This window comes from Schistocerca cancellata, chromosome 4, assembly GCF_023864275.1.
Source record: "Schistocerca cancellata isolate TAMUIC-IGC-003103 chromosome 4, iqSchCanc2.1, whole genome shotgun sequence".
Lineage (NCBI taxonomy): Eukaryota > Metazoa > Arthropoda > Insecta > Orthoptera > Acrididae > Schistocerca > Schistocerca cancellata.
Genome location: NC_064629.1, coordinates 64475538 through 64547626, shown reverse-complemented (window position 1 = coordinate 64547626; position 72089 = coordinate 64475538). Strand labels below are relative to the sequence as shown.

Below are 72089 nucleotides of genomic sequence, written 5' to 3'. Positions count from 1 at the left end.
TAACTTCGCAATGCATTCTTTACCTATTCTCCATAGTCAGTTCCTTATATAGTCTACCCCTCTTAAGCTAACTTAAATCTACTGAGCTCAGATGCTAAACTAAGGGACGAGGCAATGCAGCAGCACAAAACAATTAACACAAACATCAATGACAAAAAAATTGAAAATTGCAAAGCAAGCTACAGTAAATCTAAATTACCAAGCAATGCAACATTGCAACTAATATGAGCCAATGTGCCGCAACAAGAAAAATAAATCAGTAGTAAAACTAGCTTAACAGAGTAACACAAAGTCAAATTCAGTAACACTATGCCTGGCAAACAGCAGTAACTTATACCTAAACATGACATAGCTCAAGCAGAAAAAATAGTACACTAAAGACAACAATGCAGATAAGGGAAATGTCTATTCACATCTTAATGTCTATGTAATTAAAGTGGTGCACCACAAAAACTAATTCTACAAAAAATTACCAAGTACTTGAAAAGAAAATTATATATGCAGTTACGGTTATTCGTCCCTTCTTATTGTTCTCTCCATTCCAAGAGCTCCTTTTTCGAAGAATGTGGATCAGAAAATAATTATTTAATAAATCTGTTGACAGAAAGTGTTCACATTAGCAGATGCATTTAAGTTTATTTTATAAAACCAATGCTGCAACACAGCTGGAAAACAGGTATATCAAATGAAATAAGCAATTACGCAAACCAAAGCATAAAAACATCATTCAATAGCTATGTGGCATTTCATAAGTCAGTAGCTCTCAACTCTCGTAGAAAGACACTTGTCATAATCAGGTGTGCAGATGTACGAATATTTCCCATCAATTCATAAGCATTTCAGTAATTAGCACAAAGTACGAGTAATCATATGTTTTCAAGTAATGAGCATGTCATATTTGCGATGCTTTCTACAAAGGAATGTCAATAGCGAGGTTAATGGTCTCTTTTTTTTCTCCACCTCTGCCTCTGAAAGGCGCACACACTAATGGCTTTCTTTTGTCAGACGACTACCTCTCAGCTGGGTGCCCAAAACGCATTACGTCAAGGTCACTTACCTTTCTTACTGAAATATTTGACAGCAGTTTCCGCTACAGTGGCAGTCTCATATAAAAAAATTTCACCGGTCGAGAATTTACGTTGCAAATGTGTAGAAACAAAATCCTATGAATATAACAGTGTTCAAAACGTTTTCGTCGGCATTGTGATGCATTTACGCATATACACACATTTCATAACTCTTAAAGTACGATTCTTGGTTTCCAACAACCTTATTCACAAACCAGAGTCCCTAACCACTACTCATTATTCCTTACCTTATTACATATATACATATTCGTCGACACTTCTTCAATATTTCATCATAACAGATATGTAGCATAATCAAATAACTCATATAGCATCAGCTTATTAATCATAAACATACCTCAGCAGCATAATACACATCGTCAGCGTAATAATAACGTCATAACACCTCAGTCAAATCTCAAAAACGTCGTAGCTTTATGCAATAATGTCAAAACCTAAATAAAAAACCTCTGCTCATTTCAACAGTGTCATCTACCTCCAACATACTTTAAAAATCATGATCCCATACCAAATATATCATTCAAAGCTCTCATAATATCACAATGGGTCCAAAAAAATATGAACAGTTCACAAAGCACAGACAAAATACAATTTCGTAAGTGTGAAGTTACCCAACTGTGTAATTGCGTAAACATGTGTCACTGCCGTAGTAAAAAAGTTTGTCTCTCTCAGTTAAATGATCAGATAGCTGTGTAATTTATGTATTAGAGAAATATGGTACCGATGTGTAAAGTTGTATAAGCAAATACCAAATTAGCTAGGGCTCCTTGTGCTTGCCAAACACATGGTACACAAAGTAAGCGTGTACCCCCCTGAGGATTAATGTAATTATAACCTCAGGTGTTACAGATTACAAGAATGGAATGAAATGTATTACGGAAAACCTTTGTATCATTGTACTTCAAATATCTTTAAAAATAAATGTTTTAAGTACAAAATTAATCACTGAAATGCGTGTCCTGTAGCGCTAAATGCGCATCTTGTTGTAAGATAATCTCTGTGGAAGTGTCGTAGTTATTTTCCTCCGAAAGCTAAGTTCTGCAGAAGCCAATGTACTTACCTCATGATAAACAAAAGTGAAATACTTTGCGTAGAGATATCTTAGTTATTACACTTATTGTTGTGATGATGAAAGTACTGTGCTGTAACGTATTGTTGTGCTACGGAAAAGGCTGTCTCCTTATAGCTATACCACAAAAGTTACTACTAAAACATGTTTTACTTTCCAGAATAATTCAGAAAACTGTGCAGATATAAAACAGATACACCGCAAAATCAACATTGTAAATTGTCACTCATTAGTAGCGTCTAGATAAAATCGTGTAGCTGTCACATAAACTAACCACTGTGTCATCTGGTATCTCTCAGAAAGTACTTTAATTCAAAATGTATTTTCAAGTAAACCAAAATGTTGCATTTGCTAAAAGCTGTTTCACTAATTACTGAAATGGGACTGCCAGAGTCAAGTACTGCCGTAAATTTTACAGCATTTACAGTAATGTGAATCACAGGATACGCAATGTTGTTATGTTTTACGTCGTGTTCCTGGAGTAAGATGTCCCTAATGTCTTCAATTTTTACGTAATTACTAGCTACGGCAGCTGCGTCGTTAGTTTCATAAGTACGTTTTGTGGCTGCCAGCGGTATGAGTCATTGCCTATTGTCTCTCTGTTGGTGCGCGTCGTTATTGGGATTCTACAAATTCACCGTGTCGAGAGGGCTCTGCTCTGTTTGAATCCCGCCAGTTCTGATGCAATTCAGGTCTGTCATTACGATCATATCGTCTGTCATCATGTCGGTAGATTCCATAGTTTCTTTCTTGTCGGTCACGTGGTGGAGAATTTCTCCCTGAATCGTAACTGCGCGCTGGACCGTTGCGTCTAAAGTTATTCTGTCTCCCATGATAATAATTGTTCTGGTTGTCAAATTGTCTGTTTCTATGGTTGTCTCTGTCACATTCATTACTACGAAAATGCGAACTTTCTCTGTAACTATTACTCTGCCAGTGGTTGTCATACGGGTGGTGTCTCTTTTGGTCACGATTTACGTTGTAAGAATAGAATTGTCGTGTCCAGTTATTGTTTCTGTCGTCACGGAATTGTGACGTATGTGACCTGTAGTGATTGTTTTCCTGTTTTCGCATCCCGCGACTGTGTGTGTCAATTTCTAATTCTTGTAAGAGTCCCTGAAAAGCTTCAATGTCGTCTTTGCAACGTCCTGCCAAAATAATATTCTTAAATGTTCAGGCAATTTGAGTAAGCAAATACGGATGAGTTCTGAGGGGCTGTATGGGTTTGATAGGTACTGATTCTTGTGCAACATGTCTTCAAAATATTTCACAAGACTGGAAAATTCAGATTGTTCGAAATGTTTCATCATTATGATGCTATGTTTTACTCGGTCTTGTGTGGCTTGAGACCAATATGCTGAGAGGAAGGCATGATAAAATTCTCCTTCATTGTGACAATCGTGAATGACCGATCGCATTCTTACAGCTGGTTCATTCTCCAAGTAGCCACACATAAATTCTAACCTGTGCTCCAATGACCAGTTGGGAGGAAAACAATGAGAAAATTGATGAAGCCATGCTTGTGGGTGAATGTCGTTGCCAGAATTCTTAAATGTTTTGAATTTACGTGTAGTAATGAACAGCTTATAGTCGAAATCATCGTGTCGGCGAGTCGCACATCGCTCATTGTTACTTCGTTTCGGCGGTTCCATCTCAAAATCCAATGCGCCTTGCCAATTTCTTTCATAATTTCCGAAGTGTCCTGTGTTATTATTTTGTGGTTGTTCCGTATTTCTATGTCCCTCTTCCCGTACTGGAGCGCGAGTGTCCTCTAAAATATGTAATTCTTGTATTACCTGCGTCAACTGATCTTGTACTTCCCGGATTTCTCTTTTGAACTGTGTATTGATTTGATTTTGATTTTGTTTGAATTTTCTAATTTGTTCATACTCTTCTGTGTCAGTGAAGGCTACAGGTCTTGTGTCATTCAGATCATCATCTACCTTTGTAGATAAGTTAGTGACCTGATCCGAAAGTTCGGCTACTTTCTCCGATAGTGAACACATTTCCTCAGTGTGTTTTTCTGAACCAAGTTTCAGAGTGTCCATTTGTGTTGAAATCGAATCTACTGTGTCCTTTAAGTTTTCCTGAGTTTTTGCAAGTTGCGTAACCGAATCGGTAGATGCAACTGAGTCAATTTTAGCCCACAAGGTCTCATGATTTTCATGAACAATGGTTTGCAGTTCTTTTATGGCTGCTTCGTGATTCTGTAATGCATTTTCGTGCCGCAAAAAAATAGGTTGAAAATGCTCACAAATTTGTGTTTTTACGTCATTACAGACTTTTTGACATTTCGATTCAATGTTATGTAACTCAGTAGTTAAATCTTCACGTGTTTGTTCAAGCTTATGTTCCACTGAGTCTAACTTTTGAAGCTTTTGTTCCATTGTGTCTAACTGTTGCTGTGTTTGCCTCTGGTGTTGTTCCATTATGTCTAAATTTTGAAGATTTTGTTACATTGTGTCTAACTTTTGAAGATTTTGTCCCATTTATTGCATTAATTGTAATAACAATGCATTAGTGTATGGAATCTGTTCCTCTACGCTTTTCGGCAGTGCATTTGCACCAGCAACATTCACATTTTGACAAGCAGAAAATGTATCTTGACTTATTTGAGAAAACGGTGAGGACGCAAAACTTGAATCTACAGTATTTGCAAAATTGTGTCCTATCATTTCGGATTCCTGAGGCGAGCTGTTGCCGACCGATCGATCGATAATGCTTCCCTGTTCACAAATTTTTTCACTGTCTACACCATTGTTTGCCGCCCGCTCCATTTCCGTATGCACAATTACCAAATTACTAAGTTGAACATTAGTTAATTCAGTACACGGTGGCGCTAACACACTGCTTTCGTCTTCACTGTCATTTCTCAGTTTACTTTGGAGCCTAGTATTACGTTTTTCACACGCCGTAATTGTCACAATATTTCACACGACAACACAGAAAAGCACAATTTGAAGAGCAAAAATAAGAGAACACATTAACATAGCACTGAAAATAATATCTAGTTAATTGCAAGCGCAGCTGCGAAATACTTGGTGCAAATCTACATGCATGCCACAACTGTTTTACTGTACAACAATGAAAGACTGCAACTACAAAGGAGATTCTCTCTACAATTACGCAATAGCAATAAACAAAATCTACACTAGTTACACAAACTACAAGAACAAATCAGAAGATTCCAGTGAGATATCCTCGGCTAAGGGTCGACATATGAAACATCCCCTTTTGAAGAATTGTATACGAGACTGTGCTTAAACTGACACACAATATTTTTTAGCGCAACGCAATCTGACTTTCAGAAATCCCTACAAAGGAATGGCCCTGACTAACATTAACCTATACCTTTCACAAATCACTTACTTCACAAAAATCTTCGTTACTCGAACTACTGCAATACAGCGAGCGCCACTACTGCCAGCTAAATAAAAGATTCAAACTACTGAAGGCACTAACTACTGATAGGCATAATCTGCAAATGAAAGATTTTAATAGAGAACAAACAATGAATTTACATTAATGGTCATAATATATATATCAGTTCATGACATCCATTCTGTACTCAAAAATCCGCCATTTCTCTCCCCACATCCACCACTGCTGGCGGCTCACCGCCAACTGCGCAACGCTACGCGCTGTTCACATCCAGCTGCCGCTGCCCAACACTACGATGGCAGACAACAATGCAAACTAGCCACAGACTGCACACAGCACAGCCAGTGATTTTCATATAGAGCGCTTCGTGGCGGCGGCGTTACCAATATAAGAACCTAAACAGCCTACTTACAACTGTAGCGCCCAGAACCGCTCGCAGTGGGGTTAGCTCGGGGGACAAGGTCAACAATAACATAGGTTTGTAGATTGCTGGCACACCTGTAACGCTGCAGGTAGTGTAGACCAATAGGATAAACGAAGTTGCACTCTAATAATAATAGTTGTAGAGGAAGTTAAAATCAACTAGCACTTAGATACATGTATAAATTGAATAACAGTAGGCTAGAGATCCCTGTAGTGGTGAAGGAATAATAGTATTATACCTGTAGTGTTAGAAATTAAGCTGCAGTAATGTTAAATAATATGAAATTAGAACCCACTAACGTATTTTGGTAGTGGATTGTTATGTATAATAATATTAATTGAATAAAGAATTTTTTTAAAATCTTAGAGCAATATGATTCGGGTGCCATAGCGGCCGATAAGTTAGACCAGGCCCCGATTTGTCGGGTCTAGTCCCCCTTGTTCACTGCCGCCCCAAGCAGCCACAACAACGAGAGCACACACAGCGCGGTCAGCCACGTAGACATGCCCTAGATGCTTTGCTCGCCATAAAAGACAGGATTTCCCATTACGTAACGCAACGTATTACACTTGTGGAACAAAAGGCCATATCCAAGCAGTTTGTTCGCAACGGCACAAAAATGCCATTTTTTTTCGCTCCCAGAAAAAACAGACTCGTGCACATGCAGTGACTGCTGTGTTTTCAAAACCTACAACAGGTTCTGCCAAATGTAAGATTGAGGTTGTGCCTCCTTCTCGCCCTAGTGCTGTGCAACTACGTTCTAACAAACTGTTTGTCTTATTACGAATTGCTGGCCGTCGTGTGAACTTTCATTTAGACACAGGTGACTCAGTAACTTTGTTTAACCGTGCCACATTCGAACAATTAGGCTCACCACGCCGCACTAGATCTAGCAAACACCTCACTGCTTACAACGGACAGAAAATTCCAGTGTTTGGACAGTGTAGTTTACCTGCCACTTACAAATCTCACACTAGAACAGTGAATTTTACTATATTTAAATCAAGAAACAGTGAGAACATATTCGGTTTAGATTCCTTTGATTTTTTTGGACTTAGCATCCAAGACAATGTACTTCCCATGTCAGCTTTTGCTAGCTTGCTTAAAGAATTTCCTGCTCTATTTTCGGAAGGAATGGGACAAGCTAACAACTTTGTAGCGTTTGTTACATTGAAACGCAATGCACAGCCTAAATTTTTCCAGGCCTACCCGGTTAAAATTGCTTTAAGAGACAAAATAGCCAATTAATTGAAAGAACTGCAAGATAATGGTGTAATTGCTACCACTCAAGCTAGTCAATGGGCAAGTCCTCTCATTTTGTTGCCTAAGCCCCCTGGTCGCATCGGCATTTGTATTGCCTTCAGGTCTGCACTCAATCCACAGACAGTACTTGACACTTATCTGTTACTTCGCCCTGAGGAACTCGTGGACAGGCTTGATGCAGGACGATACTTTTCTAAGATAGATTTGTGTGATGCCTACTTGCAAATTCCATTGGATGAAGAATCACAGAAAATGTTTGTTGTAAATACACTCTTACGACTGTTCAAGTATTTGCGTTTGTCCTTCGGCAGTGCTTCCGCACCCACCATTTTTCAACGTTACTTGGAACAGCTGACTACAAACGTGCCGTTTTGTTCAAACTACCTTGACGATATTGTCGTCTCAGGTCGAACACCAGAGGAACACATTGCTAATTTGTGTACTCTTTCTCGAGTGTTGTCAGAAGCAGGAGTCAAGTGCCGTCTCGAAAAGTGTGACTTTCTTGAAACGGTACTTAGGACATGTGATAAACAGTCAGGGTGTGCAACCCCTCCAGTGCCACAACGCATCTCTTGCGTCGCAAAAATGTACTTTTTGTGTGGACTAAAGACTGTCAAGACGCATTTCAGAAACTCAAAAACGCCTTGCCCAGTGACAGCTGTTTGGTGCATTTTGACCCTACCAACCCAGTAGTTTTACAAGTCGACGCTTCTTCTTACGGAATCGGTGCTGTGCTTCCTGACAGAATTAGTGCACAAGACAGACCTATTGTTTTTGCCTCAAAGTTGTTAACTCAAACTCAGTGCAATTATTCTCAAATGGAAAAAGAGTCTCTCGATATTGTGTATGGTGTGACCAAATTCCATCACTATTTGTATGGCCGCAACTTCTTTTTAGTAACAGATTACAATCCTTTGCAGTCCTTGTTCCATCCGTCACAGCCGGTTCTTACACGCCCTGCTGAAAACTTGCACCGTGGGCTTTGTTGCTTTCGCAGTTTGAGTATGAAATTTTGTACAGACCTTCGGCAAAGCATGGTAATGCAGACGCCTTATCTCGCCTTCCGACTGGCGGAGACTCTGATTTCGATGCATCTGCCGCATCTTGTTGCCATATCGATGCACAGGACTCTGAATTGCTGGAATCTTTTCCCTTGCACTACAGAAAAATTGCACAGACCACGGAAGCAGACCCAGATATCAAGATTTTGTTGCATTGCATTCGCACGTCTTGGCCTCGTTCATTGAACAGTAGCCAGATCTCAGTTGTGCGCCGATATTTTGCACGTCGGCATAACCTTTCAGTTCAGTAAGGTGCGATTCCAGTTCAAAATGACAGTGGACAATCGCGTGTGCTTATTCCCAAAGTGTTGCAAAATGACGTGTTGCGGTTGCTTAACCAGTGACATTGGGGAACTGTTCGGACTAAACAGTTAGCGCGACGGCACTGTACTTGGCAGGGCATGGACGCCCACATTGAACAGATGACGTCACAGTGTCGCACATGCGCGGAAAATCAATCCGCCCGCCACAGACATTCGGAGCTTGGCCTAAGACTTAATCGCCATGCCAACGAGTGCACATTGACTTTCCAGGCCCATTTTGGAACACTCGTTGGCTCGTAGTGGTAGACTGTTTTAGCAAGTTTCCATTTGCGGTGCCTATGGCTTTTACCACATCACGAAGCACCATTCCAGCATTGTCCTCCATATTTTGCACGAAAGATTTGCCAGAAGTGCTTGTGTCGGACAATGGACCGCAGTTCACTTCGTGTGATTTTGAAGAGTTTTGTGAACGAAATGGCATTCGTCATCTAACAAGTGCTCCTCTTTACCCCTAGCCCAATAGAGAACCAGAACGCTTCATACGCACTTTTAAACAACAGATGGCCAAGCTTCGCACCACCCACAGACAGGAACAGGCGCTGCACCACTTTCTCGCCTCCTGTCGCGACGGACCATCACCGGCGGAACTTCTGCACGGCCGCCGCCATCGGACGCTGCTACTACACTCGCCACATGCACTGCAGCATCCGGCGCCGCCAATGGTCCGCGAGTATCGCTTTGCGCCGCGTGATCTTGCTCTCTCCACGCTGGGAAAGAGGTGTGATCCAGGAACGCATTGGCTCTTTTATGTACTTAATTGTAGGTCCCGACGGTTTGCAGCGCCGCCACCAGAAACAAATTCGCACGTGCCATTTGCCCTGTGATTCTCGTGCTTTTCTTCCTCCAGATTCACGGCCTCACCAGCTGCCCGCTGGTACCACCAGAGAAGCGAGTGGACGCTGCTCCCTCGCCCCCTCCGTCACCGCTCACCGACCCAGTGGACCTGGACCCGCCATCGCCCCAGGACACGCCCTCAGGTTTGGACGTGTGCCCAGGCAGCGGTTTTCTGCCATCCTCCACAGTCACGGCTCCCAGCTCATCTCTACATCCAGCGTCCTGCCTCCCCCCTCGCCCCCCCCCCTCTCAGTGTTGCCGTTAGCATCTTCCCTACACGACATCGGTGTGGCATTTCGGGGGGAAGAAATGTACTGGTGTGAGCTGTCACCAGCACACCAGTTGGCAAATACACTCCTGGAAATGGAAAAAAGAACACATTGACACCGGTGTGTCAGACCCACCATACTTGCTCCGGACACTGCGAGAGGGCTGTACAAGCAATGATCACACGCACGGCACAGCGGACACACCAGAAACCGCGGTGTTGGCCGTCGAATGGCGCTAGCTGCGCAGCATTTGTGCACCGCTGCCGTCAGTGTCAGCCAGTTTGCCGTGGCATACGGAGCTCCATCGCAGTCTTTAACACTGGTAGCATGCCGCGACAGCGTGGACGTGAACCGTATGTGCAGTTGACGGACTTTGAGCGAGGGCGTATAGTGGGCATGCGGGAGGCCGGGTGGACGTACCGCCGAATTGCTCAACACGTGGGGCGTGAGGTCTCCACAGTACATCGATGTTGTCGCCAGTGGTCGGCGGAAGGTGCACGTGCCCGTCGACCTGGGACCGGACCGCAGCGACGCACGGATGCACGCCAAGACCGTAGGATCCTACGCAGTGCCGTAGGGGACCGCACCGCCACTTCCCAGCAAATTAGGGACACTGTTGCTCCTGGGGTATCGGCGAGGACCATTCGCAACCGTCTCCATGAAGCTGGGCTACGGTCCCGCACACCGTTAGGCCGTCTTCCGCTCACGCCCCAACATCGTGCAGCCCGCCTCCAGTGGTGTCGCGACAGGCGTGAATGGAGGGACGAATGGAGACGTGTCGTCTTCAGCGATGAGAGTCGCTTCTGCCTTGGTGCCAATGATGGTCGTATGCGTGTTTGGCGCCGTGCAGGTGAGCGCCACAATCAGGACTGCATACGACCGAGGCACACAGGGCCAACACCCGACTTCATGGTGTGGGGAGCGATCTCCTACACTGGCCGTACACCACTGGTGATCGTCGAGGGGACACTGAATAGTGCACGGTACATCCAAACCGTCATCGAACCCATCGTTCTACCATTCCTAGACCGGCAAGGGAACTTGCTGTTCCAACACGACAATGCACGTCCGCATGTATCCCGTGCCACCCAACGTGCTCTAGAAGGTGTAAGTCAACTACCCTGGCCAGCAAGATCTCCGGATCTGTCCCCCATTGAGCATGTTTGGGACTGGATGAAGCGTCGTCTCACGCGGTCTGCACGTCCAGCACGAACGCTGGTCCAACTGAGGCGCCAGGTGGAAATGGCGTGGCAAGCCGTTCCACAGGACTACATCCAGCATCTCTACGATCGTCTCCATGGGAGAATAGCAGCCTGCATTGCTGCGAAAGGTGGATATACACTGTACTAGTGCCGACATTGTGCATGCTCTGTTGCCTGTGTCTATGTGCCTGTGGTTCTGTCAGTGTGATCATGTGATGTATCTGACCCCAGGAATGTGACAATAAAGTTTCCCCTTCCTGGGACAATGAATTCACGGTGTTCTTATTTCAATTTCCAGGAGTGTATGAAGCGCGAAGATCGATCAGTACGCGCAGGATCATAGCGCCCCTGTCACAAGACAGACCAGAGACACACTGACAGGCAAAACGCCATCAACGCCCTCTCGACAGCACGTATTTAGGCCGCCGACGGTAACCGGAGGGGGGGTCACTGTCTCACTCTTCCAGTTTGGCGTCGGTCAGTATATTTGCAGAGCGTGTCGCAGGCTACGACAGTAGTCCAGATTAGTGACTAGCAGTGAGACTAAAGTTTGTTACAGCAATATTACCGATATTGTCTGCAAGAGTACTGTTACTGATGAACTTTTACAACAGAACATGGACTCTATTCCAGTTAAGTAAATGTTTCCATTTATGTAAATAAAGAACCATGTTAATCCACGTGTGCATTTGCATTGCAGAGAGAGGATACCAGCCACTCCTCTCCCTTGCTTTCTCGTAGTACAAGACTCTACACAACTGTTCCTCCCATCCTAGTATACCGACAGGCTTCTGGTGTGACAATTTTTTAAGTCGTGGACTCGCAGTCCAATGAACAAACCTTTATTTTTCGCACGCGTGAAACAGCACAGACCACAGCACCTATGTGACCTGGAAAAAATGCCATAGCGTTCCCGGCCACCCTGTCTCTGGCCACCAGCAGTGTTCCCGAGAAATGTTTTTGCCACCAGGCAGATACCTGTCTTAGGGGAAACAGGAGACAGTATGAGGCACCCTGTAAAACGGGGACTGCACCTCACTTTGCGCAGGAACAACTGCTACCCTCACATTCCTATGCAATTTCTGCGAAAGAAATTGCGCATTTCTCGTCTGGCTACAGGGACAATACAGCTGAGCTCCTGCTGCTGTCTTTCCACTTCTGTGGTGACCAGTGACTCCCTGTACTTCGGATTGCATTCTCTTGTGATGGCCACTGCCATGTCAAATCACTGGCCGGCTGCCCTTCTCATACTGTGGTTTATTCCTCTCAGAACTCGCACTATTCAGCCTCACCTGCCACAACAGTGTTTTACCGCTGGAAAATTATCACCCAACTCCTCCGCCTCAAGTGGCTGCATTCATTTAGCCTCGACTGAATTCAGCATTACAACCAATGTCAACCCTCTCTAATAATCTCAGTTACCCTTAGAACATTAGAAAATAAAGTGGAAGGATGCAGGTTGAAAGGACCTGCCGTCTTCAAAGCGCTATCACACTTTTGTTACAATGTATGGATAGAAGATTAAATGTATTTGCGATTTTTTCAGAACAATTTACTAACACACTTGTACACGATGCCAACTTGTTCTTCTCTCTACGCCTTCCAATGTTCAAATGTAATAAAAATCCCATTAATTGTAATTAACAACACGAAGTGCAGTCCATTCACTTACTACTCCCTTTTAGCTCCATATATAAAACAGTCGAGCATATGGAAATGACTCAATACACGAAGCTGCTTCTTTTGGGCAGTTACTACACTAATTATGAAGTGTTTTCTAAAGCTGAGTTTTGTTGTCACACTGAGCAAAATACCGTCCATCATTACATTGCATTGTTTAGGCCAGTCACAATGGACGTCATTGGAACGAAAGTAAACGCCATCGTCAAATTCTGGTATGTTAACGCCAGAGGGAATGTCATCATAATGTACTTCGATTAGCACAGACTGACCAAGGTACCAGTGGCGTAGTAGTTACCACACTGGACTTTCATTCGAGAGGACTATGGCTCAAATCCCATGCAGCCAGTGCCACTTAGATTTTCTGTGATTTTCCTAAATCGCCTAAGGTAAATCCCTGGATAATTCCTTGAAAGAGCACAGTTAATTTCCTTCCCCATCCTTCCATAACCCGAACTTGTGCTGAATCTATAATAGCCTCATAGTCGATGGGAATTTAGACAGTGATCTTTCTTCCTGTCCTTAGCTAAGTGCCAAACGACGATAGTGAGGCTATGAGGTCATCCGAGATACAAAAAGCCGGATGTTCTTGACAAAGTTTGTATGGTAGACTACTGAGAAGTGAAATAATAAAAAAGCATCATCAAAACATTTTAAAACTTTGAAATTTGTGTGCTAGAATAAACATATAGGCCCATTCACACAAATCCACCAAATAATATTAACAAGTCAATACACTGAGCCTTCAGTGTTTATCCACTGTGTTTTCTTTTCCTTTCTGGGCACCAACTAACGTGAAAACAGACTGTATTTTAATCCTTCAATAGAGGTGACTTGTTCATGCTGGTACCTAATAAAAGTCTATTTCATGAAAATTAGTTCATCAATTCACGTTCTTATTTATGCACAGTTAAGATCGGTCCACACTCAACGAACTTTCTGCTCAGATATCTGCGTAACATTCTGTGCCTGGAATAAATCGCCGAAAATTTCATGTGCTTATACGACACAACAATATACTGCCAGTCCGAAATCTACAGGTATGGGAAAGAACGTTCAGCAGCAAGCAGCTACAATCTCATTTCCGTTCATGCCACTAAATGATAATTCCGGAAATTCTGCTGTGGCCTGCGTCCACAACTAGCCTCAAAAATGTTAATAAAGTGTCAGAGGCAAAAAGCACACTCTTAATCGTGAAGACAATACCTCCTTCAGTGACGGCAGTTTTCGCACATTAGTTTACTTTGTGAGTTGCACAACGAACCCGACAAATGGGAAAATTATTTGTAAATGGACATGGAAGTGTTAATTACCAATAGAATAATAAACAACTAGTAAACGAAAAGGTAGAGAAAGAACTCTGAAGATCTTTGGGTAGTGCCTAATTTTCATGGTGAGGTGTTTCGGCTGTGAGATGAGAGTTCGATTGGCAGTCTCAGAAGATAGACATGTTGTCTGCCACTGTCGGTACTAGTTAAGAACTTAGTTGGCAATCTCTGAAAACTAGTTTGATAGTAATTACACAAACACGCAGTTCATTATTTGGTTTATTTTCTGTGCAAGTGTGAAGAATGGAAATTATTTATGATTCATAAAGTGGACTATAATTGTGCAGTTCCTCCTACTACGCTAATAAAAATCAAGTGACATCCCATTTAAATAAACCAATTAAAATTTTAGATTTTTATACAATACCAGTTCCTTGCTAAAAATTTATTACAGCCCTGAGATAACTGATTCACAACCAACGTGCTGTTTTCTGCACAGGGTACAACAACTATAGAAGACTGCAGGTTGGTGAAACATTATCCAGAACTTTTTTGCATTCCACTCAGGAGGGTGGAAGCAACTAGGCACCTCACATGTACTACAATCTTAGTACAAATGTGATCAGTGAGATGCCATATGTAGTAACACAGAGGAGGTATGAAGGAAGCAAATTTTCGAGGTAAGGGATTTATCATACACACATAAATACCTCTCGCTATATTTCTTTTTCTCTCTTTCACATGCCATACATGGCATCCCTGGTGGGGGTATCGTTGAAGTCAAAATGCTTTGGAATTATGAGGCTACATTTTATTAGAGGGAACTGTGAATTGCAACCGATCAGCGAACTGTGTAACTACCGTGATATGTGTAAACTGTAAATGACCAGAGAACTGCATAAGAACGGTGATAAACAGGCTCCAGAGTGTATGTGAACTGTTTTTGAGGTATAATAATTGATGGCAAAAAATCAAATTTTTTGTTACCGAGAAAGTAGTATCAGTATAAACCAAGAATAGGAAGTGCTGAAGTGTTATGAGAATAAAGGTTAATGTTGTGTGCATGGTCCATGGAATTATATTAAAAATCATCACTTCAAGATTCCTCATGCTACAAGATGGCGCAGCATGCAGAGCAGCATGAGGGAACCACAGACAAGTGCGGCAGCAGCAAGCAGAGGTGCCAGGTTCAGCACATCACAACAGCCAGCGAAGCAGCCCACAGCTGCAAAATCAGCAGTAGTACGTTGAGGAAGAAAAATAGCTTACAGGAATTGCTTGTATATAGCAGTCTAAGATTTGTAATTGGAATGGTGTAGGCAGGGTATATGTAAGAATTGTATTCCATAGGGTCTCTCATAAAATTTGTTTAAATTTTGTTAATATTAGTAAAATATCTGGGAAAAAGTAAGTGAGATACGCCTTCAGAAGTAGAGAAGGAGTTCAGTTTCGAGCAGTAGTGGCAATCCAGTGGATCAGATACAAATAAATGCAAGCAACGTCAGATATGGGTTTAACGACATGTCAAATTTAGTCAAAAATAATTCAAGGGGAAGCATAGATTCAAACTTTGGTGATGAGTCTGAAACAGTAAACTGAAATACCTATGATCCCATTAAGAATTCTGAAGTAGCCATGAATGATTTCCCTGGGAATGTAGAGTAAGCTAGCAATGATGACAGTGAAACCATAGATTTAGTGGCAAGCAATGGTAATCTAAACCCAGAATATGAAGTACCTACTCAAAATGAAGTGATGCACTGGAATGATGATGCCAGAGAAAATGACTCTGATTTCTACATTAACAATGAGCTAACAGATGAATTACATACATTAAATCATGGTACAGAATCAGCTGACACTTTGCAAACTCAAGATGGTGATCAGGATATAACATCTATGCTAAAATTAATTTTCCAGAGGAAAATGTAGTAAAAAAAGTTAATGTAGGAATAGCTCACCTTACTGCTAAGTTCAGTACTTTGGGACAAAAGGGTTATAAATCTCAGAGCTAAAACTAAGGGATGTTGCAAGAAAATATATTATGAAACAAAAGAATAGGGACACATATTGTGTTCGAGTATAATGACTTTTCTGGAGACTAGAAATCTACTCTGTAGGAATCAGCATGGGTTTCGAAAAAGACGGTCATGTGAAACCCAGCTCGCGCTATTCGTCCACGAGACTCAGAGGGCCATAGACACGGGTTCACAGGTAGATGCCGTGTTTCTTGACTTCCGCAAGGCGTTCGATACAGTTCCCCACAGTCGTTTAATGAACAAAGTAAGAGCATATGGACTATCAGACCAATTGTGTGATTGGATTGAGGAGTTCCTAGATAACAGGACGCAGCATGTAATTCTCAATGGAGAGAAGTCTTCCGAAGTAAGAGTAATTTCAGGTGTGCCGCAGGGGAGTGTCATAGGACCGTTGCTATTCACAATATACATAAATGACCTGGTGGATGACATCGGAAGTTCACTGAGGATTTTTGCAGATGATGCTGTGGTGTATCGAGAGGTTGTAACAATGGAAAATTGTACTGAAATGCAGGAGGATCTGCAGCGAATTGACGCATGGTGCAGGGAATGGCAACTGAATCTCAATGTAGACAAGTGTAATGTGCTGCGAATACACAGAAAGATAGATCCTTTATCATTTAGCTACAAAATAGCAGGTCAGCAACTGGAAGCAGTTAATACCATAAATTATCTGGGAGTACGCATTAGGAGTGATTTAAAATGGAATGATCATATAATGTTGATTGTCGGTAAAGCAGATGCCAGACTGAGATTCATTGGAAGAATCCTAAGGAAATGCAATCCGAAAACAAAGGAAGTAGGTTACAGTACGCTTGTTCGCCCACTGCTTGAATACTGCTCAGCAGTGTGGGATCCGTACCAGATAGGGTTGATACAAGACATAGAGAAGATCCAACGGAGAGCAGCGCGCTTCGTTACAGGATCATTTAGTAATCGCGAAAGCGTTACGGAGATGATAGATAAACTCCAGTGGAAGACTCTGCAGGAGAGACGCTCAGTAGCTCGGTACGGGCTTTTGTCAAAGTTTCGAGAACATACCTTCACCGAAGAGTCAAGCAGTATATTGCTCCCTCCTACGTATATCTCGCGAGGAGACCATGAGGATAAAATCAGAGAGATTAGAGCCCACACAGAGGCATACCGACAATCCTTCTTTCCACGAACAATACGAGACTGGAATAGAAGGGAGAACCGATAGAGGTACTGAAGGTACCCTCCGCCACACACCGTCAGGTGGCTTGCGGAGTATGGATGTAGATGTAGATGTAGAATAGGGCAAAAATCAGAACTTTATAAACCAAAAGGTTAAATCAAAAGGTTGACCATGAAATCAATAAGTTAAATAAGAATTTGTGGGATCAAACTTGGGTAATACAAATAACAATTAATGACATTTGTTATGTAAGATAAGCATAAAGAAAATCTATCAAAGAATGTAATGATAAACATAAGATACAATGGAGTAATTTACAGAGTGTCAAAAATGACCATGAAGTACATAGTCTTAATATTTCACATGTAGAATTCCCTTGTAAATGCTACACAAGTGTGATTCAGAATAAAGTGAGAGAAACAGAGCAAGAAGTACTTCCTGAAGTACAAGACAAAGTAGAAAGTGAAATTAAACAAAAAGTCGAAATTTGCTGTGAACAAGAACGAAAGAAAATTATTGTTCATATAAATGACATAGAAACACATGCTAATGCGTATAAATTCCGTGATTTCTCTAGTAAGGGAACTATACACTCATTAGCCTACATTAGACAGTTTGAGGGCATCATTCCTGAAAACATTATACAACAACAAAACATCAAATTTGTAGTCAAAAGGTTAGAAGGAAAAACAATATCATGGGAGACAAGGGCCAGTAATACATGCAAAATACAGAAAGAATTTATTCAAGCATTTTTGAATCAATACTGGTGTTGCAGCACACAAAACAGAGTGAGAGGTGAAGCATTCATAGACAGAAGGTTTGATAGTGAAAAAGTTATTACACCATAAATGGATAGGAGAGCACTGGAAGGACCCATACATACGTTCAGTGACGTGAAATATCAATAAACCTAGACTTGACAGCCAGCTTCTGTCAGAGGCCACTAGCAAAAAGTGGGTAAGGTATACTGTATTCGTCTACTCTATGGGAAACAGAGCCACCAGTTCAGTTCTGAGAAGGGCCATATGGGGATAGATTACATGCTGAATTTGAGAAAGTTGTGTATAAAGTGCCTCATTCTACCACCAAAATACTGCCACAACAATTATTAGCTGAAATGTAAATCAATGGTATGAAAAAATATTATGCCTACTGAACATCATGGGGCAATAACATTCTTTGTATTGCTAGGTAATTGACAATTACCAGGTGCCTGGGTTAACCAACTGCATACTTCATTTTCTTTTCCTGCTGTTAGTTCTTGTATCAATGCACAAAACAGAAAACTTATTATAGAATATGTAGTGGAACAGTTTTTAAATATTTACAACAATGATAAACAAGTCTTTATATATGAGTATATTTTGAGAACAGGATAGCAAGATGATAGCTATTGTGTATAACACAGATGAAATAACTCATAAAAATTAGCTGAAAGCTGCAGAAGAAGAAGATGATGCTACACCAAGTAAGTGAATACAATGATGTACAATAGAAGAAATACTAGTGGCAACAATAATGAAAATAACTAAATGATGTTTTGAGATGATGTACAGATTGCGTCAAAATAAACATATCATTACTTACTCTTTAGTATTAATTGAAATGGCGAAGTGGTTTCCACTTAATGAATTATGATACTCTGATAGGCCAGGAATAGTCCTGCCAAAGAGGTTTATGGTAAATGGAGAGTTATGGTTATTAGGCGACAGAAAAGTTGGCCAATTATATACGAAGAGACAAAAGAGATAAGTGGCGAGTTGCAGATTAGGCAACAGAAAAGTTGGTTAATTATTTGCATAGAGAGAGAATGGAGAAGTATGGTTATTAGGCGACAGGAAAGTCATCCAATCATTTATGAAGAGTGAGGGAGGAAAGGCAAAAGATGAAATGTAAGTCCGCCATACAGTAGTATTTATGGGCGAAGTGGTTTTCGCCAACTCTTTTATGTATTGCAAGGAAATAGCCATATTGTTGACATATGACACAACACTGACGTGGAAATTCATAAAAGACATACATGTAGTAAGTAAGGTTTAAATAGAAGGCCACATAATATGTAGCATTGTTCATATTGTGACACACACTAGTTTTACATATGAAAAGAATGTGGAATAAAGGTCTAGCTAAGACTAACATAATTAGTCCCTATGCTTTTACATGAATGGCCATAGAGAAAACAAAAGTCATTACATGAATTACAGTTCCACCAGTACAGCCTGTAACAACACTGGCACTCAAACATATAAGGAATACTACCTCATACTGTGGAATGAAGCAATGATTTGATAAATGAATGTTTACGCATTATACTTGAACCAATATTCTGAAAGATTCTCGCAATGTGGCTATGACTTAACTTGTAAGTCTCTGTGTGTAAGATTTAACCCTTCCAAACCCCTTGTCTATTCCAATGAATGCTTCTTTCCAAGCATAATATTTCGTATATAAGAAGGCTGATGTCTTTAAAACTGCTAGTACATCTCAATAGAAGTCTTTTGGTGCATCCTGATAGAGAGCCTATACAGAGGGAGAAGTGGCCAATGGTGATAGCATCGCTGATTGGCTGAGAGCAGAGGACACCATGTTTTTACCAAACTGACACTGACTTGGTACAAGTATAAATAGATACTGTGTGTGATTCTGTACTGCTGCTTCTCTTCAACACTTCGAACACCAATTCCATTGTACAGTTATGTACAGGTTGTAATACGGTAGGTATTGAAGGACTTTTGTATGTTCTCTGTCGGTTCTATTTATGTAAATTATTTTACAGTCACTCTGTTGGTCGGATCTATCAACTCACTGGTTGTCACTGTTACAAAGCTCGGTTGGTTTCTCTGTGTATCGAACAATCAATTTCTTTCTATGTGATATAATGCCTACAAAACAAAACAAAATTACAGAATAACCTTTTTACTGATACATCCCCTCCATGAAAAAAAAAGTATATGAACATCACACTGTCACTACTGTGGTCTTGTAGCATGGGGGTAGAGTTTTAATGTCGTAAACCGAAGGTCGTGAGTTCGAATCCTACTCAAACTAGGTTTTCTTTGAACGTTACTTTTTAGACTTTTAATGGTTCTTGAGTGACAATTCATGCTACACGATGTGTTTTAACATGTATACGGGATCCCAAATCAACATACTTCTAGCGGTGAAACGACGAAGTACTTCGACATTGAATGAGACATGATGGGTACGCAGAAGAGGCATGTCAAAGGTGGGTACAGTTTTCTATCAATTTTACATGTTTAAAAGTTAAAGGGTTGTGTGTTTTATGTTTTATCGACTGTAGAATGTGTTTTAGGTGCTTTCTATAGCAACATTAACTATCGACTCTGGAAAATAATTGTGTTATTGGCGTTAGAAAACTGGTGTCCATTGAAATGGGCATTTTGTCTAAATAGGTGTTTTTAATTGTATGCTTGAAATCTATCACTTCTATATGAAATCAACTTCTACAAAGCAATTCCACCTGTTTTATAAACACAGCGGACTAAAATTATATTATCTTACGTTCTGAAACATGCATTTTATGAAGTGTCAGACATTCGTGTAGAGTGTTGCGTTATATGTGCCTAATGTCATTTTTTCACATTCGCGTTTTGCATTTTCTTTCCAAATTGTGCTGCTTTATGATACACTGATCTTCACAATATTATCATATTAAGAGAGATGCTTTCACAATATTGGAATTGCTAATGCCAGGTGAAGTTTCTGACACAGAGTAGTCAGATAATTATGAAAGTGACCTTGAATATCCAGCGTCTGTACCACAGTTCATTACAGCTGATATATGATAATAAAACTTTATAATTTCATCTGGCTCTTTGATATATCTATATATAGTTGATGTTGTTCTACATTATTTTTTTCAGGTGCTGATGCAGCCACAAAACCACCAAGAGGAACAACTGCAGGAGGACAGAGGAAGCACATAAGAAGAGGATCCACACAACAGATACCAGCAGAATCCAAATTATTATGAACCTGTGATTGCTGTGATGGCTCTTCGCTGAAAGACACGATCTCAAATGGAGACGAAAATCACCTTCACACCCAAACACATCCAAAAGCGAAGATCAGTATTCAGTAAAGCCATCTGTGAGTGATGTGACACTCATCGAATATGTTCCAAACTATATTTCTGACGCCCAGTTCTAAAATATGGTTGAAAAAACCAACATGTGTATGCTGCAACATGGGAAAACATTTACACAGACAAATATTACAGAAATAAAAGCTTTTTAGGGCTTCATATAGTTACGAATTACTTGAAATTCTCCAGGGTTACAATGCATTGGCGTCCAGCATTCCATTTATATTTAAGTATGTCTAGGGAAGAATCTTTTCAGCTTAGATCAAATTTCCATGTAGTTCATCTGGCTATGACAGAAAGTTGCAAAGACAAATTTTGTGAAGTGGGACTCATTTATGACAATGTAAGACATAGATGTTTGGAATTAGACACTGAGAAAGAACTCTGCATTGATGAACAAGACCATTTATGGGTGAAGCAGTATTGTAAGGGAAAACCTAAACACTGAGGTATAAAACTCTTTTCATTGGATGCGCAAAGTGGCATATGTTGTGGCTTCCTGTTTTATGAAGGAGATACTCCATAAGTTTGGTTTAGGGGCACAAATTATTGTAAAACTTGATGAGAGAGTAGATATGGGAAATACTTACATATATTTCGACAGTTTCTTCACAACATTCAATCTACTAGAAATCTTAAAAATAAAAAATATATTTGCAGCAAGGACAGCAAGACTGTGTTGCATACAAAATGTACCTTTCACAAGTGATAACGATTTGAAAAAGAAATCACATGGTTTCTGAAGAAGTGGCAAGTCTGAATGAAGCAGTGATAATGCATAAATGGGTTGATAACAGAGCAGTAGTTCTAGCATCAAGTTTTTTAGGTTGTGATACTGAAGATGAAGTACAATGTACAGCCCTGGGACAAAACAAAAAAGACATATGTCCCAATCACATGGCCTGAAGTTGGACATCATTATAACCATGCCATGGATGGTGTTGACAAAATAGATATATTAATTAGTATATACAGAATTTTTATTAAATCTAGAAAGTGGACCTTGAGAATGTTGTTCCAAGCTACAGATTTAGCTTTTGTGAACAGTTGGCTGGAATACAACAGCAATATTGAATCACCGGGAGATGAAGTGGCAATTGATTTGGTATATTTTAAGCTCAGATTAGATGAGCCTGTGGTAAAAATGTACAATGGTTCAGAAGGTATAAGTGGTAGACCCAGTAATGACTTGCTGAGCATGGAAGCCTAACGGTCAAGAACAGAAATTCGTTCAGTATCAGATATTCACAAAGATCTTATTGGACATGTTCCTGAGTACCATGAGCAAAAAGAAGCTGCAAGTTGAAAAATGCCTAGCTGTAAAAACAAGACTCAAGTATTTTGTGAAAAATGTAATGTGCATTTGCGTTTTGTTAAAGGAAGAAACTGTTTCAAAATGTTTCATAATGTGGAAAGTAACAACCATTGATAATGTTTGTCCACTACAATGGACATTCTGTAAAAAGTTAATAAAATTATTTTCAGTGATTCTTTTGCATTTATTATCTTTCCAATACCCATTTTAACTTATTACTGTGCACAATTTTTTTTTCATGGCTGGAAATAATTTGCATCTGAAAGCGTTAAAGACCATAGCAGTAGACGCCAGGTAGTGGCGTGAGTCAATATCAACATATATAAGTAATAATCGATGGTGTGAGCAAGCTCTGCACTCTTGAGACTGCGAAGGGCAATGTCCCAGCTCTATACAAACTGGGGTCACAGCTGTGACCAAAACAAAAACAATGGGAAACCAGTGTTGTGATAGGATATAAACAGTGGCATTGTTAAGAAACACACAAAATCAAAACAAAACATTACATATTTTGTATTTATATTCTAAAAGTGTATGAAAATATGTTTATTTAAATGTTTGTTTATACTTATTAGGAAACTAAATTAAGGCATTTTGTACTGTTATGTGGAATTGTACTGGAGCTTTATGCTGCGGTTGGAGATGAGAGAATGGACTGACAGTTGCTGAACTCAACACCAATTGGCAAAGTCTGGAGTTTCACAATGCAAGACCACATCTTGGACAACAAGATCATCAGTATTGTTTGCTGTTGTGCACTGCTTACGTATGTTTTGGTAAAAGATGTGAGCGTAATGATCTCCAATCTCCACATATTTGTAAAATGTATAAGTATTGTGTTTGCTTTATTTTGTAACCAAGTAGATTTCTTCATGATGTATTCAGATATTAATAAGTGCAAAATGGCATGGTGCCGATATAATAGTAAGGAAAAGTGTAAAGAATAGCGTGATTAAGGCATAGGATTATGCAAATGTTTCATCGAATTGAAAGGACAGCACTGTCCTGATAGTAGTTGTATAACAGTGTGACTTCTTATGACAAATAGTTGCCCAGTTTAACAAATCGCAATGCTCCAGCACTGAATAGCAATATAAGTTCTTCACGCATGTATTTTGTAGACTCCAAAGGAAGGCAATGAATGTGCTGGTAGTAGTGGTGCACTGATTTAACTTCTCATGAGAAATATTTTGTTAAACTTAATGGACAGCAATACACTGATAGTAGCTTAACAGCAGTATAAAATTTTGTGGTTGAAATTTGGCCAGGAGACAGAGCACTCCTACAGAGTATTCTAGCGAATATGATAGATTATAAGGTAACAAAAGACTACCAATAACAAAAAGGTGCAGAACAATGCTACTTTGAAAATATTTATTATTAAATAATAATGTAATTAGTATAGAAATTGTAACTAAGGGTTAATGATTTTGGGATATAAGGCATGCATAAATTTATTGAGTGTAACAATTATTTTTTTCAATCATAAAATAATTAAATCTGTGATTATATAAAGTAATTAACAGTTTGAGAATGAAAAACATAAAGGAGATTCAAAATAATAATGAATCACAAGTATAGTGAACTTGTATAGCTCTTGAGAGATAGCTGAAATATTTATAAAAATTTGAATAACAATTGCTTATTCCCAAAATTTATTGTTGTCTGCAAGAACATCCCAATATTTGGAATTCTCAGAAAGATGAGGATGTGTAATATTTGTGGCTTTCCAATTACCATATTGAGCTACAAGAAGTTCTTAGAGTAGTTGTGAAGTCAGCAGTGGGAAGACGTAACGTGGTGTGAGGCACTGGTAACTCAGCCAGCCGCAGTGGCTGAGCGTTTCTAGGCGCTTCAGTCCGGAACCACGTGACTGCTACGGTCGCAGGTCCGAATCCTGCCTCGGGCATGGATGGGTGTGATGTCCTTAGGTTAATTGGGTTTAAGTAGTTCTAAGTTCTAGGGGACTGATGACCATAGATGTTTAGTCCCATAGTGCTTAGAGCCATTTGAACCATTTTTTACTGGTAACTCATCTGACAACCGAAAAACCTCACCCACCATCCAAATTAGGCACTTTCCAAAGATTTTCGAAGTGCTTTGTCTACCTTTTAGTTTACTAATTATTTATTATTCTGCTGGTAATTAACACTTTTTAAAATAATGGGATGATGGGCAGCTATTGAGCGATGCTTTAATATGAAATGCAAGTAAATTTACTCTTTAGCTTTTCTAATATTAATGACAGAAATTTATCAATTTGGCACATTACATTCAAACACAGCAGCCAATTGCGGTGAAGGGCCACAATTTAAGTGGTGTTTCTCTGATACACATACTGAATAAACTATCTATCATTCTATTATTTCAAAAGTGTTAATTACCAGCAGAATAATAAATAATTAGTAAACTAAAAGGTAGACAAAGCACTTCGAAAATCTTTGTATAGTGCCTAATTTGGATGGTGGGTGAGATGTTTCGGCTGTCAGATGAGAGTTCGTTTCTCAGTCTCAGACGGCATGTTGTCTGCTGCTGTCGATACTGCTTAAGAACTTAATTAGCAATCTCTGATTTCTTTGGACATCTAATTGAAAATTAGTTTGACAGTAATTAACCAACACACATTTCGTTACGTGGTTTATTTTCTGTAAATTTGTGCGATTCATAAAGCAAAAAAGCACTACGTCTTCAAGTCACAAGTGGCCCATTGGGACCATCAGACCGCCGTGTCATCCTCAGTTGAGGATGTGGATAGGAGGGGTGTGTGGTCATCACACCGCTCTCCCACTCGTTAAGATGGTTTTCTTTGACTGGATCCACTACTATTCGGTCGAGCAGCTTCTCAATTGGCATACTGAGGCTGAGTGCACCCCAAAAAATGGCAACAGCGCATGGCGGCTCGGATGGTCACCCATCCAAATGCCAGCCATCCCCACAGCGCTCAATGTCGATGAGTTACAGGAACCGATGTATCCACTGTAGCAAGGCCATTGCGCTGTGGTTTGGACGATGGACTATAATTGTGTAGTTTCTCCAGTTCCGCTAGTAAAAAGTGGGTGACATCCCATTTAAACAAAGCAATTCAAAATATAATTGTTTACGAAATACCAGGTCCTCGCTGGCAGTTTATTATAGCCTCAAGATAACGGATTCACGACCAACGTGCTGTTTTCTGCGCAGGACACAACAACTATAGAAGACTGCAGGTTGGTGAACATTATTCAGAACTTATGAATTCCATGCAGAGCGATGGTAGCAACTAAGCACCTCGCATGTACTGCAATCATAAAACAAATAAGATCAGTGACACGTCCTCTGTAATAACACAGGGGAGGTATGAAGGAAGGAAATTTTCGAGGGAAGGTATTTATCATACACACGTAAATCTCTCTCGCTACATTTCTTTCTCTCTCTTTCACTGGCTGTAGAAGGTTCAAATACCCTTCGAGCCATCCAGATTCAGGTTTTCCGTGGTATTTCTAAATCGTTACGAAGACATCTACCAGGATGGTTTCTTTGAAAAGCCCTGTCGATATCTCCCACGTCCTTCGCTAAACCGTCACTAACGACCTCGCTGTCAACGGGCGTTAAGCTCTAATCTTTCTTCTTCAAACACGTTTCGTGCGCCTGTCTACATGCTACGAACTATCTGTGCAGATATGTTCTACGAAGATCTTTGCGCAAACTTGTCGTTGTATGTTGACTCGTGTAGAGGCTTTTTTCTTTGTACAAGTATTGTAAAACCTCAATCATTTTTATTTATCTTTCAGATATATGGTCTCTTTCGTGGTATGACAACCGTGGAAGAAAAGCATTCAAGTCGACATAGAACAGATTTTGTGACTCTCGCTATTTGAAATGCCTTGTGGAATTTTTGTAGTTGCGTGCCGTCAAATGTGAATCAACCTTTTAGCGTACGGCAGAGTGTCAACAATGCAGCAGCTCACAAAATTATGTGTGTCATTCAGCTGTCTCAGTGCCCTCTGTTTTACCTCGTATGATTATTACGCGGACAAAATAGCTTTCTTACGTACATCGTCCATTTAAATTAGCGGTCAACGACAACTTTAGATCGTCGTCATAACACAGATGTTGTGTCCTGCTGACAGAATAGAATCTTTGGTAGCAACACAATCATTTGTACTGATTGCCTTATTGAAGTTGCGTTGTGGTTTCTCAGTGCAGTGTTGGTTTCGGAAGTTAATTATTTCTATTTTCTGAGTGAGATGTGTAATTGCGACATGTCCAGTTATCAAAGGATTTACTGCAGCATTTCTGAAGTACCACTTTATTTTTAAATGGCGGAGATGAACGTGTTTCACACGACGTTTTTGTTTGGAGAGTGCCGATTGTGATGGTTAAGTATTAAGAGCAAAAGTATTCATTATTAGATGGGGAATGTCTAGTATAGCGCTCGCTATTCAAACCTCAGCGTTCGTCATGCCTTTGTCGCGCACGAGGTCATTATTAGCTAATATAAATGGTGCCCCTTCTAGTACTCCCAACGAAACGCACATAACTCAGTTATCAGATAGTACTACTCAGCTACCACCTTTGAAAGCTAACCAATCCTACTTGGAAGATTCGATTTTAACGCCCATACCAACACCTCAGTCAGTTAATGGGCAAGCGACGCAGGTAAATGGCGGGGTCCAAACATTATCATCAGTATCAATTAATTCCCCATCAAACGACGCAACGTCAACAAGTGCAACTTCTACAGCAACAGCATCACAAAACAAAAATGGTTCTTGTAAACCTAAGAGTATGGTGGTTACGCCCGACCAAGTTATGGCCACATATATGAACAAACTGACCCCCTATGAACACATTGAAGTATTCAACTATCCACGTATTTATTTTATTGGTGCAAATGCCAAAAAAAGGCCAGGTATTATAGGCTCGCCAAATAACAATAGTTATGATAACGAACAAGGTTCATACATACATGTACCGCATGATCATGTAGCCTATCGTTATGAAGTGTTAAAAGTAATTGGAAAAGGAAGCTTTGGGCAAGTTGTGAAAGCATATGATCATAAAAATCACGAACATGTTGCACTGAAGATGGTTCGCAACGAAAAGAGGTTCTACAGACAAGCGCATGAAGAAATTCGTATTCTGCAACATTTGCGCAAACAGGACAAAGACAATACTATGAATATTATTCATATGTTTGACAGCTTTACATTCCGAAATCACATGTGCATAACATTTGAACTGCTTTCGATCAATCTTTATGAATTGATAAAGAAAAATAAATTTCAAGGATTTAGTTTACAGCTAGTGCGCAAGTTCTCACATTCACTGTTGCAGTGTTTAGATGCGTTGCATAAAAACAAAATTATTCATTGTGACATGAAGCCCGAGAACATCTTGCTGAAACAGCAGGGCAGGAGTGGAATAAAGGTAAGAGAAGTTCAAATGGTGTATTCAGTCTTTTGTGCTACTTTGTTTTCTTACATCCTGCAGAACTAGAAGTGTTCAATAATTAGTTCCCTTCCTGTTTTACTTCCACTGTTAAACAGTTCGTGTGTTTTCACCATTTTTATGTTATTATTAAATCATAGATCAATGAATTCTTTGTTCTGACAACAGTGGAAGGCATCCTGCATAAGTTTTTTAAATTTATTTTGCTTATGATCACTGTGTAATAGATTATCATTCCAGAGATGCAAAATATATTCTGTAGATATGTTTAATCTTGCATGTTTAGAGGTTATTATTGTTGTGTGGGGAAGTGCTAAACAACAAATCAGACCGTCTGAGATTTTATACATAGGCCCAGTCAGTATCAGGATTATTTGTTATTAATCACTTCATATCTTCTAGCAGTGATTTGTTAATGTAAAAAATGACAATATGCAATGTAGTTTGAAATTGATGATATACTGTTGGTTCCCCTACAACTTGCTGGAAAAGGCGGTGGAAACAAAGAGCACATCCCCCCCCCCTTCTCCAGTGGGATTATGCCTAATATGCACTGCAGTTTACTACTTAAGATTGTATGCAGCTTTACTCACAATGCCAGCTGCACTAACAGCCCAGTGTAACAGTTATAGAAGACATTATATTCAAAATATGGAAGGCTGTTGGTAAAATTGATATATGCAAGTGCCAATTTTTTTTTTTTTATTATTTTTTTTAGTCAGTTTTTGTATTCTATATAGCAGAAAAGTAATAATTATTTTTCAAAGCACAGTTCCCTGTAGGCAATGTTTTTGGGCTTGTATTTGTGAGGAGTTGAAATAGACTTCTGCCCTATTATTGATTACATGTGTCACACAACTAAATTAATTGTATCAACAGTGAGGTTCTTTCAATCAGAATACTGACAGGTTTGTTACTGATCCTCAAGTGTGATTGAGAAGTAGGAAATGTGTTCAAAAATTGCTTTGAGATATAAGATGCACCGGAATAATACTCGGAGAATTGTCAGTTATGTAATACAGCTTTTCTGACTTTATACTACAGCTATAGTTATTTACAGAGAAAAGTATGTTTAATACGGACATTGAGCTATGCTACAGATTGGACTCTTACCTCAGCTTTTATTTCTTATTTACTTTAGCTGGCTTTGCCAACTCTCAGTCCAATTACCACACATTGAAATATTAAACTTTTGTATACCACCAATCTACATTGACCCATAATGAAATTGGTATGATGGATATCAAAATCCAAAGTGCGTAAAATACATTTCATAAGAAAAACTATAATTATTCTCACACCCAAACTACCATCTTCCATCCTAACCTAGACCTTGGGTTACACTAAATAAAAATCTGAAATCACAACCTACATTCCAAAAAATAATATAGAAGCCCAATAAATATTGTCAGTGTTCTGTACCATCGTGTTTGTGCACGTATTAAATCACACCATATAACTTTGTTAGCTCACAATCAAAGCTGATGTCTAGTATCAGTTGATTCAACCAAATGCTACTAATTTGTTTGTCACCACAACTAAGATTTAGAGGTGAGGACACTATCCACATTAATCCTTTGGTGGGTTACTTTAGGTTGAGTGGTAACTAGAGACATTTGCATCAGAGATACTTTGGTGGAGCCTGTACGCACTCCACTATCATATAACTTGAATGATGGGAAGGTTTTTTCAAAATGTTCTTTTCTAATTCCTTTCATCATTCTTAAGGTGTATCAATAGCTGAGGACAATAATAAGGATGTATTGTGTGTTTATAACAAGTTACCACATGCATGTTAAGTAAGTATAACAACCACTAATGTATAGGGTATGCTTACAAAAATCTAATGCCCTTGTGAAGTAATTATAGCAATGTAATACATGACCCATTAGTTTGATTTGAGGAGGGTATTGCTTTCAGAATATCTGCTATAAAAAAAGTAATAAAACATGGTAGTTTCTGACTTGCCCTTTGCTGGTATCACTGTAGGTCTTATTATCTGAATGTATAGCGTGTTTGTAGAGCTTGGTTGTTACCATTTCCATTTTATTGTTTAGAAACATGGATGTTCTAGAAAGAATCTACTTTACATGTCTATTTCAAATGCCTCTGCACATCCAGAGAAAAGGAAGAAAGGTTTCTGTTGTCAATAAGGTACATTTGTCTATGAAATATTTTTCCACTTTTTAAGGTTAACATGAATGAAAGATAGTATGTAAATTTCTATAAATGACTGGATAAAGAAGAATGTCAATATTATAAAAAGGATAGTTGATACCCATAATAACCAAACTCTAACAATACACACCAAAGGTTATGTCACTGTATCCTTAACATTCATGGTTTAAATAATGAATAAGTACACCAGTTACGTATTTTTTCATGATTAGCACAATATGTTTTGAGAATGTATTCTTATTTTCAAATTCATCTGTTTGCAAATATATTTTTTATGGTGTCTTTATGTGTGGTTTATTGCCCCCTCTTGCACTGTTGTCATTTTGAAGTTATACTACAATCAGAAAATAAAAAAAAATGAATATCAGGATGTTTTCTAAACTCTAATGTTAGAGAGAAACAAGCAAAAAAGAGATTTTTGTGTCTTTTTCTCTACCTTTAGCATATAAAAACATTCCAAGATTCATTGTTTTGGTTTTCTGATTGTAATATAACTTCATAAAGGCAACAGAGTAAGAGGGGCAAAGAAATCACACATGCAGACATCACAAAAAATATATTTGTAATTGGTTAAACTTGAAAAATAAGAAACTGGTGTGATTTTTTGTTATTTAAATCATGAATGATACAGCTGCAGGATTTCCTAAAACATCATGGTGACCAAAACAAAGTCTTTAACATTAAATCACTGGTTAAAGCTGATTACAAAGTTTTGAATATTCCTCTTGATCCAAAAGACTTTATATGGTTTATCAGAGTGACTTTTGCAAGAGTATTACTGCATGTTCATTGCTCCCTGTACATACAACTTTGGTGGTACTCCACTCATACCTCATATTCTAACAGTACTCTTTCTCCTCCAAAAGTCTCCAGCCTGTTCACTGTGTTAAAAACTGAATCCATATGTCACTGTTAATTGGACAGAGATCTTGGACTTAAGACATGACTATTTCTGGGATGAATCTTTTTCTCTGCAATAATGTGCACACGGTTGTGAAATTCTGTTATGAAAAAGGCTGTGTATGTAAAGATAAGTGATCATTTTATATCACACGATTTGCTATCAAATGTACAGTTAGGCTTTAGAAGTCGTTTGACCACTAAAATGCTATATTCTCTTTTCTGTATGACATACTAAACAAAAGGTTTTGAATGCTAGGCATATTTCTTGATTTAACTAAGGCATGTTGATCACGAAATATTGCTCCAGAAGTTAGACCATTACAGAATACGGGGAGTAGCTCACAATTGGTTCACCTCTTACTTTAGCAACAGACAGCAAAAGGTCATTATTCACAGTGTTGAGACTGGCTGTGATGTGGGGTCTGAGTGGAGTACGGTCAAGTGGGGGGTGCCCCAGGGATCACTGTTGGGGGCACTTCTGTTCCTTGTTGATATAAATGATATGCCCTCTAGCATTGCTGGTAACTCTAAAATATTTCTGTTTGCTGATGACACTAACTTGGTAGTAAAGGATGTTGTGTGCAACATTGGTTCAGTTTCAAATAGTGCAGTTCATGACATAACTTCATGGCATGTAGAAAGTAAACTAAACACTGAATTACAGTAAGCCTCAGTTTTTACAGTTTCTAACACACAATTCAACAAAACCTGACATTTTCCTTTCACATGATTAGTGAAACTGAACAGTTCAAATTTCTAAGTGTTCAGATAGATAGCAAATTGCTGCGAAAAGCCCATGTTCAGAATCTTGTTCAAAGACTTAATGCTGCCATTTTTACTATTCGAACGATATCTGAAGCGAGTGATTGTTCGACACGAAAATTAGTCTATTTTCCTTATTTTCATTCACTTATGTCATATGGCATTAAATTTTGGGGTAACTCTATTCTGAAAGGATATTTTCGGCTCAGAAACAGGCCGTTCAGGCAATAAGTGTGTGTGTGTGTGTGTGTGTGTGTGTGTGTGTGTGTGTGTGTGTGTGTGTGTGTGTCAGTTAATACTCAGCAGAAATCAAACCTGCATTTGGATTGGACTTCCTTAACTCTTGTGCAGAAAGGTGTGCAGTATACTGCTGCCTCCATTTTCAATAAGCTACCTCTCAAATTAAAACGTCTTAGCAGTAATCCACGCACTTTCAAATTGAAACTGAAGTGTTTCCTCATGGCTCACTCCTTCTATTCTGTTGAGGTCCTTGAAAAATTAAGCTGTTTAATGGTTTATTGTTGATTGTGTTTACTCAAACTTATGGATAGACTTTTTTTGAATTCATAAACATTTTATTTTTATCTGTTATTACTTTTATGTTGTAATTTCATGTACTGGCACGTTCAATGGACCTTGGAGATTTGCTTCTCAATTTGGTCCTATGGAACTTGACATGTAAATAAAATAAAATAAAATAATACTGTGTGGGGTCCAAGACTCGAAGCCAGGCTAATTTCTGCAATAGTTAACGAATGATTCATGTTAAGCATGGTCTGGTATATAGTTATTCTGACAGGAAGTTACAGCAACATTTATCTACACTGTAGCAATAATTCCAGAGAAAATACTGTCTTATACACCAAAAATTGTTGTGTGATCGACGTTTCAGCGAGTTAAGTGGTGGGTGCCACTCACCATCCAATCGTATTTGTTACTCGAGTGTCACGTGTTCGCTGTGTTTACTGTTTTGTAGGTACGCACAGCACTTTGTGAAGCATGGCTGGCTTGCTGCATACTGGCAACACTGCCCAGTCACAAAGTAAACTTTAACTGAGTAGTCTAGCTCTAGACAAAGTTTAATTATTAATGTCTTACAACTAAGCGATGAAGGCTGGCAGTGCTTATGAAATGGTGGGGATCTCAAATCTTCATCCAACCGTCTAGATTTAGGTTTCTTTGAAAAGGATATTCTTAGTTTCCTTCTTCGTTGTCTTATCAGAACTTACCACCATTGAAGAAATTTTAAACCCAATCTTCCTTCCTTAAAATTATTATGTTGTGCTTTTATTAATTAAAGCCATTCTAAACAGTAATATGTTTAATTAGGCATATAAAAAGTTTCTTCTTAAATACTAACATAATCTGATTAAAATAACTTCCTAATTGACAATATGTGCCTTGGAACTTAGTTCCTACAGTCAGAGGTCTTGACATCACACGTTAAGAGTCAGCTATAGGCAGTGCATCACAACAAAGCATCAGTTCACTTGCAGTGTTTGAGTAGAGCAGTGTACACATGTAATCCTGTATTGAACACTGTCAACAGACTGTTTAACTGTCGCTTGTTACAGTGAGGTAAATCATGTTTCGGTCCTGTTGGGTGAGCCTTGACAGAGATTGACACTGGCTGTGGCAGCACTTAAGTGCCTCAAGACAAATGCCAAATAAGTCAGTTTTAATCGGAGCCTAATAGTAAGAAGTTAAATGTAAATTTCTCAAGAAGAAAGTAGAGATGATTGAGTCAACATAACTGCATGACATGCTCAAAAAATGAAGAAATAAAAATATAATAAATTCTTATCTGCCTCACAGTTGTATTGTACACAGTTTGAGTCTCATTAGATTGATATTTTTGTGCTCTACGTCACTTATCCGTGCAATTCAGTGTGTGTTCCTTTGTGCAGATCGGTGTCCGGATACAGTAGCACTTTACTCAGTTATTTTTCTTTATATCATTTTAATTAAAGTTGTATCATCAGCAATGAAAATGATGTCTACATTTCTGTTAATCACTAAAAGTTTAGTATGCAAGTATTAATTCTTTTTTACTTTTTTCCCTTCACTTCTTACAGAAGTCTGTCTGATTATAGTAGTTAACCCCTCCTTCCACCACCACCTGATGGTGGTTAACCAGTTTAATATAGGCAAATGTTTGAAGATACGTCAAAGACATTGGATATGTTTACACACACATGCAGTATATCCAGACTTAGATTGTGTTGGGCAAAGATGCGATAGGAACTTGACCATTGTCTTTTCAATGGAATCATCTCGTCAGACATGTTATAGCCACTGTGAGTTACCACAGAAACCAAGTTTGCATGACTGGATGGTGGTTTGAAACCCTGCTCCTTTATAACCACTTTGAATTACCACAAAAATCAATTTTGGATGACTGGGTGGTGGTTTGAAACTCTGCTCCTCCCAAGTGAAAGTTCTGGCCCACCTGAATTGGTATTCCCATTATAAAAGAAATAATCATGCCCCACATATCTAGAGACAACAAATACAAGTTATCATACTGCTACATGAGAAATTTATTCCCCTAACAGTTTCAAACATAAACACGCAAACTCCTGCTAGAACTGCCATACTTCATTCATAAATACTAGTTTATTTGCAACTGCACCTGCAACTGAGAAAACAGTAAACTGCAGACACTTGGTGTAAAGAAACACACAGTAAAAATAGTAGACCACTTTTCAGATTAAAAATATACTCAACAATTTTACGAACGGCTAATATTATTTTAAGTTAGGCCTAACTTATTCACTTAAACTGTAAGAATGCTTCTCAATTAGATTTTGTTGTATCCAAAGATATATTTCCTTCTACAACCCCTTGATGAATGTGGACAACCATTGTGGCTAACATGTTTTTGTGTATGAGTTGTTTTGCACACTTTACATTTAGAGACCCAAAGCTGTATGTATTGTAGCTATCATAGTCACTGTCAGTTAAACAGATGTCTGTGTTTAGATTTGGTTACCAAAAACAGTCCTACACCTGGCAATTTAAATAGGGATGTTTAAATAGTTAATTCACATTATCACTCCATAAGCTTGTTTTAGTCCAGGATGTTTCTTTGTTTTTTTACTCATGTTCAACTGTTGATTTAGTGGAAACGAGTTCCAAAATTTTCTTTGTGGGTTAGGAATCATATCTGAAGCATTTTTTTTCATATTTATGATATAGCTTTCCTGCACTTGCTCATTAGAGGTATTTCCTTCATAAATGCATTATTTGATTCATTGCTGATGTGTGAAACCAGTGGTACTAATTGATGACACCAGAACCAAACTATGTGCAAGAGATACATAGGAAAGAAGTTCATTATGAAAAAGATGAATAGTATTAAATTTACTTAATTTCTTAAGAGATTTTTCATTATTTCACAGTAAGTTTCTTCCACTTAGAAGCAGAATTAAAAAGTATCACTGTTTAGTGACTCCGTACAGGAATTGAGGTGTATTTTAAAAGGAAATATGACTTTATATAATAGTAAGAATAATTAATAATTCTTTCTGTTATTGTTGTTCATTGTAAAAAGAATTACTCCAAAATATCCAAAAATAGTAATAAAAGTGTGCAAAATTTAAATATCTAGTTGAAATAATAATACCAAATGCTTTGGAGTTAGCTTAGCAGAGGCAAGGAAAATGGGGGTGGCATTTCCACTAACAAAAGATCTGTGTGATCTGTTTGATAAATGCAAAACTCGTTACACTACAGCACTGTCATTAAACCAGAATGCCTTTTATTAAATACAACTAAGCAATTAGGTGAATGCAATAGAAGGAAAGAAAAATAATGAGGAAAATGTTGGGACCAAGACATGAGAATGAGAAATGGAAATTAAGAAGTAATAAATTTATGAAAACCAGAATCAGACAGAATGAGGAAGAGAAGAGTTGTATTCTGTGGGCACTTGGCACAACTAGATAAAGAGAGAGAACTTTTTTGAAAGAAGCTGAAAAACACCAATGATACATATCAAAGAATTTAAAGCAGACTTGGTAGAAATGGAAATAGTGGAGGAAGAAATAGAAGAAAGAGAAAAGTTCAAAGAAAAAATAAAATGTTTCTAGGGCTTCCAGGAGAAAACAAAGATAGACAGATGCAGTATGGACAGAAGAAAGAAGAGAAAAACTTGTGAGAAAATGAAAAACTATTGGAAAGAAAGAAAGAAGGTGTAAGTTATTTCATGTGGTCCTTAGTGGACCAAACCAATTTAAAAAGAAGAAGAAGAAGAGAAGAAGAAGAAGAAGAAGAAGAAGTCAACAGTCTCATAAAGACATTACTGTTAAGCTGATAGAGAGTGCAAGTAACAGATGCTCTTATTAATTAATTAATACCTTAAGTGCAGTAGAAAAGGTGCAGAGAAGATAAAAAAAAACAGTATGTTGCAAAAGTTTCAGAAAGATTAATGCAACTAGAAATCTTGCTCATTATTGTTACTGAAATTCAGTTTTAAAAGTTCTCTTAAAAACTGACTTTTGTATCCTTTTGATTGCACATACAATCTATATTTCTCAGTAGTAGTTCTCGTACAAGAAATGTGTCAAATGAAATGTGCATTACTGCATTAGTCCAGAGCACTTTTCAAGAGAAATTAAAGTATGCCTGTCTTGAATTCCTTTATGCTAAGTAGACTGCTGTTGATGTAGTAATGCATCAAATATTAAAAAGGATTAATTAAGACAGTGACACCTGGTATTTAATTTGAGGCATTTGGCCATGTAAATGACAACACACTTAAAAAGACTGAAGTTTTATTTAATTAATGATCTAAGAGAAAACTGGTTCAAATTGTGTCTGACAAAAAAATAACCCACTGATGTACTGAGTAGTTAAACTACTGAAGGGAGGGGGGTGAAGGGATAAATGTTCTGTCTGGGGAGACACTTATTGTTGAGTTTCTGGAAGGTTCAGTTTGAGGGTCCTTGCTGTAGTAAACATTTCACAACAGAGTAATTGGGAAATAATAATCTCAAAAATAAGTCATTACCACACCAATGTTAAATGGGACTTATCATTAAATCATATTTACTAATAATAGTCAGGGCCAGCTTATCTGTACCTCAAAAGGTTTTGATGTGCCAGTGTGTGCCATAGTATTAGTACACTGTTTTTATCCTTGGTCACTTTGAAGAAATATTTTTAAAGAATAAGACATTTTATTTAAGTTTAATAGTTACATTTTGTGTCAAACTTTTGTTATATACAACATGTTAATAAAACTGGCTATAAATAATCACTGCATTTCAGAAGCATTAATAATGTTATTAGTTAAAATGCTAGACACAGACTCTTTCCGTAATGTTTACTTTGGCTCGAAAAAAGGACTAGTATCATGGTGACAGATTTTTATTTACTTTCCCAATACTCTACAGATAACAATTTAAATTTCAAAAGCAAGCTGAATGTTTGACAGAATTTATTTAGAAGTGTAAGAGTCTTACATACCCCTTTTTAAGAAAAAGTGTTTTTCACAATTCTGCACATTCATATATAAATGGCTTGCTTCTATCTGAGCAGAAAAGAGAGTTTTGTTGATAGTCTTTAAAGTGATATGTTTCACTCCATTGTGATAGGTTGCAAATGATCAGTGGAGGATTTGTGAATTATAAGATAAAGGTACATTACAATATACTCATATCATTTTTCTCCTCCCTTTTTTTTTCTCGTGTTGCTTGTTCTCAGCAGTTTCTAAGTCTGCAACAGTACCACTTCCCAGTTGTTTAGATGTGTATTTCTGATATCGGCAGACTTTCAGTGTTAACAGTTTTGTTGAAAACATTGTCTGTACTCCAAATCATTTGATCCATACTAAAATTTCCCAATTATTCATTTAATAAACTATCCAGCAAATGTTATAACTTACTTGTGGAAGCTCCAATACAAGCATGTAGTAATAAGTGTTTCTGTTAAAGTCTGGCAGTCCTGCACGTAGTGAGTTTATACGTCTGGAAATCTGTCATTAATACATTTTGGGACTGATCTCTGTGTACTTGGAGAGAATGTGGGCTAAACTTATCACTGGTAGAAGCACCTGAGATCTTTCGGATTCATTTCCCATAATTCATTAAGAAAATGAAGAAGCTGCAATGTTTGACTGCCCTATTCTGTCAGTAAATGGTGGTAATAATTCCAAACGAGAGATTAGAGTGCTGATGGTCATTTTGCTTTACATTCACCTTTGTGATGCATCTTTACTTGACTAGAAGTTTCATTTGCATTAACAGCCTCAGTTAAGTGGTTGAAGCACTGACCTAGTGTTAAGGATTAATTTTTTCAAACCCCTTACTGACCACCTAGATTTCAGTTTTCTGTGATTGTCGTAAATAACTTTATGTGAAGGTGTTGACATTTTCTTCCCAAATCTGAGCTTGTGCTCAGTCTCAAATTACCTCACCTTTAATGAGATGTTACCATATTGTCTGTCTTTCTAAAGGGTGTGTCCTGCTTAATTCTTGCCATTTGATTTATAAACACACAGTGACACCATACCTTCACAAAGTATGAAGGAGTTTGTGTTTAAGGTTTAACTGTAATGTGTGTGTCTGTTGTGTGATATAGTATTCATGTTGTCAGTGAGAGAAGTAAGTATTTGCACTAAGCATCTTAAATAATATCAAGAGGCGAAACAGAGTTCTGAGGTCGATTACTGTTGACTATGTTAAAAATAACTGTCAAGACATTATAGTGTAACATAGGATATTGACACACAATGTAGAAAGTGAAGATTAAACAGGCACAGACAAAAAGGACAATTATTCAGTAATAGTATTTACACAGCAGCAAAAGGTGTTGCATGTATGAAGAAGGCAAAAGGAAAGAAAATCTTCCAACAGATTAAGGTAACTATTTGCGATGGTGAGAGTTTAAAGCAAGTGATGATAGTAACAAGGTACAATACACTGTATGAAATAGAAGTGGGGTGGAAGCACTAAGATAAAATGAAAACCAACAGTCATCCTTCCCGTGCACTGTTCACTAACAAAACAGGTAAAGGAGAGGAAAATGATAGTAGTAATAAAGGTACTCTCTGCCAAACACCATAAAGTGGCTTGTAGAGTGTAGATGCAAATTTACAAAATCTAAATAATGCAGATGTAATCAAAAGCAGCAATAGTATGAAGAAAACAAAAAAGCAACCTGTAATGTAGACAACCTTTTCCTAACAATAGTAGACAGCACAGTAACTAATGACAGAGTGAAAACTGGACAGAGGTAGTAATGAAAGTACACACATTCCGTGAATAATGCCAGATGAGATGTATAAAGCCATTCAGGATATGATGAAGGGAATTGCGCCTCGAGATGGAGTTCAGAAGACATTATTAAAGCTGGAGGGATTGTTACAGGAAGACTCCTTAATTCCCCCCCCCCCCCCCCCCTCCCTGAGAAAGATATTTCAGCTGGGAACAATGTTACAATTGTTGTACTTCACAACAGAGGATTAAAACAATACATAAGTACTACACAACTGTCGGCTTCCTCTTTGTAATGTACAAATAAAAATAAATAAATAAATAATCACCAACCACATAGAGAAATGATTCATTAATTTAAAGAGATACACTTCAGTAGTACTGATGATTTTTTTCTATACACAACCGTTTTTGGAATGTTAAACTCCCATCTTCAGATGTATAAAATTATTGTATTTGGTCACGCATAATGTGCAGTCTGGCCAGTCAGTGCAATGGTCCCAAATCACGTTAAGATTGGATTTCAACATCCTGAAAATAGTTGTGGATTGAATAAATCAGTACAACTGAAGTCAGTGTTTTTAAATTAATTAATCATGTCTCTCAGTTACGGGTGTCCTTTATACCAAATCTTTTGCCCAAAGAGAAAACTTGGATCTTAATCAGATAAAAAAAAAGAGACAGTTTTAGAACTGAATATAGCACAATGGACCGTCTGAAAGCCGTGAATAAATGTAAATGAAGAAAAATTGTAAATATTATATAAAACTTTCCAGATTTTCAGTAATTGCTATCCATGACTTCACAATGTGTGTTTACAGTTTAATATTTTCATTTTTTTCTGCAGCATTATTAGAACTGAAATTAAGAAATTGCTTAACACTAAAATAGTGGAAGGGGTCAATAGACACCTGGTCTAATTTTTTAAAAATCCTTTCACATTTTTTGGTATGTAAACACTATTGACAATGATAATGGACCCGTTTGCTTGGTTGCACCTTATATCCAGCACGGTAGCTGTCTGATCCTGCACCGTTAACTCCCCATGTATGCCAAGGAGTAGATGCCCATCACCCTGGGGCATTGGGACTCCTAGCAATGGCCATCCTGCCAGATGGCCTTTGCTGTGGCTGGGTGGCGCCCGTGGGGAGGGCCCCTGGTCGGACTGGGTGTCATCAGGGCAGATGACGCGTGATGAAGCATACCATGTTATCACTTGCTGGTGATCAAATGCTAGCAGTCTCTAAGCATTCCAAGTCTCAGTACAATGCAAGGAAGTATGATCCTAAATCATTCCCCTCCTTGGCCACCCCATGGGAGGAATGCCAGGCTAAGGATGGCAGCGAACTTTATTCGCCCTGGTACCTTGTATGTAAGGGAGCTGATGGGGACTCCTTTGTCTCAAAGCCTCAGTTTTTTGTAGAGCATTTAGAGGACGAGTTTGGTGAGATGGAGTGCTTGTCCAAAATGCAGTCAAGGTCAGTCTTGATAAAAACAGCATCCTCTGCTCAGTTGCAGGCATTATTCACTTGTGACAAGCTAGAGGATGTTTCCATTACCATAATACTTCACAAGAGCTTAAATATGGTCCAGGGTATTATATTCTACAGGGACCTTCTTTTGCAGTCCAACGATGAGCTGCATGTCAACTTAGAGCGACAAGGAGTTCATTTCATCCTGCGTGTCCATAGGAGTTCTAGGGATAATCAGGTTGCCACCGGTGCCTTCATCTTGGCCTTTGAGGGGACACATTACCCAAGAAGGTCAAGGTGACCGTCTACCTCTGTGATTTCAAGTTATATATATCTCTCCCAATGCGGTGCTTTAAGTGCTGGAAGTCCGGCCATATGTCTTCCCACTGTACTTCCAGCATCACATATCGAGATTGTGAACGTCCATCCCGTCCCAACGCTCCGCGTGCCCCACCTCCCATCATTCCCCTTGCTCACCAGACTGCAGGATTTTATAGTGAGAAAGGAAAATCATGGAATAAAAGAACCTGGACCAACTGACTTACACTGAGGCTAAAAGGAAATTTGAGTGCCTACGTCCTGTGGCTGTGACCTCCTCTTATGCCGCCGCTACCAGAACTGTTGTAGCCCCATCAGCTTCTCGAGTTCCAGTCGGCTCTCAGAGCCGGAAGATTACACTACACCTGACCGCTTGATGGTGGGGGGAACTTCCCTCCCTGTTGCTCCCTACCTCGGGAGCACTGTCCCCCCAACCATCAGGGACACCAGTCCCCACTTCTCAGCCGAAGAAGTGTAAGTCTTCTTCGGCTCCTCTTGCTAGGAAGGGGTCCTTTAGGTCACTCCCTTCCCAGGTTTCTACTAGTGGGAAAGATGACACCCACCAGTTGCTGAAGTGCCCAAAAGCAGCTGGTCATAGGGCTTCACGATCATCCTCCATCCCGGAGGTAGAATCAGTGATGCCCTCTTAGCCAGAGAAACCCAAGGATCAGCGAGAGAAATCCAGAAAGAAGACCCCCAAAACCAAGGGAATTGCGGTGGCAGCCACACCACCACTGCCTACAAGCTCTGCGTCTGAGGATAAGGTGAAGATTTTGGCATCTGCTGAGGACCTTGGTCTCGCCAGACCCTCAGACACAATGGATACAGCCTGTTCACGGAATAAGTAGGTGGCAGCGGGTGACCCTGAGGCGTAAATTGCCTCAGTCTCACGATCACATCATCCTCCAGTGGAATTGCGGCGGTTATTTCGACCACCTGGCTGAGCCATGGCAACTGTTAAGCTTTACTCCTGCTTTCTGCATTGCCCTCCAGGAAACTTGGTTCCCGGCAATTTGGACCCCTGCCCTTTGCGGCTACAGGGGATATTACAAGAACTGTAGCGAATATAATAGTGTGTCAGGTGGAGTTTGCGTTTATCCTGAACTCTGTATGTAGTGATCCTGTTCCTCTTCAAACCCCTCTTGAAGCTGTGGTTGTCGGGATACAGATGATGCAGGAAATAATTGTCTGCAACGTATATCTCCCTCCAGATGGTGGGGTACCCCTGAATGTATTGGCTGCACTGATAGATCAACTCCCTAAACCTTTCCTACTTTTCGGAGATTTTAACATCCATAACCCCTTGTGGGGTAGCACCATGCTTACTGGCCGTGGCAGAGATGTCGAAAATTTACTGTCCAAACTTGACCTCTGCCAATTAAATTCTGGGGCTGCCACAAATTTCAGTGTGGCTCATGGTAATTACTCGGCAATTGATTTATCAATTTGAAGCCCAGGACTTCTCCCATCTATACACTGGGAAGCACATGACGACCTGTGTGGTAGTGACCACTTCCCCATCTTCCTGTCACTCCCCCCGGCATTATGCTCACGGACGCCTACCCAGATGGGCTTTAAACAACGCAGACTGGGTAGCCTTCACCTCTGCTGTCACCGTTGAATCTCCCCCCACATGGGTTCACCTGCTTATAAAACAACGGAAACCGTATGTTGGGAGATATACGTGTCGACCATTGCGTGCCATACGTCACCTTCCCAAGTCTGGACAAAGATCAGGCATCTTTCTGGGTACCAGAACCCAACAGGTGTCCCTGGCATTAACATCAATGGCGTGCTCTCTACCGACACAGATGCGATTCAAACAACGGATGGAAAGGAAAGTCCTCTTATTCACTACGCACCATAGTGAACCCTGTAACGCCCCCTTTACAGAGTGGGTGCTCGTCAGCATGCTTGCACATTGCCTGACAGCTCCTGGGCCAGATTGGATCCACAGTTAGATGATTAAACATCTCTCACCTGAGTACAAGCGATACCACCTCATCATCTTCTACTGGATCTGGTGCAATGACGTCTTTGCATGGCAGTGGCGTGAGAGTACAATCATTCCATTGCTAAAACCTGCTAAAAATATGCTTGATGTGAATAGCCATTGGCCCATCAGCCTCACCAACGTTCTAAGCTGCTAGAACGTATGGTGTGTCGGCAGTTGGGTTGGGTCCTGGAGTCATGTGGCCTACTGGCTCCATGCCAGTGCAGTTCCCGCCAGGGTCGCTCTACCACTGATGATCTGGTTTCCCTCGAGTCTGCCATCCCAACAACCTTTTCCAGATGCCAACACCTGGTTGCCATCTTTTTTGATCTATGAAAAGTTTGACACGAGCTTTCGACATCATATTCTTGCCACATTATATGAGTGGGGTCTCCGTGGCCCGCTCCCAATTTTTATCCAAAATTTCCTATCACTCTGTACTTTCCGTGTGCAAGGTGGTGCCTTCCATACTTCCCCCGTATTCAGGAGAATGGCATTCCGCAGGGCTCCATATTAAGTGTATCTCTATTTTTAGTGACCATTAATGGCCTAGCAGCAGCTGTAGGGCCATCGGTCTCCCCTTCTCTGTATGCGGATAACTTCTGCATTTCGTATTGTTCCACCAGTACTGGTGTTGCTGAGTGGCACATATAGGGAGCCATTCACAAGGCGCAGTCATGGTCTCTAGCCCACAGCTTCCAGTTTTCAGCCATAAAGTCTTGTGTCATGCTCTTCTGTCAGCATCATACCGTTCATCTGGAACCTGAACTTTATCTTAATATCAATCCAATCACTGTAGTGGAGACGTGTCAGTTCTTAGGACTGGTTTTCGATGCCCGATTGACTTGGCTACCTCACCTTCATCAGCTTAAGTGGAATTGCTGGCAGCACCTCAATGCCCTCCGCTGCCTGAGCAACACCAACTTGTGTGCAGATCGCTGTACGCTGCTGCAGATCTACAGAGCTCTTGTTCAATCCCGCTTTGACTATGAGAGTCTGGTTTATGGTTTGGCGGCCCCCTCAGCATTGCATTTACTTGACACAGTGCACCACTGTGGCATTCACCTAGCTATGGGAGCTTTTAGGACGAGTCCGGTGACCAGTGTCCTGGTGGAGGCTGGGGCCCCTCCATTGAAGGTTAGGCATGCACAACTGCTAGCTAGCTACATTGCACACATTTGTAGTTCTACTGAGCATCCGAATTACCATCTCCTTTTCCCACCCGCGGCAGTTCATCTACCGCATCAGCAGCCAAGGTCTGGGCTCACAATTGCGGTTCGTGTCGCATTGGCTCCCAAATGACTGTCATCCACCTATTGCTGGACTGCCCACTTTTAGCTGCTTTGCAGTAGACTGTTAATTTTCCCAGCACCCTACCTTCAGTGTTGGGCGACAGTGCCTCAACAGCAGCTTTAGTTTTACATTTTACTTGTGAGGGTGGCTTTTATATTTGATCGGAGTTTTAGCACATGTCCTTTGTCCTTCTGTGTCCTCCACCATAGGACTTTTAGGGTGGAGGTTTTAATGTGTTGCAGAGTGGCTGGCATCTCCTTTTTTATTCTCGTGGTCAGTCAGCCATGGTAGTCTGCTTTCTTGTTTTTAATCTCTTCTCCCTGTTTCTTGCGTCACTGTGTGGTTTTCTTGTCCTGTTTTGTACATTGTAGTGTTTGTTGTCCTTCTGTCATTCTTCTGGTTCTTCCGTTCTCCTTTTATTGTGCTGTATGCCGTCTTTGTTTTTCTTCTTTGTTTTCTTATTTTGCTTGGGTAATTATTCTACTGGGAACAAGAGGCCAATGACCTCACAGTTTTGTCCCCCCCTCCCCCCCTGCCCTTTTAAACTAACCTGACAGTGAGGTTGCAGTGATACGCTTACCCAGTGTCGGAAAATGTGCGCTGTAGTGTAGCTACCTGAGATGCACACATTTTAGGCCCCAACTCAGTGTTCTGTGTGTTGCCCAAAATAAACTTGGAGACATGTGTGTTACTTGTTTCACAGCATCAAATGCTGAAAAATACATAAAGAAAAAAATAATGGACTGTGTTGCTTTAAGAGCTGGCAAACAAATTATTGTTATTATGTATGTTCATAGCATCATTAGTAGGAAAGGTACTTCTGTGTGTGATCTTTTATTGTGCCCTTTTTGGGCCTACATTGATGAATCACACTGTCGTGATAGTTCTCAAGAACTCCTCATGTTCTGTTTTGATGAAAAATCAGCCTGCCTGCAATATTTGAGGAACTTCTCACATTCCATTTTAATGAATAATAAGCCTGTATGCTGATTAAGTTCATTCACCTGTTCAAAAGCGAAGAGGTAGGGGAGTGGATGACATGTTTTCATTGAAAACTGCCTTTGTTGTTATTGTCTTGGAGAAAATATAACCATTAATGAGCAGTAACTCCCTAGCACAACTAGCTGTGTGTTGGTCTAATACATATCCTACAAGTCAGACAAATATGTCTTCAATTTTTTGTATTGTAGAAATAAAGTGGTTTCTGCAATACATTTTTGTACATTGTTGATAATGTATAGCCTGTAAACCAGTCATTAGGAGAATACATTGTACTGCACCTCATTGAACCATTTCTGTGTTAAGAAAGAAATTTTATGTCAAACGATATGTTTACTTCTCTCGTCTATCTGTGAAGCTGCAGGAGTAGAAAACTTCAGTTGCGTGAACAATAACAAAGTTTGTCAACACCCCTGTTTTGTACATTGTAGTGTTTGTTGTCCTTCTGTTGTCCTTCTGTAAGAAGCAGAATGCTGAAAGATAATCCTTCCATCACCATCATTTTGTGGCTGACTAGCGATAGGGATTGTATTACAACTGGATATCAAAAAAAGAAAAACATCATTCTTCCATTACTTTTTATGCTGAAGTGGAAGAATACAAAGAAGGGAACATAAAACTGGAAGATATAACTGTATATGGCAGCACAAAGTTCAGTGACTTACTGAATAATGATATTAAACAAAATGCTACTGTATTATTTTTTAAACTTAAGTTCTTCTGACAATGACATTATATTAATGAACTGCAATTTATAATTACTTCAATGAATAAAAGTACTGTGTAATATCGCCACATATTTTCCTTTCTCGCCATTCTAGCGTAAATAGAAAAAAGTTTCATAGTGGACTTACAGATGTTATGCAATTAGAATTGTGGATGCCAAATTAACAGTATGAATGGTAGATGACTCTACCAGAGAAAAATGAAATAAACTTTTTTGTAAGAGTTCAGTTTCCTAAGAATACCTTCAAGTGAATGTTCTTAATTAAATATTTTTCTGAATATTAAAGAGTTAATGCTATAGCTTGACACTTCTCTTAGATGTGAAGGCAATGCAAATATCTGCACTGACTTGCTTAATTTATGATCTTTCACAATCATTTCTTCTTTCATATGTTATTTATCACAGCTATTTTTCTTCTGCCCTTTGTCTCACATGCTTTCTTTGCATGCTATTATCATTGCCCAGGCTCATTAGGTTTGGTTGGTGCTACTGCATGTTCAATTATGGTAGCATCAGTGCAACCCCTGCCTCTGACTGCCAGACTGAAAGTTCTTCCTACTACTGACTTCAGGTCTCTAGCATTTGTAAAGGGTTTGTCTTAAAATTTGCAGAGTCATTGCGTCATTTAATGTAAACTAACTAGTTGGGAACAGACAGTGTGGCTGTTTACTGATCTTCAGCTTTTCAGGTGCTGTATTTTGCAACAAGCAAGAGTTGATGTAGGAACATTTTTTTTATCTTTGGGGGGGGGGGGGATGTCAGGTGAAGGCTTTACTGCTTTTCTGGGACCAATGCTAATAAGTTGCTGTTTGTTTTTCTGATTGTCATCGTCACTACTTTTTTAAGTTAATTGTTTTTCTGGCTGTGGAAAGGAGGATAAAATTCCGTTCCTCTTCTCTCTCCCTCTCCACTCCCCTCCCTCCCTCCCTCCCCTGTCGTGTGTGTGTGTGTGTGTGTGTGTGTGTGTGTGTGTGTGTGTGTGTGTGTGTGTGTGAGAGAGAGAGAGAGAGAGAGAGAGAGAGAGAGAGAGAGAGAGAGAGAGAGAGAGACTCCATAAAATAAATATGGCATTAAAGCCCCTAAAAGCAAAAAAATTCAAACTTATGACATGCTAAACAAAATGTAACAAATCTGTTCTCCTCATTTAGTTCCCTCCCAAGTCTGATTGGTGTCACTTTCCAGAGGTATTTTCTCCAGGCAAACTGAAACATACTGTTGTTAAATTCACAGGTTTTGGGAATTAATAATTATCAACCTGTTTCACTTGCAAAAACTTTTTCTGATCTTTCTGAAAAGATCAGGTAGGTACTCAAATTGCTGAGTAGCTTGGAAATATAAACTTGAGTAAGCCAAACCTTAGATTTTAAAAGATTTTTTTAATTGAATGTCATTTATTACTCTTTCCTACAGTTCTGTACATGGAAGAGTGCTTTAAAATAATAATGGTAATAATAATAAAGTGTAGCAATATGTAGAATGAGAAGTTCAAATTGTCTGAGTCTGTTTCTTGATAAAAGCTTGAATTGAAAATCACATGCGATAGATTTGTGCACTGCTAAAGTTCAGTAAGTTTTGCTTTACCTGTGATTGCTGATTCAGAAAGTGAAAGTGTCAAAATCAGTTTTGTACATTTCCATCTTGTAGTATAACACAGGATGTGTATTTTATGTTCCAGGTTATTGATTTTGGATCAAGCTGTTATGAAAACCAAAGGGTGTACACATACATCCAGTCAAGATTCTATCGTGCCCCAGAGGTCATACTGGGTGCCCGATATGGAATGCCTATCGACATGTGGAGTTTGGGCTGCATTTTAGCAGAACTTTTAACCGGGTATCCATTGCTCCCAGGTGAAGATGAAGGAGACCAACTAGCTTGCATTATAGAACTCCTTGACATGCCACCACAAAAATTACTTGATGCCTCGAAACGTGCTAAGAACTTTATTACATCTAAAGGTTATCCACGGTATTGTAATGCCACAACCTTAGTCGATGGGTCAATACTCTTAAGCCCAGGGGTATCACGAAGGGGAAAACAGAGGGGCCCTCCGGGGTCTAAAGAACTTCATAGGGCTCTAAGGGGCTGTGACGATCCATTGTTTCTGGACTTTATTCGCCGTTGTTTGGAGTGGGATCCTGATGCACGAATGACACCTTCTGCAGCATTACGTCATGCTTGGTTGAGGCGAAAATTACCGAAACCACCAGCTGACAAGACAAATTTGCAGACCACCAGTGTAAGGACAGCTCCTTCTTCATCAAGGAATTCTTCAAAAGCTAATCCTTCTGCAAATGGTGGATTGAGTAGCAACAAACTCAGGGTTCAGATGTCTGATGAAAGAGCTAGTACAGTGCACTCAAGACATTCTCTGCATCCAACAAAATTACCTCAGATTCCAACGAATACGTAACAGCATTTGACTTATTTTCCACTCTTAATTTTGTGCATTGTTTTCTAATTAATTTATTTCAACAGAGGACTGTGAATAAAATATTGATCTCTTTCTTAAATTGTACACATTTGCAGTGTTGTTTTCATGCTAAAACAGTATTGCAAATTATACTGAATTGCATATAACAGACTTACTATGTGCAGTCTGTTAAATGTTAATGTGTTGTTCCTGTTTCATATGTATTGTTTGATATTTGTAATGAAACCTTGGTTTCGTGACTTATTTTACACATTTTTAATGAGTGTGAAGTATTCTACATTAGGATGCTATACATTTTCTATGTGTTTTACTTTTTACAATCATTGTACATACCGTTTTTAAAGGCCATGAACTTGTGAGAGATCTGAGTGATATAGTTGATAACCTAGGGAAAAGAACTGCACTATCATTGTACCAAAAGATAGATTCATTTTGTAATTTTATATTGAATGTGAGAAGATATTAACAGTTTTAATTTTTAAGGCCATTTACACCTTACTGCAGTGTTCTCTGTTTCAGTATCATGCTGCAATGTATTAATTTGCTAATGTTAGTGAATAGATTAAGTGGCACGCAGTATGCCAGTGTGGTCATTAGCAAATAAGAATCTTTACAGAAATGCATGTCAGTGTGGTATTAAGTTTATGCATTGACTGAGTCATTATTTTAAATGATGATTACACGATGGTAATGTTTTGTTATTTTTGTTGTTTATTTATTTTAACTAACTCACTGCATTTTAGTATTACACTCCCATGCTTACCAGTGTGGCTGTGTGCCCTGTAGATTGCAGTTGTAAATGATGAATGTAAGATACCATTCATATTATTTTTGTTGCTACAACAACGTGGTGAGCACTTTTTGATTTTTAAAATGGTGTGTCACTTGTAATGTATAAAATACTCAAATGTTTCATTCCATGGGCTCATATAACATTAGACAATTAATTATCATTTGATGAAGCTAAATTATTGTCACCATTGATCTTCAGAAAGTACTTTACTAGTTGGCTTGAATCCTCATTTAGTAACTTATGGTTGTGCAATGTATTGTGCTTTCAGGCTTTAATGTTTTTAATTGTTTAACTGGATTATCTTTACATGCATCAATACCACATATTTTAAAGCTTGCCATATACAAACATATGTTTTGAATTCTAAGACAAACACATCATATGCCGTATAAGAATATTTCTGACAGTGCTGTGCCCATTTAGTTGTGACATACAGCTGTGAGGATTGTTATCCATGAGAAGATTCTGATGTTAGTTTGTCATACACTGATCATGCGCATTTTGATGGCTGAATATTATGTAAGCTGTGTGCACGAAAGCAGTATGTATTAAATTCTGTAGAAGCGGGTTTCCTTAAACTTGGTTCTAAAGTATGTTTGCTTTATGTGCAGATAACACGAAGTTTATGAAAGTTAATGACATCAGAAATTAAAGTAGAGTTCTTTATGTAAAAAATTCTTGGTTCTTTCACATTATTGAATCCACTACCTCATCTAGTCCAGACCTAAAAAGCTCTGTCTGCAAAAAATGAACAAGTTTCTGAACATTGCTGGGAATGTGGAAACCCTGAAAACTTCCACTCCAGTTGTTATTTAGCCAGAAATAGAACAACTTAACATGCTTTTGTTATACATAGGTGTTGAACTTTGTTTTAATAATAAATTAAAAGCAATACATATACCATAAGGAAAGTTCTGGCTGAATGATTTGAAATTATGTAAAGTATTGAACTATTACTTTGTCATCTTTCATTGTGAATACGTAACATAATTCAGTTTCAAGAAGCTTTTGGTCTCTGGTGTTAAGTTATGGGCCATGGTATCTCAAGAACAATTTAGCAGTGAAGCCTGTGAAATGTGGTGCCCAATAAGAAACTTAAAAAATACACGTTCATTGAAATGGTACAGTGTCATTTAGAGTAAACCTGTACAGTTGTAAGTTAGTTTTTGTTTTGGTTTGCCCCAACAAGTTCCATAATACCTTGAAATGTTATCCATCTGAAAAGTGCAAAGTTGCACTGTGGTTCGGAGTCCACGTTAAACTGTAGGTCCAACTATAACTAGCTGGGTAAGTTGGATCAAAAGCAAGGGCATGGTGCCCCCAATAGGACTATACCTAATTAATCAGTATGGTGTACAAAGCAAATTTGAATTGAGGACAGTTTTACTGTAAATATTGGATTCACAGTGTGCATTTCTTGTAACTTACATAAGACTATACTGTTCGTTAGGACATCTGTGTACACTGATTTACTCTGAACCATTTCAAACAGTTTTGAAAGGAGATAATAAATAATTTTCAGCATTTTATGTAATGTTTGATAAGTATCCATAAGTATAAGAATTAAACACTGTCACCATCTTTTACAATTTCCAGCCACTAGCCATGTCTGTTTGGAACATAGGCGTTTCCACCGTCTTTTGTCTTCCCACCATCTCTCCATCTCCAACTTGACCAGTCTTCTCCTCTCTTTCGCTCACATTCCTTCACTCCTACCAGCCACCTGTCTCTTGGTCATTTTATCTTCCATTTCTTCTCATGTAACTTTGTGGGTGCGCTCTTCTCCCCCATTTGCTTAACATGTCCATACCATGCAAGTCTTCATCTATCCATCTTATCCCGTAATAGTTGCTCCTTCTCTTATTCCCTGATCCTCTGATTCCTTAACCTGCCCCTCTTTGTCACTCCAATACTTACTTTTTCAAAAATTTCATCTCACTATCTTGTATTTTGCTTTTCTCTTTTTCTTTCATTGTCCAGGTCTCGGAGGCATATGTCAGGTTGGGAAGTAGTACAGTTTTGGGAGATGTTCTTGCTCCATATCAGGCTTTTAAAACTCTTCCAGAATGCTTCTGCTTGCCTCCCCCACTCATTTCTTTCTCTGGTGTTTCTTCTGTTCTCCTCTATTACACTTCCCAGATACATTGTAACTCTTTCTTGCTAGTTGTGATAATTATTTCACATTTATGCTAAACTTCATTCTGTATCCTTGTACTATTTGTTGCCCTACAGTAAAGTTTTTTGCATTTCATTTTCCTTATTTACGTGGAATTCAAATAGTCTGTAAAACACTATTGCTTTCATCTTTCCTTCCCCTGTTACTTGTACAATTTCGTTCATTATCTCACCCACCACCACAGTGGCGAGAAGTGGTGAGAGTGCACTTTCCTGCCTCAGGCCATTCCTCTGTTAGTCAGTGAGTCTGATATCTTTCCTCACATTTTCACACACTTCACACTCCCATCGTACATTTCTGTAGAAGGAAGCATTGTTTGAATAAGTGAACCACAAGTCTCATTTAGATGATGAATTTGTACATAGCCAATTTATTCTACTCTAAAATCTCGAATATCATCATCAGTACAAAGTCTTTTTGAGTTATGACTGAGATCTTGCATTTACAAGAAAGATTTGTGAATGAAATATATGAAATGCAGCTAATTTATAATTTTTAAAAGCAGTGTAGAATGAAAGTTAGTATTCCAGGATGACAGTGTTAGTGTTTTTGATGGTTTGTATCAAATTAGGCTGTGTCCTTCCTGACGTAGGCTGTGATGGATTCTAATTTAGGAGAAACACACAGTACTCTGAGCTTAAAATTACTGTCGTCTTATTAAATGAGTACAAATTTTCAGTACACCTCATCCACATATTGTAATTGTTCAGTGTGTTTATTTTGAAGTAATTTACTGAACTGTTATCACTTAACAGTATTCAGTGGTAACATATAATTGATACAAAGATATTTCTAATACAGATTCCTTTCTGTCTGTGACTGTTGGTTTCAGAGAGAGATTTATTTTGTTAGTGCCAGTGTTAAATTTTATTTATCTAAGACAAACTGACGCAAAAGGAATTGTTGCGTAAAGAAATTCTAAAATATCTGTGGTCTAGTGCCTGAAATTATAACTATGAACTGATATGTTACCACTGTAACATACATGACTTCTCATATGACTTATGCTTGTAAATGATATTGTCAGACATTATTTTTGAAGTGTCATTCTAGAATAATCGCAACTGAAATAATTTAATATAGCTATGGTGCTTACTGTAACAATGTTTTCATTAATAACCCCTTTCATTGTTGTAACATATCAGAATTGTTTGGTAAGCAAGTTTTCCAAGGATAAAGGTTTGATTAAAACCTGAAATCTAGACTGTCTTTAGTTACTGTGAATCAGTACTTTATGGTTATTTGAGGTTTTTGAAATGAAGTAACTGTTACTGCAAATAACCTCAAATTCGAAAGGAGAAAAAGCTACCTGTACACTACAGTTGAACATGTTGTCACATTTGATACCTTTTGTAAAAAGCTGCATCCAGTCATCCATTACTATCGGAGTTAAATAGAAATCTGTTATAAAAAGTAAGTGTGTGTGTGTGTGTGAGTGTGAGTGTGAGTGTGAGTGTGAGAGAGAGAGAGAGAGAGAGAGAGAGAGAGAGAGAGAGAGAGAGAGAGAGAGAGAGAGAGAGAGAGAGAGAGAGAGAGACTAACTTCAGAATATGAGTTTGAAATAAGTATTATAGCTGTCGGAAACAATTCAATGTGTGATGGTCTCTGTTATCTTTTCTCTTCTGTCAGGAGACAGACATTGGGTTGATGGAAAGTGAGCAGGGAGAAGAGGGGGATTATCGAGTTCATTTATGAGGTATCTTGAGTTGCTCAGTTATGTGCTGGCATTATTTGTGGGAGGGGGGAATCTTTGCCATTTTAAAGTGAAGATGATTTTATGCATTATCAGCTATGGAGTCTGGTTATTGCCATGCCTGTTTAAATGTTAGTACTAATACTTTTTAATGTAATACCAGCTATATTCTGCAATTAGAAATTTCTTCAGTGACTGATATTAGCGAATGCTGTTGGCTATATTTTCTAATGAAATTATTTTTTTCAGGTTTCAGTTCTTTATAATTCTTCATAGGTTTTTATTGATATGTTGGAAAAACATGTCAGGTTTGAACTATCTGTACAGATGAAAAAGTGCTCAAAAAATGGGAGTTGAGGCCGGCAATCACAGTTGATCAATCATTTCACTGATTGTTAGACTAAGCAAGGTGGTACAAAGGGTAGCACAATAGGCTCTTTCAGGAGCAGCATGGTTCAAATTTGTTGTAGATGTAGGGTTTTCCATTGTTTGCAATCAAAACCAGTGCCAGGATGATTTCTTTGGAAAGACCTCTGCTGGTTTCCTTTTCAAGCTTTGTCCAGTCTAAACATGTATTCCATATATAATGACCCCCTTGATAAACAGAATGTTAAACTTTTGTTCTTTTACCTTCAGCAATGATCAGGTCTTCATATCTGTTGAGGAAAATTCAGATTATACGGTTAGAAAATTGAGGACAAATACTTATCTAAGTAAAGTTTTTGACAATGAATATAAATAAAGTTGATGATTGCAGGGGATTAGGTGAAAAATGAGAGCCCTGATTTCAAATGAAAGAAATTATAAAGTTCAAATAAGCATTAGTATGGATATCCACAAGAAATATACACTGCTGGGTGGTATAGATTTGAAATTATGGTTGAAAATGTCAGTTTTGTGCGCAACTTCAGTCTACACCTATATGATTACTCTGCAATTCACAGTTAAGTGCTTGGCAGAGTGTTCCAAACCATTTTCACTGCTTCCCTGCCATTCCACACTAAAATGTGAAGGAAAAATAACCCCTTAAATTTTTCCCTTTGCAAGCTCTGATTTCTTGTATTACCATGGTTGTTTCCCCTCTTTGTAAGTGAGAGTCTACAATATACATTCACATTTGGAGGAGAACATTGGTGGTTGAAATTTCATGAAAAGATATGCCTTTGTTTTAACGATTGACATCCGCCAAGTCCTATATGAAATCTATGACATACACTTCCCTTTTTCACAGTAATACAAAACGAGCTGCCCTTCTTTGAACTTCTTTGGTTACCTCCGTCATTCCTGTCTGATACAGATTCCATCCACACAGTAATACTCCTGAAGAGGATGGACAAGTATATTATGTGGGCATTGCCTTTAGTCAATTTGTTGCATCTTGTAAGTGTTGTCAATGAAACAGACTTCGGTTTGTCATCCCCACATTTTCTATGTGATAATTCCAGTTTAAGGTGTTTTTATTTGTAATCCTGTAATATTTAGTTGAATTGACAGCCTTTAAATTTGTGTAATTTATTGTGTAACTGAAATTTAATATATTCCTTTTGGTACTCATGTGGATGAAGCCACACTTCTTATTGTTTAGGGTCAAATGCAACTTCTCACACCATTCAGATATCTTGTCTAAATCTGTTTACAACTGGTTTTGATCTTTTGAAGATTTTACTAGACAGTAAAAAATATCCTCATCTGCAAACAGTCGAAGAGGGCTGCTTGGATGTCACCGAAATAATTTATATATATTAAGAACACCAGAGGTCCTGTGACACTTCCGTGAAGGAATGTCTTTTATTACTTCTGTTTTTCTTGATGACTTCAGTCAGTTACTGCAAACTGTGACCTTTCTGGCAGGAAATCGTAAGTCCAGGTGCACAACTGCAACGATACTTCATAGGCACACCATTTTATTGGGAGCTACACTTATTCTAGAGCCCATTGAAAGATTTAACAACTAACTCAGCTAAGTTTAATTATTTGTGTGTGCCACGTACAGGATCAATAAGAGATCTACTAAACAAAAACTTGCACACACGTTATTCGTGTTGGCCTTCTACAGATTTTTTTTTTTTTTTTTTTTTTTAATTGACTACTTACGTGTTCAGGGTTTCTTCTATGTTATGGAATGGTCTATTAGGGAAAAATTACAAAAATATGTATTTGAACATCTCTGAAATTTTAAATCCATCCATAGATTCTCTGAAATTTTTTTTCCAATGCATTTCGTATTTGTGTCAAGGTTAGATTCAGTGCAGATTTCTACCTCATAGTATTGTGTTTGTGAATGTATAACTGTCTCGTGTGAATTGTTGATGACAACTTTCATCAGTGAAGAATTCCTTTTGATGATAGTGCAAACTGTATCCAATGATGATGAAAAGAGCAGTGACGAAAATGAGTTCAATAATATGCACCAATACAGCAGAAGAGAAGTAGTACAAAACCTAATTCAGTAAGAATCAAATAAATAGCTTGCAAATATTGTAAATGAGAGACATCTGGATGTCCACTTGTAAATAGAATTGGTGACAAATAAATTATTCGGATGAATAGGATAAAAGTGTGCTTGTACACACAGTAGAATTAATGTGTTCATGTTTGGGAAGTAGATTGGCTCCATTTACAAAGGAAGAAAGACCACTTTGTAATGCATATACTTTGTCTACAAGCAAAGGCAAAAAATATTCCTTCACTGGTAGGTGACTGTAGGAGGAGTGGGTATAACTTCAACCTTTCTCCTGACCATTCTTAAATTGTGGCATTTAGTGGCTCGAAGCTGTGAGCAATATTATAATCTATGGTTATCATTTATCAAAAAAAAAGTTATTTATCGTGATTGAAGGAAATACAACTATTCACAACATATTCATTTCTACTCAGAAACACACTATTGCAAGTTTGTAACGGTTTCGTAGCTCTGAAGTCCTGGTTTGAAAGCCATTATTTGCAGAAAGAGAAAGAAGATATTTGTGAAAAGATGAATTTTCCTATTGTGTCGCTGTGTACAGTAACTTAATGTGGATAGTGATACATCAGCAGTGTATTCAGTTTTTATAAAATTACAATATGCCACAGAGGCTGCTTATCAATGATGAACAGCAGTGTAGCTCACTGTTCCAGTAACCAAGAGCATACCTAGAATTAGAAGTTGGGGACGGGTGGTGGTGGTGGTGGTGGTGGTGGTGGTGGTGGTGGTGGTTGTTGTTGGCAACTCATGTCTTGTGGTGAAATACAAAATAATTTCAAGACTTCATAACAAGGGGTGCTGACTGCATTTGCTACTAGTAAATGTCTGTTGCAAGTTTTGGCTTTCTTCGAACCAATACTGAGTTGATATGTCCAGTAGGGCACAATGCGTTTTTGATTTGCAAAGGTATTTTTGTAGGGGAGGGTGGGTTGGAGTTGCAGTAGCTACCCTCCCTGGTCCACTTCCTGAATATGCTCTTACTAGTAACAATACACCGCCGCACAGTTTGAGGCGTCATGTCACAGACTACGTGGCCCCTCCCGCTGGAAGTTCAAGCCCTCCCTCGGGCATGAGTGAGTGTGTTATTCTGAGCATAGGTTAGTTTACGTATTGTGTAAGTCTAGGGACCAATGACCTAGGCAGTTTGGCCGCTTAGGAATTCACACACAATGAACAATATACCACATTTGATTATAGCTTTAGTCATTGCCAGTTTAACATCTTGAGAGGCTTATAGCACTAATGAACGTACTATTCACTGTTAGTACTTCAGTTCACATAACTAGGAGAAAAAAACTTTAGAGAAGTAAATCATTAAATGTCACCCCATGTTTTGACCCTTCATAATAATGAAATTAACACACTGTGTTGGCTATGCAATAATGTGTTGGACCATCAGATTGTGGAGGTGTGGTTGTCTAAGCCTTTGAGTCAGTTCTGCTGGTCACTAAGTGTATTTTTCAAAAGTTATCCACACTCATCCATGTGTGAGGTGGCCGAAATAAGCATTTCCACATCAGTTAAGCTTTACACTAAGGAACAGAATTAAAAAAAAATTCATAAGAATGCTACTATGCAGATATTTTTTGCACTCTTGCATTAACGTGTAGATTTGACCCTCAAAACGGAAGATTCCAGGACATTCATTTGAAAAAATACAGATAAATATATTCTGCAGTGTATCTGATAGCTTTGGGCTCTCATAAGGAATTGATGTACCACTGCTGAAATACTGTATTCTGCTGCTGCAGCTTCCACAAATACCGTCCTGAAATAGACATTTAATATTGTAAAGCCCTCTGTTGAACGAGCATACATGTCATACTCTGTGTCATATTCAGGGGGTGTCACGCCCCTGTGCAGTAATTTATGCCCCCTACTCCCTATTATAAACTTCAGCATTGCTATTCCTTTATGATTTACCAACAATAAAGCTGTGTAATCATTAACTTAAGTTTCAAACTTCTCTGAAATATTTAAATAACATATAACACAAAGCAAGCGTACACATTAAATATTTAAAAATAACTAGCGCAGTTCAATAGCCCCCTTTATTGAAAAATTACCACAGAAACATCAAACTTGGAACAGTATATGGTAAAAACATAAAGAAAATCATTACAGTTTAATACACTATGCCAAAATTATTGCACTAATATATGAAATTTAGTCAGTCCCAAAATACGATATTGACCTTTTTGGAAATATATCAAACGTAGAGAAATGATTTCCTTCTCTCTTTTGTATTTGCAAATTCATTTATCACTTTCTGAAAATCAAGACCGACAGTCATGCCTTATTCTGTAGCTAGTGTTCCAAGACTGAGTAGTAGTTCTTGATTTTCTGTTGCTCGTAGGTAGTTGTTAATCTGTTTTAAAACAAAAAAGGACCTTTCAGCTGAACAGTTCATTGCTGGAGTATAGGTAGGAATTGAGTGCAGTGTACATTTTTGGATAGACATCACCTTTTTTTAAACCAACATTCTACAGAGAAATGGAACAGAGGACAACTTATCACCATCTTCTTTTGCCATCCACAACAGATAGTTTTTTTAAATTCTTCACCAAAGTTTTGCTCTATGTCAGAATTATAGATAGCACTAAGGTTCTCTGCAGCATCATAAATTTGAACAGCTTCTTGTTTAGTGATAATGAAGAAAAATGAAAATGTTAAGTTGTATTCTTTGTAGACATTAATTTTCTTCTATAACTCTTCCTGAGCAGTTATTGTAATCTTAGAAAATGACAGTTCCATTCTTCTACAGGTATCAACACAGTCTGATCCTGTTTCTCCTCAAGGACATTTGTGTTTGTCTCCTGCAACAGGTGATTTAACCAAGAATCTCTTGCGTTTAATTTGACATTTCCTTTTTTGGTTCTCAGATCTGAAGGAGGTGGAACTGATTCCGAATGCCTGATCTCCCTATGTCTCTTTTCAGCTGATTGCTTGTGAACTTAAAAAGATGTCTTAAGCTCAGCTAAAAACATTTGAAGAGAGTGATACATTTCATCAGAAGTAAAAATGTCTACGGGGGGAGGCAAAAGTCTGCATGCTCCCCAATAAAAGTCAGATGGTTTCAGGAACCATAATGGCATCCGGTGTTGGGGGTGTCTGTATTTGAGGGCACAACTTATAGGAGCTATGGCGACAGCAGCGGTCGTTTTGAAATCCGCGGTGGCCGTGCGGTTCTGGCGCTGCAGTCCGGAACCGCGGGACTGCTACGGTCGCAGGTTCGAATCCTGCCTCGGGCATGGGTGTTGTGGGATGTCCTTAGGTTAGTTAGGTTTAGGTAGTTCTAAGTTCTAGGGGACTTATGACCTAAGATGTTGAGTCCCATAGTGCTCAGAGCCTTGAAATCCGCCATATTAGACTTGGTCAAATGGGAAGGGGGTCACGTGGCTCACCATTTTGAACTGCCTCATTCTCAGGAACACACACTTCAAATGTGCTTTAAGATATTTTTATTTGTGTAAGAGTTAGGACCTGTTAAAGTTTGACACTTGTCTGAGTGGGAATTACTCAATATGACCCCCCTTGCTCTGGACACCCAATCAGAGCTTTTTTGCCAGTCCTGCTGCCAACGTCATAGGATCTGTAGGTCAACAGAGGCACATGCCTCCTCAATAAACTGGCAAAAATGGGCTACATTGTTGATTTTTAATTTATATGTGGATTGAACAGCATTGGAAACACAATCTCGGAGCATGTTAAGATACCTCTCTCCATTCAAGGTTCTGTCAAACACTGGACCCACGTTTCTTGAGTTCCAAATCCCACACCAAACAATCACTTTCTCACCACCAGCACTCGTACACGGATCCACCCACGAGGGGTTTGCATCCGACAAGTAACGATGATTGTTTACTTCTCCTTACACATAAAAAATTAGCTTCATCACTGAACACCACCAGTTATATGAAGTTTGGATTCCTGTTACACTGATCCAGAGCCCATTCTGCAAACGTCCCCCCCCCCCCCCCCTCCCGCCGATCGGGGTCATCTTTCAAGAGATAGTGATGCAGCTTGAAGCTATTGGATATTGGTGTTAACAGGCGCATACTGTGATGTGGACTTTCCACAAATGATGCCACAACTGCTGTTACAGTATCCTTGGAGATGGCTGTTGTTGGACGCCCTCAGAGTGCCTTGTCCACCATAGAACCTGTTGCACGAAATTTGGCCAATAACTTTGGGTACTGTCATACGTGAAAATTCTCATCTCTCAGGATGCTGGGTAATGAAGTCAGCAGCAATCATTCTGGTACTTCATCCACCACTCATTAACACAATTGCAGTGCATTCGTGCTGTGTGCCATTGTGGATCACATGCAACCATAAACAGAATAGATCATCTTGCAATTTCAAACTTTAACAGGTCATAAACTCCTAAACGCATACGGATATCTTAAATTTCACATGTGTATTCCTGAGAAATAGAGTTCAAAATGATGTGCCACATGACCCCCCCTTCCCGTTTGAATAACGTAATCCAAATCGAATATGGCGAATTTCAAGATCGCCGCCTCTGTCACCATAGCTCCTATAGATTGCGACTGCACCTACAGACACCCCATACTATGCGCCATTATGATTCCTCACACTGTTCAACTTTCATAGGGGTACATCCAGACTTTTGCCTTGCCTCACCCTGTACATCCACAGCGTGCAGTTTTTTCACTATGCCAAACTGTTATAGCATACAGCCCACACCAGAGTCGAGCCAGAGGCCTAGCTCGCAGGCTGTAGCCACACTTCTCTACCACTGCCTCAGATGAAGCGAGCCTGTGATGTCACCACATGGGCCAAGCAGTGCAGCACGCAGGCACCAACATGTTAACCCTTTAGCGCCCAGCGTTCTAGTTACAGGACAGTCTCTTTTCCTTTTTAAATTGTGCAACAATGAATGCTGCATTATTTCTGTCTGTGTTCACTGTCGCCTTCACACTTTCGTCTACAACTCAGTCCATTTGGAGACCAAGTTTCTTAGTTTGTTTTTATGTCTTTATGTCAAAATTAGGGAATTTTTTCCTGTACACTTGATTTGATTTCTGTTTTGCTAGAAGTCTTAGGAGAATGGTAAGTAAATAAGATTGCTTAAAATTTGAATGTTGAAAGTCTATTTATGCCAGCTGTATAAAATACCCAATGAAAACTAATAATCTCATATTAAAAAATTTAGGTTGAAAGTGGTGTCCTTTTCTTTCACGAATTGTGATATATATCAGCAGAAAGCATTGAAATTGGCTGAGGAGGCTGTAGAATACTTATTTCCTGAGGTTATAGACAGGTATGGTTGCATTAACATCCAACGTCGATGAAGTGACAGGTGAGGAGAGTTTGGATGATGATGAAACAGTGTGTCCTATGGTGCGGGATATTACAGTGACAATAGAAATCAAGCTGCCATAGAACCACGTCATCCCAAGCTATTGTACAGCACCTTCATCTAATGCCAAGGAAACTGAAGTTCAGTCACATCCACAGAACTGTTACTCCTAAAAGAAAAAGAGTGAACCAATGGCAATGTGGTCTAAGACAAATGCTAATTACAGTTTTGGCAATGTAGGCAGTCTGGCACAAACTAACTCTGAAAATATTGTGAATGCTCTAGGTCATGAACCACTAGACATTCTTGAGGAGTTGCTTACTTCTGAGTTGCTAAATAGCTTTACAGCAGAAACTGAAAAGTACCATACCACATAACTACCTTCAACCAAAACAAGTGCTTCATTTTGTAGATAGTAAGGTAGTGAATGCTAACAAAAGTGATTGAGGTTTCAAGGTCAGAAATTTTGTCACAATGAATAAAAATTTCCATAAGTGGGGAATTTTTAATGAAAATCTCTCAATCGATGACATAATGGTCAGGTACTATGGTCGTCATTCTCTGAAGCAATTTCTGAAAGGGAAACCTATTAGGTTTTGTTATAAGTTTTGGACTTTGTGTGGAACTGGTGGCTGTTGTAATTTTAATCTATACGGTGAGAAGGATGTGTCAAGATTCTCAACCTTTGGCAAATTGAGTCATGGAAAAAAATGCTGGTGCGTATCACTGGCCTAAACAGCCATATTATATATTTTGATAACTTTTTTAGTTCATATTATGTTTGTAGAACTAAAACAGATGGGTTTCTGTGCCACAGATACAATAAGGCAAAACAGGGCTGTTCATTGCCCTTTCGAAGGAATAAAATCTTTGCAAAAAAAGATAGAGGACCTTATGTTTCCCATTTCAACCAAATCACAATGGTGAAGTGGAATAACAGCACCTGTGTTTCATTGGCAACAAATTTTGATCTAATTGAGCCTCTGGTTTCAATTTCTAGGCGACAAAAGGGACAAAATGGAAACAAACTCATTAAACAATGTTACCATGTGAGTAAGTACAATAAATATATGGGCAGTGTGGACCACTATGACTGGATTCTGTAGAAATACGATCGCAGTTCGTGGGAAAAAAAATAGTATTCACCAATTTTCATTAGAACTGTTGACGTGGCTTTGCGAAAAACGTACGTACTCTACAAAATGTATCTTGTGAGGCCAAAAGAATCAAGGATATTCGAAGACACGTTGCCCCCTCATATCTGAAAACCAGTCGGACTGCAAGAAGAAGCATTGCCAAGCCAGTACCTTTACAGACCTCAAGGAAGAAAGTTCTGTATGGCTGGATGCGAGAGCTCAGATTATTGGAAAAAGAGAAAAGCAGAGTAGATGGCGATTCCAAAATTGTTCAGGGAAACCTCTACGATATTGGTCTCAATGTCGTAATTTTATGTACTCTTTTTTTTCATAATTATCCGGACTTCCCAACTAGGTGGTTTAATTATAATTGTACGATCTAATTAGCATCTAATTTCTGTGGACACTTCTTTTCCAACATTTTGATCTATAATAATTACATTCAACATTTTTACGAACTTAACTCATTGGGTCTGTATGTTCTGCGGTATTGACAGCTATCTGATCCACCGCACCTTCAAATACGTTCACTGTCAGTAAAGCCACTGCATTTCCTATAACTGCCACCACTGCACAAGGGCACTGCCATGAACAATTACACTGCTGCGAATGAGATGCAAGCATCCCCTCTGCGGAGCTCCAGCGCCTGGTGTGCTTATTTTCTAACAATTGTGCACTGAGCCCATTTTCAGTGTTTGCCAGTTGAATAACATATGCAGACTCATAATGGACAGAGCTTGACATCTGAATAGACATTGTACACTGGTGCCCAAAATTAAAATAACAAACGGAATTTTTGCAAGTTGCTTTTATTTTGCCAGGAAACAGCATAAACAGGTGATAGTAAAGTAGAAACAATGTAAAGAATACAGAATGTAAACAACTGCTACATGCATAATGTTAGACAAAAATGTTCCATGTCCCCCCCACCTCAACTTAGCGGATTTGACCCCCCTCAACTTAACGGATTTGCAAACACATTCAGACAACTGATTAATGTGCTCAGTATGTGGTGTGACCACCTCTGGCAGCAATACAGGCCTGACGACGATGGGGCATGCTGTCAATTGTCATCCATCTCATGTTGAGGCAATAATGCCCATTCTTCCCACAGAGCTGCTCGCAGTCTTGGAGAGTTGTTGTTGGTGGATGCTGACGTGATGCAAGCCTTCTTCAGAGCTCATCCCAGACATGCTCTATGGAATTCAAATCGGGAGAGCAAGCAGGCCACACCGTGTGTGCAATATCTTCCATTTCCAAGAGAACATCAGCCACCTGTGCTCAATTAGTCGAGCACTATCATCCATCAATACGAAGTCTGGGCCCACAGCATCTCGCAACAGCCACAGATGAGGTCCAAAGATCTCATCACAATACCTAACAGCAGTTAAACCTTGCTGATTCACCTGTACAATTTCATGAAGAAGGGCTCAAGTGATCAACATAATCCCTGCCCACACTATTAGTGATCCTCCTCATATCGGTCTCTTTCCACAATTTTTGGATACTGAAATCGTGTTCCATGTTCCCTCCAGACGCGAATTCCTTGCAAATTACTCTCCAGACTAAATTGGGACTTGTCTGTAAAAACATTATTGCCCCACTGTTCGGCCACCCAGGTGTGTTGATGACTTTCCTCTAGACGTTACCTTTTGTGCAGATGTGTCGGAGGCAGATACACAGCAGGTCTCCTACAATAAAGGCCACTCTGCCAAAGCCTTCTACACACCGTTTGCCTTGATAAAACACGTCCAGCAGATGCTCCAGACTCACATGCCAGTTACTGTACAGTAGTAAGGCGGTATTGTCATGCCCTTACAGCCAAAAAAAGGTGCTCTCTTCTGAAATCACACGAGGGCGGCTCTACCCTGGTTTTTGGGATACAGTTTCGGTCTTTATATTGTCGTCTTATCCGAGAAACAACAGAATGATTCACACTAAGCCATTGGTCCACATCAGTTTGTGACTATCCTGCTTCCTTTCTTTCTCTGGCCCTCCACAACAGAGAGTCTGGTAGACATCTCTGTGCCACACTGCTCCATCTGTGACTGTGTACACAGCAATTGTGGATGAGAGGCTACCCGGCAGACATTATATCGTTTCATAGGAGCCCTGATGTCATCGCTGGCATGCCGCGCAGAACATGATCGTATGGACAGCTGGTTGACAGTTTTTATTATTATGTCGTGAATTAGACACAGGACGGGGAAATACCGGTTTGTTGCTTTAATTTTCGACACCAGGGTATTTAAGAGCGACAGATTTACACATCTTTTATACCTGTATATATTTCTACATTCAAATCTACTGTTAGCAACTGATGCTACAACTGCAGCAACAAAGTCTGTATTATTTTTACTATTTGATGTTAGATGTAGAACAAATAATATCTGAATTCTCTGTTCATGAGTGGCATCTATTCTTCGCTCCTATCCAGTAAATGACAACACAGTGTACAAAGGAAGTCATACCAGGTTCTAAATAGGAACTTTAATAGATAATCACAATTACCCTTGTTGACCAAGTGTATGACTCATGTGACTCCATTTAGGGGCTAACTACAGATTTTCATAAATTATTTTTCATGATCTTTCGAGGCTATTGAATTTATTTTGTAATTTGAGCATTTAAATAAATCTTTCCCACTTGGAAATTTAATGTTTTTTTTCTAATTTAGTTGCTTAAAAATAGAGGAACAAAAATTTTAAAACAGAAAAGAAAGCTGAAGAAAGGTTTTTTCGTGTTTTTAAAATAGGAAACCGCAAGCACCCATCGTCATATTTATAAGTCAGTGTTTATTTTTATTTTTTCAGAGGGAATCAATTTAAACTTAAGCTATATTTTATCTTAGACCTTTATAACATTTCCTTAAAAATTTTAAAGAAATTCCCAGTAAGAAAAACTTGGGCACTAATGGGGTAAGGTGGCTACACACACTGACGCATGTTTGATCAGGAAGCTTGTATATACATACACGAGTGTGCTTGAGCATGCATAGGATAAACTTTCTCAATATCAGGCTTTTACAAGCAGCTATATGCTTTATCGAATTTCGATTTTGCAAGCGTTCAAGTAAAGCACGGTTGAGGCTTGTAGGAGCATTCACCAGTCAGTCTGTGTTTTCGTTTGCTTTCGTTCTGTAACGATGTGAGAGCTAAGAAACGTTAACTGTGATGTAAGGAGGAATTTATTAGACTTTATGAAAATCATCCATGTTTGTGGAATATTAAATGCAAGGATTATCGTGATAAAAGGAAGAGGGATGCTGCCTGTGATGTACTGCTTGCAAAGTACAAATGATACGTTCCGACAGAAACGAAAGATATTGCCATGAAGAAGAGAAATTCATTAAGAACTCCTTACAGAAGGGAAAAGAAAAAAAGAGAAAGCAGTTTTAAATCAAGGTTTGGTTCTGACGTGATCCACAAACCAGTTTTGTGTTTAATTTTGACTTGTTCCATATTTTCAAACGAACAGGAGACTCAAAGATGCTCTTCTAGTAATTTAGAAGGAACAGAGGTGAGAGGTTGTGTATGATTGCTTTTATTTGTTTATGCAATATTTCAGAACACATCGCTTTTTTAAATATTTTTCACAATGTTAATCCACAAAATATTGCCAAGGAACTTTTCGTTCATTTACAAAACACACACGCCAAAAAACGTTTTGCATCACCCCGGTTCGCAGAACTCCTGAAGATAGACGTTGACTGTGGATATTGTATCACACACAAAGTACCTTTGACTGAAACTTCCTGGCAGATTAAAACTGTATGCCGGACCGAGACTTGAACTCGGGACCTTTGCCTTTCGCTGGCAAGTGCCTACCAACTGAGCTGCTCCACTGCAGAGTGAAAATCTCATTCTGGATACCTTTGGCTGTTCAGAGATGTCACTGAACCAGCTTAAAGATGTAAACAAGCATGCATGAGCAGCGTCTATGAGATGGAGGTGGTCCGATAGCCGATCAGTTCCAGTCATTGCATCAGGAAGCAGGTACACGGCTCGTGTTCTCTGTAGTTCAACCTTTCCTACACGCTCAATACTGCAGTCGATAGCGTCCGCATTGTTAATTTGTGCCAGGAAGCCTCTCAACAAGGGATGTGTCCAGGCGTCTCAGAGTGAACCAAAGTGATGTTGTTCGGACATGGAGGAGATACAGAGCGACAGGAACTCTCGATGACATGCCTCGCTCAGGCCACCCAAGGGCTGTTGCTGCAGTGGATGATCACAACCTACGGATTATGGCTTGGGGGAACCCTGACAGCAACACGACCATGTTGAATAATGCTTTTCGTGCAGCCACAGGACGTCGTGTTATGACTGAAACTGTGCGTAATAGGCTGCATGATGTGCAACTTCACTCCTGACGTCCATGGCGAGGTCCATCTTTGCAACCACGATACCATGCACTGCAGTACAGATGGGTCCAACAACATGCCAAATGTACTGCTCAGGATTGGCATCACATTCTCTTCACCAATGAGTGTTGCATATGTCTTCAGCCAGACAATCGTAAGAGACATGTTTGGAGACAACCCAGCCAGACTGAACGCCTTAGACACACTGTCCAGCGAGGTGGAGGTTCCCTGCTGTTTTGGGGTGGCATTATGTGGGGCCGACACAAGCCGCTGGTGGTCACGGGAGACGCCGTAATGGCTGTACGATATGTGAATACCATCCTCCAACCGATAGTGCACCCATAACAGCATCATATTGGTGAGGCATTCGTTTTTCATGGGCGACAATTCGCACCCCCATCATGCACATCTTGTGAATGACTTCCTTCAGGATAACATCACTTGACTAGACTGGCAAGCATGTTCTCCAGACATGAACCCTATCGAACATGCCTGGCATAGATTGAATAGGGCTGTTTATAAACGACATGACCCACGAAACACTCTGAGGGATCTACGTCGAATTGCCATTGAGAAGTGGGACAATTTGGATCTACAGTGCTTTGATGAACATGTGGATAGTATGTCACGACGAATACAGGCATGCACGAATGCAAGAGGATTTGCTACTGGGTATTAGAGGTACCGGTGTGTACAGCAATCGGGACCACCACCTCTGAGGGTCTCACTGTATGGTAGTACAACATGCAATGTGTGGTTTTCATGAGCAATAAAAATGGCGGAAATGATGTTTATGTTGATCTCTATTGCAATTTTCTGTACATGTTCCGGAACTCTTAGAACCGAGGTGACGCAATGTGTGTAGTTCATGAACTGCTCTCTCACATGTTTAGCATCAAGTGGAATATTTGTAGCATTAGATCTTTGTAACGGTAGCACATTAGAATCCTCTGATGTTAAGCCATCATAAAACATACCATGTTCTATGTCCTTACTATCGAGAAATCACATAGAGCATAGGTGTGACCTACAGTGGTCACTAAACAACTGTGTAAAGCAACTGTTGCTTTCACTGCCTTATCAATACAGCTGACTTCCATATTTATAGCTGTGTGGAAAATCCTAAAGTGTGCTGTTAAGATCCCAAAAAGATTTTCAGTAATGAGCTGAGCTCTGTGTCATCTGTAGTTGTAGATGTTTTTCGATGCAGTTCAAGTCACTCTATCGGAATGATTTCTGTATATCACTCCTCAAGTGAAATGCACCATAATGCAGTTTTCGTGTACTGTTTGCTACTTTTTTCTCTTTTGGAATGTGCAGTGTGTTAGCTTGTAATCTTCAAACAAAAATTCAGTATACAATAGAATACATCCATCTCATATTTTGCAATTTGTGCCAAAATCAAACAGAATAAATCTGTAACTGACATCTATATGCCAATTAGGACCATACTGTGTGTATGCACGTAATTAAAATAAAATTACACACTTCCTGCTGGTGGCACAATCTCATGCTTTCCATTAATACATTCAAGACAGTATGGAAATTTCCACCTCTTTTCAAAATCTTTTGCCGCTGTGGTCCACTCATGCTCTGTTTTAGGAACCTGAAAAGTGAATAATCCTAATGTTAAGCATGTTACCCAAAAATTATATATGAACATGATTTCTGAAGTACGGTATATTACTGTTACATACTAGGAAGGTTGACCAATTACAAAATAGACAAGGAGGATGGAGTATGCTTGTAAGCAATACAGTACATTGAAGTTTGTAACTTACTGGTTCAAATGGCTCTGAGCACTATGCGACTTAACTTCTGAAGTCATCAGTCGCCTAGAACTTAGAAGTAATTAAACCTAACTAACCTAAGGACATCATACACATCCATGCCCGATGCAGGATTCGAACCTGCGACCGTAGCGGTCGCTCGGTTCCAGACTGTAGCGCCTAGAACCGCACGGCCACTCCGGGCGGCTGTAACTTACTCCATGCAATACAAAACCAAAGTCTAATATTAGACAAGTCTTATCATCCACTTCTCTTGTTTGAAGTAGGCTCTTCTGCTTTATGTAATGCACTAATAAATAGTGTATATGTATATTTGTATTATGAATTTCTTATGTATATCCTATTTTTTCCATTATCTTATATACATCTGTTATACTGGGTATTCCATTTATATGATGATCACCTGTGTGGCGCAGTAGATGCCAGGCAGCGAGCGCTCCGCGATAAGATTCCCTGTCGTTTGTCCACAGCTGTGGTACAACATGACTACATTTAAAATATAAGCAAATAAATGTTGTACTGACCCATGTCATGCGAGCAGATGCTGGAAATGCCTGCCAATATTTTCCACGCATTTCTGATATCTATTCAATAAATTATTAATCACATGATGTAATTCTCTCTGAGATATTGAATTAATTGATTCAAGGATATTATCCTTGAGTTCCTCTACCACGTGAGGATTTGTTGGGTACACTTTGTCCTTCAGTGCACCCCACCAATAAAAGTCGTATGGAGTTAATTCAGGACTTAACAGCGGGCCAAATGTTGTTACTAATCATTCTTTCATTGAACACATCGTGGATTGCGTGCAAAAAGCATTGGAAGTGTAAGCCCTTGCCGAACCCTGTTGAAAAAACGCAAAGCTTCATTCTCTTTCACTAACCCTGTGCACAGGATCACTAGGTCAAAGTTCTTGTACTATTAATGCTTTTAGGGCCTTAGCCCAAGCAACTTAGCACCTGTTTGTACAGAGGTGCACGAAATTTGTGTCAGCTGTAAAGGCGTCTAAGAGACTTTTTAAGGGGAATTTTCCAGGCGGCATGCAATGTCATCGAGACGAACTTCTGTGAGCACTGTACTTCGCCGTTAATGCTTCTTGCCTTGTACACTTCCCGTTTCACGAAATTTATTCACTAATTTGTGAACTGCATCACGACTCAGAACTCGAACACTTGCAAACTTCTCTTCAAACAATCTCCGAACAGTACGAGTGGACTCTGTAAGCACATACAAATCATAAATAAACACTCGTTTTGGACTTGAATAATTCGTTCTTGCCATTATTGCATTCGCAAATTTCACTGTTATACTCGTGATGCCTGTTTCATTGCTCAAATGACACTGGCTGACAAGGTGCGTATGTCTGTACGGCATTCAGGCTAAAACCCACAAAAAAGGGGAGCATAGTGCGGACCCACTCAACCAGCAGGCGTGGCTTCCGTCGGCGGGCGGGCAGGTGGTCATCAGATAAATGGGACACACTGTGTGTAACGACGACATCCATACAAAGAAATTTGTCTATGGATGAATAAATAAATAAAATATTTAGGAGTGTTACACCTTATTTTCAGAACGAAACTACTAAAAAGCAGTAGTTGTTTCACATCCTTTTTAAGAAGTGTTGGAGGCAGATAGTCCACTAGATTTTCTGTCACAGGAATCGGAGATACTGAATTTGACTAATACAAGTAGGCCTGCAAAAGAGCCTCCAGAAGAAACGTTAATAGCAACAAAAGAAAGGCAACCCAACACGATTATCGTCTTTTTAACCACTCTTTAGACGATGTATCCCGTTTCCACTTTTCATTTTTCTTTAGCACAAGAAAAAGACTGCCACAGTCAGTACATCGTCGTCTGAGATCGACATTTTCCACTGTAAATAAACTGCGGCTTGTACAAGCATGCTTGAGCCCATGGAGGTTTTCGAAAAGATGACATTGACCGAGCTTCTCTTTCAACAGTATGGCTCCAAGAAAATTCTGTACAATCAGTTTTTCTTACACACCCGAAATATTTGCAAAAGGTATGTCAATTCGAAGATTTAAATTCTTTGATTTCAAGTTCATGTTTTCATATAATACGTACGTATCACTGATAATCGAGAAGTGTTGAGTAACTCACTTTCTGTCTTCATCATGTACCAAACTGAAAGCTAACACTGATTTAACTGGCCTAAACAGGACACTGTGTAGATTTACCATTCTAGGTATTTCCATAAATATTGGTGTTACTGAACAGTGTTTCATGTAATGTAACTGAAATGTTCCATTACGTATGACAATCAAGATGTATTTATGTTGCCTTGGAAGGAGGGTATAGCTAACTTAGTTTTCAGTTTCTCTTATTCAGCCATAGCTCCGAAAGTGATTGAATACACATATGAAGTAAACGTTCACAGTTATGTGAATATTTAAGGCTGTAGTTTGTGAACATCTCACTTTGTTTGGTGTATTATTTTGTACAACATTTTTGTTGCACTGTCTTTGCTAGTTATTGGTAGTTATGTTCTAGGAGTAATTGATACAGCACCAGTTTGTTGATTTTGGGAGGGTTCCTTCAGGTCATTTGAATAAATTAATTTCGCTTTTCACCTCATTAGCTCCTTACACATAGCTTTTACCCAGGAATGATTTCATGCTGTGTACAGAATTTAAGAAGGGAGGTGTTGGAACACTGACGTGTTTCTGCATCTACACAGTATGTTATAAAGAGATTATCGTGTTCTCCACATTGTCATGTGGAAACAAATTTATAAAACTCCTTTTTGATGACTATCAACCTTTGCACACAAGAGAATATTTGAGAAGAAAAGTCAGGTACACTGTTTAAATTATGAGACTACTTATGCTGAACAAGTCTGTCTGGTATAATTATTTAGTGAAGTCACAGAAATTAACATTTGGACTGTGTGAAATACAACTGTGTATCTGGGATAGGCACAGCAAATGAACATTTCTTTTGTTTGATGCACTATTAATTGACATTCTCCATTTAAAAATACCATTATTGATTAAAAAGCATTCGCACTACCTTCTTGTTAACTTTATCCACTACTTTGGAACATTGAATATGCACCAACCACTAATCCAAAATTAGATATAACACACAACTTTGTATCTCTAACTGGTGGACCAGTTGCATTAAGAGCTTGTTAACTGACAGCACCCACAGCAATACAGTGTGCTAGTTAAACAAGACACCCCAGCAGAAATATTTTACATGTTCACAGTTTACATTTTTTCATTAAGTGTGTATTAATTGTAGCTTCGCACATGGGAAGAATCTCAAATTGTCTGCTGAACACAACAATGGTTTTTGTTAGAGTAATGAGTATTTTATGAACAAGATAAATAGTTGCTGAAAAATAGAATTTATATTTCTGGAAAGGACTAAGAATATAATTCTTTAGTGGGCTGTAACATGCTGTTCATGACAAAGACTGTAACACCTTCAACCATCTGTTAAAAAAAACACAGTTCTTAATGTTTTCCATCTGTTTATTTTCTTTAGGGAGACAGAATACACCGCAGGACCACCAGAACTTAGTCAGGCATCCTCTGAAACTGCTAAACTGAAGAGGAACTGTGAATGCCTCATAACAAAAACTATACAATACAAAAAACAAATTAATACTCTTCAACAGACTAAGTGAAGATTAAAGAAGAAAGTGGCTTCTTTGAGTGCTGTCATTAAGGCACTGAAAGACAACCATCTTGCGGATGAATGTTCACTTGGGATTCTCCACAGTTCTATTCCATTTGACAATAGAATGAAGTTGTGCACAACGTGATAGGTAGTTGGCCAAACATTGATTCATGTTGAGTTATTTTATCAAACTTATTTATTTGCTTCTTCATTGTTTAAATAATATACAACAAAGACAGATTATTTTGTTAGCTCTTCAGATATATGTGGTGGTCACAACTGCAATCAGTCTGTTACACATTAGTAAATAGCTGCTGCAATACCTCATTCTGAAGCCAAACAATGAAAAGTATTGGTTTGTATGTCACAAAAATTGGAAAAGACATCGTCGCTTCTTGTAAATCTGGCATTTACTCGTCTAATCGGATTGTTGTATCAGACGATCGTAAGAATAACTAAAGAAAGAACTCAAGTTTGATACTAAATTAACAGAATTG

The 72089-nt window shown here is 39.0% G+C and overlaps 1 protein-coding gene across 1 annotated transcript; it reads left to right on the top strand.

The window, feature by feature from the left end:
- The first annotated feature begins 26555 nt into the window (after positions 1-26555).
- LOC126183682 (dual specificity tyrosine-phosphorylation-regulated kinase 2) lies at positions 26556-50528 on the top strand. Its single transcript, XM_049925858.1, has 2 exons — positions 26556-27889; positions 47448-50528. Exons 1-2 carry the CDS (start codon positions 26879-26881, stop codon positions 48183-48185), a joined length of 1749 nt encoding a protein of 582 aa, XP_049781815.1. The 5' UTR covers positions 26556-26878; the 3' UTR covers positions 48186-50528.
- The last annotated feature ends 21561 nt before the right edge of the window (positions 50529-72089 follow it).

Excerpts from the sequence above, each read along its gene's own strand:
- LOC126183682 (XM_049925858.1), top strand. The coding sequence starts at position 26,879 with ATGTCTAGTATAGCGCTCGCTATTCAAACCTCAGCGTTCGTCATGCCT. Across the intron at positions 27,890-47,447 it reads AGGGCAGGAGTGGAATAAAG|GTTATTGATTTTGGATCAAG; the intron begins GTAAGAGAAGTT and ends TTTATGTTCCAG.